Source organism: Heterodontus francisci, chromosome 2, assembly GCF_036365525.1.
Source record: "Heterodontus francisci isolate sHetFra1 chromosome 2, sHetFra1.hap1, whole genome shotgun sequence".
Classification (NCBI taxonomy): Eukaryota; Metazoa; Chordata; class Chondrichthyes; order Heterodontiformes; family Heterodontidae; genus Heterodontus; species Heterodontus francisci.
The window spans coordinates 164,089,318-164,161,406 of record NC_090372.1 but is presented as its reverse complement, the minus strand read 5'-3'; the positions used below and the strand labels follow the sequence as shown (position 1 = coordinate 164,161,406).

At 44.9% G+C, this 72,089-nt stretch overlaps 1 protein-coding gene across 1 annotated transcript; it reads left to right on the top strand.

Moving 5' to 3' along the window:
- The first annotated feature begins 30,346 nt into the window (after positions 1–30,346).
- LOC137380883 (alpha-2,8-sialyltransferase 8F-like) lies at positions 30,347–65,663 on the top strand. Its single transcript, XM_068053291.1, has 6 exons — positions 30,347–30,438; positions 31,300–31,440; positions 35,509–35,653; positions 51,689–51,801; positions 56,374–56,463; positions 65,204–65,663. The coding sequence occupies exons 1-6, from the start codon at positions 30,347–30,349 to the stop codon at positions 65,661–65,663; spliced, it is 1,041 nt and encodes a 346-aa protein (XP_067909392.1).
- The last annotated feature ends 6,426 nt before the right edge of the window (positions 65,664–72,089 follow it).

Below are 72,089 nucleotides of genomic sequence, written 5' to 3'. Positions count from 1 at the left end.
AGGGAAGGGTAAAGCCATGGAGGGATTTGAAAACAAGGATGAGAATTTTAAAATCCACGCATTAGTTTACCAGGAACCAGTTTGGATCAGTGAGCACAAGGGTGATGGCTGAACAGGATTTGGTGTGAGTTAGGATCGGGGCAGTAGAGATTTGAATGACCTCAAGTTTACAGAGGATAGAACGTGGGAGGCCAGCCAGGAATGTAAAAGAATAGTAAAGTCTGGAGGTAACAAAGATAATGTTGAAAGTTTCAGCAGCAAATGAGTTGAGGCAGGAGCGCAGCTGGATGTTGTTATGGAGATGGAAATAGTGATGGCGCTACTATGTAGTTGAAAGCTCATCACATCATAAAATATGACACCAAGGTTGTGAACAGTCTGGTTCAGCCTCAGACTGTTGCCAGGGAGCAGAATGGAGTCAGTGGCTAGGGAGCGGAGTTTGTAGCAGGAAGCAAAGACAATGGCCTTACAAGCATAACAGGTTTAACAGATAGAGTCCAAAAACATAACCATGCATTCTAACATTGTACTGATTTTCACAGTACAAACAGTCTCCTTGATACCCTTTTTCTACGTGTAGCAGATTTGGCTCTGCCTCCTTTCCATTGTTTGACTTCCTTTTGCTATCTGATCTAAAATGTGGGCTGGATTTAGCCGAGGCGACAGGGGTCCGACCGCCGGGGCTGAAAGCAGGATGGAGGTTGGGGGAGAACAACATCATTTCGGCGGGCAGCGAGACCTGGGGCCACATTTAGCCGGTGGCAGCCAATTAAGTGGCTGTTGCCGGGACTGCCATCCGATGAAGGATGGCTGCTCGCCCTCAAGAGTTGCCAGCCCAATCAGAGGGCCAGCAGTCTCAACAGCGGCAATGCTAGCGGTGGCCACTGCTGAAGCTGCACCTGGAAGATGAATGTGCATTGATGGTCGTGCACCCTCAAAGTCAGGTAAGTGGGATCTGGGGATGCTGGGGACAGTGGTGGGGGTGGAGGGGGAGGCTGCTGAGGGCATGCAGTGTCATTGCCATGGGGGTGGCCATTGCTGGCAGGGGGCCCCTCCTTAGGCCAAAGAGTTCCTAAAAAGCTGGGGCCTTCCCTTTAGAGCCCACTGGAATGCTGCCAGGTTTTACCTTACAAAATTATTACAGCACAGAAGGAGGCTTTTCAGCCCATTGTTTCTGCACCGGCTCTCCGAATGAGCAACTCACCTAGTGCCATTCCCCTGCCTTCTCCCCGTAACCTTGCACATTCTTCCTTTTCAGGTAACAGTCAAATTCCCTTCTGAATGTCTCGATTGAACCTACGTCCACCACACTCTCAGGCAATGCATTCCAGACCTTAACCACTCGCTGCGTGAGAAAGATTTGCTAACTTTAAATCTGTGCTCTCTCGTTCTCGATCCTTTCACGAGTAGGAAAAGTTTCTCTCTATCTACTCTGACCAGACCCCTAACGATTTTGAATACCTCTATCAAATCACCTCTCAGCCTTGTCTTCTCTTAGCAAAACAGTCCCAACTTCTCCGTTCTATCTACCCGGTGGTCCCCCCACACACCAACTGCTGATAAAATGCGAGTGGAGGTGGAAAGATGTCCTTAATTGGTCGGTTGGATGGCTCAATTGGGCTCTGGGCGGGCGGGCCATCTGCCAGCTTTCCTGCCATTGGCAAGATGGCATGGTGATGGGAAGATGTCAGGCACGACACCCAACGCCTTCCTGTGCCATTTTGCCAGCCTTCCTACCTCTGAGCCCATCCCCACAGCCCCATAATTCTCCTTCAGTAATTTTCCACTGCTTCCAAACTGACCCAAACCCAAGTTATTCTGCACATAGTCTTTTCACTTTTCTGTCTGTTCTCATTCTCTAGCTGTCAGGTTTTTATCTGAAAATTCTGAAGGAGCAGTTGCATCTTTAATAACACTATTGTCTTTCCAATTGTCACAATTTTTAACCTCCCAGGTGCCTCTTTGCTTGTTCTTTTACCCCAAGTTCCAACACCCACCAATACTCAGTCAGTGTCTCATTTCGTGGCGGTCTGCTGTATAGTCCATTTGAGCACTGGTATCCAGATCTAAGATGGCAGCAGTCTGAGCCTGTATGGCACCAAGCTAGGCCTACATGGCAATGAGCTGAGATTTCATGACCTCCATCTGATCTTCCACTGCAATACTCGGACGTTGACTGAATTGTACTTTGTAGGGATGGCTCCGCCTACCAGCTGAAAAGTCAGGGGAGACCCTCCACCACTCCTGGAAGCTCTTAATTGGTCTTGGTCGGGACTTCCGCTCTTCTGAGGGAAGAAGTCCCATCGCCAACAGTTGCTGGCCAATCAGAGGTCCCGCAGCTCTTCAGTCCCAGCAGTGCCACCGGGAGCAGTGGCCACTGCTGGCATTGCACCCAGCCAGGACCAGCAACAATGGAGGAGGCCCCGGAAAAGGTCAGTGTGGATCAGACCTCTCCAGGGACAATTGGCTGGGCCCGGCTAGGTGGGTGTGGGGAGGTGGGGTGTGTCGATCAAAAGGGCAGGGGGAAGTGTTCCAGCGGGGAGGGTGGCTTTTGCCACGGGGGGTGTGGGGGGGGGGGGGTGGGTGCTCTCCATGGGGCACAGGGTGCCTAATCAGAATGGCACTCCCAGTCTGCAAGGTAGCCGCCAGGTATTTCTGGTCGGCTTCCACAGGTGCCAAACTGCCTGTCTGCTTCTGGCAATATACCCACAGTGGTGGGAGGAGGCTCTTAAGTGGCAATTAATTGTCTGTTTGCTACCTCCCTCGCTGCTGGTAAAATAGCAGCGGGGGCAGGTTAGGTGACAGGAATGGTGCCCCCGCTTCCACTTGATTTTATGCCCCCCCCCACAACTCCTCCCAGCCCTTTCCTGGGGGGTGTAACATTCTGGCTGTTGGGTGGCTGCTGCTTGTACTGCAATGGGAGCTGAGAGTTCAACCATCAGGCGCTACATTATAGTCGAGTCCACAAGTGTTCTCATGGAATTCACCACCACTTCTACTCTGGAGAAGATGCTCTGCACAAGCTCTGCACAAAGCCCTGTACCAAGTTGTAGCTGGACTCCTCCATACTCATTGACAACGACAGCAGGCTTTCTGGCAGGCTGTCCAATTCGTCAAGCATTTCTGTGTGCATGCCCATCAACCTTTTTCTATACATTGCCTTATTAAAGTCCACTGCAGTGGAACTCACGTGCAACATTGCCCTCCAGGACGCTGGCACTGATGCTACCCTTTCCCCTGCCTTTTCCCCTTGTACCCAATGTGTCAGCACATGCATCTGTAGTTTCTACGCTATCTGCTAAAGTATGCACAGTGCCAGTTTGTGTGCTGGTGGCTGTGAGTTTGAGATCGAGTGACAGTGTTTCTTCTTCATCAGTGTCCTGCTCCTCCTGACTTCACGCTCCCGCACTACTGCTTGATTGGGTGGCAGTTCTTGGGCATTTGAATGGTTAAAGGCACAAGGGTAGGGTTAGGTGAGGGAAGAGAGGGAAAGCAAGACGCCCATGCTTACACTGTCTGCAGCTTGTAAATCTAAAGAGATTGTGGGATGAGGGGAAGTGGAATTCCAGAAAGTGGAATCGGTTGGAACATACTGTCATCCTCTATGGTTTCAGTCACACCACTGGCCACATCCCCTGTTGTGAACACTCCAATGGCCACCAAGCACCATCTCCTCCATGAGGGATAGGATGTGCAGCTGTGACTGTCCCCGCTAGACTGATTCTGCTGTCTTCTCCAATTATGTGCCACCTTGTCCTGAAAGAGGGAGGGAAGTGTGTCAGTGAGTATGGTGCAATGTGTTTAGGTGATGTGCCTGTCATAGGTACATGGGTGATGATGTGTGCAATCTGTGAGATGTGAGTATGAGGCTTGCAGCAGTGCTAAGTGTACGATGTTGAGGTGGGGCTAAGAATATTAGGCATGTCATTTTTAATAGAGGCTGTTGGTAGATGAGTGAAGTGGGTGTGGTCAATGGAATTTTTGCGGCACTGTCTCCAGGTTCTCAGGGCTAGATTGCGAGCATTAACTTTTTAATGTCTGGAGGGAAGAGAACGTCTCTTCTCCTGTCCACTTCCTGCACCAAGACCCTTGGAATGAAGAACCTGAGAGCACGCTCTCTGGCCTGTTATGCCATTTCCACTCCTCTTTCTGTTCAGAGATTTTTCTGTAAGCAGGTTCAGCCCCTGCTGCAGCCAAAATGCACCTCGGTTTTAACAGGCTGGTTTTAAGTGGTGTTTTAAGTGTTACTAGATTCATATGAACTTGGGCCCCCAGCTGAGGCATGCAGTCACTCAGTGTTGTGCTTGGTGCTGGGCTGCAAACCACTAACATTTAAACTATCAGGCAGCATGAAGTTTATGTACTGCCTTCATCACTTTGAATGGGAGAAGGTTAATTGCCCATTGCAATCCCCGTGCCTGTTATCAGACCTGAATCAATTTCTCCCCCCAAGTATTTTAGGTGTGAAATTTGTAAGATATGGGTGGCACAATTGGGCTCAGTGGGCACTATGAGGCCCCTTAAGGTTGCAAAAAGAAGTCCAACATGACTTCTAACATGAAGTGTGCCGAATGCCATATTGGTAAAGTGTTTAGTAGGCATGGTCCTAACATTCACCATCAGAATACAGTGCAGGCAAATTGTGCTAATTTGATGCCAGCGCTGCCATTTTGCTGCTACTCACTCCAGCCTACTCCCTCTCTTAACCTCCTACAGCTGAACATGCATTCAACAGCATGAGGGACCCCACACCAGTGCTATTTAAAGGGATTATCTACTACTTCCTGGTTGGTTGTTTGACTATTTCTTCTGGCTGTTGCTACAATTCCACACATTTTTGGTGGTTTTCATAGTTGTTTTAAGTTTCAAAAGTCGACAGGGAGTGGTGTGACAGGTGCTGAAGTACTTTTGCTGACTCCAAGACTTCTGCACCAGCTGCTTCCACACATGGATGAGCTAGTAGGCCTTTCTCTTGGCACTGAGTATGAATGGGCAGAAGCCACGCAGTGTAGGACAAGCTGATAGAAGAGGGAGGAGGAGGGGAGAAGGACTCTCAGCAGGAGTCCCTATCCTCCCAGAATGTTCAGCACAAAATCCACGACCTGAACATTAGTGGCAATCAATATTTGAGATGTCTGTGTTTCACTCAGGAGGTCGTCATTGAAATTTACCAACTGCTGCAGCCACAACTGCAACCACAAAGCAGGGCAAGCACTGCATTGCCAGTGACTGTGTAGGTGACCAGGGCTATGAACTTTTATGGATGTAATTTGCAGTTTGCAGTGCAGTGCTGCATAAAGGAGGTCACTGAGGCTTTCTATCAAAGTTCTCATCTGAGTCCTCTGCAATAGAACAATGCGCAACCTTGCCTTCTGGCAAGCTGACACCTGCACTCTTCTTTGCCTCTCTCCTGGCTGCAGCACACTGGTGTCAAGTGTCTCTCCATGTGCGGATCTCGCCTCAATGCTTTCCTCAAAATTATGCACAATATCAGCATCTGAGCAGGTGGCTGCGACAGTGAAATCGAATGACAGTGTGTCTTCATCTTCACTGTCTTCCTGCTCTTTAATAACTCCCTGGGCAGGTTGCAGTCCTTGAATATCTGAAATGAAAAGCAGACAAGGATTAGTTTATGGTGAGGGGAGCAGAGAAATTCAGAAGTGCAGGCCTACATCAACTTTAGATTGTAAGTCAAAAGAGAGGTAGGGATGAGGGAGAAGTGGGATGTAAGGATTACATGTGAGCATAAGGTCATCTTCAATGGCTTCAGCCCTGCCGGTGGCCACGGCCTCAGCAATGGCCTTTCCTACAATGGCCAGCACTGTCTCCTCCATGGGGGTCAGAACCTGCAGGCCCACCTCTCCACATCCAGTTCATTCCTGCTGACACTGAATGTGTACCACCTGCTGCGACAAGAGAGTGGCAAGTGTTTTAGTAAGTGTCGTTCAATCTGTTTGGGTGATGTGGCTGTCATGGTTGAATAGCTGGCAGTGTGTGCAAGCTGTGAGATGTGGATGTTAGACTTGAAACAGCACTAAATATGTGAGGGTGAGGTGAAACATATTTATGATTGGTATGGGCCGTGTTCGATAGAGTTTGTTGGTCGGTGAGTGATCGGGTTTAGGTGACTTCACCAGTGGCTGAGGCTCATGGTGCAGTTGGTAGAATATGGCATTTGAATATGCATTCGCACACCTTGACCACTTGTGTGAGGTTATTGAACCACATCCTTGGAGATACATTCTTGGCATTAATCTCTGCAGGTACCCACTGCCTTCCCATCCTGTGTCTGGAGGGCCACTTTCCCCCCACCCCTCCCTTCCTTTCCTCCTTTTCACCTCCTCCACTAAGACAATCTGGTGTTTGAAAATCTGGAGGCTGCTTTCTCCCATAATCAGCCATTCTTTTCTCTTTCCCAGGTCAGATTCTGTTGCAGAACAATTTCCAGGACCTTCTCCAGCCATAATGCACCTCTTGTTTAAAAGGTGCAGTCTAGCTTTAAGTAGAGGAGGTTAGCTTTAGACAGAACAAGTTAGTAACCCTATTGATGCGTGCAGCCATGAATAGCATGAAGGGTACTGGCTGCATGCAGAAATTATTATTGTAAACAGGCAGCACATGCTTTCCACTCAATAGGTGTTCATTGTGCATCATGGTCTCCGTACCCTTTCTCGATGCTGACCAATTTAACCCCCGAGATCTCTCTAACATGAATTTTAATGGGTTGAAAACGCAATTGTGAGCAAACCACAGAAAAAAGTTTTTCCCCTGATCTACAAATAAAATTTGTTGATTAAAGATATCAAAGAAACACTTTGGCCTTCAAGTCAGTAAACTCCCCGAATTAATCTCTCATTTCATATGAACCAAAAGAAGGGGTTTATAGATTGAGACTACTTGTTACCAATGAAGTGGGAACATGGGAATACTAATGGTTGATGCTCTTGGTGGTTGATACATGCAGTTAAGGCAAAAGAGGTTTGGCACTCACTGGCACCAATTCCAGACAAGAGTTATCTATATTGTCTGGCAGGAGACAGCTGACAGTGTAAGTATTCTCTCCGCAATCCTAAATGTGCCCAGAAGCAAATGTGGAAGAGGATGCAGACCTCAGGGAGGATGTCAAAGTAAAGTAACCCAGTATTCAGATTCAGAGTAAACCTAGAGATGAATAAGAAATTGTTGAACTGTAGAAAACAATGAACATTTATTGGAAGAATTATGTTGGGTTGGGGAGAGGCACTGTAGAAGGAAAAAATTGTGGCCGATGCAGCTAAATAAATGCACGTATATATATATTGAAAGTATAGCCACATATTGTTACAAAATGGAGTATTTACCCAAGGCATTGTGGGACAAGTTAGTTAGCTTGCAGCCTTGAGCATGGTACTGCTTAGCACAGGTAATTAGCCTGACCAGGGAGGGCCCCTCATATCAGTGTATAAGACAGCTGCTTTGTGTAACTGCAGACTGCACGAAGCAATCAGGAATGCAAGCTTGATAAAAGTAAAAGGATTCATTGTGAAGACTCAAGGATAGTTGATAAGGGGGTCTGGGAAACATCACAAGATGATCAGGGGGTTTGCTATGAGCTGATCACGTAGCCACCTGATCCCTTATGAGTAATCTAATTGGTAATATGTGTAATGTACGTAATCAATAACCGTTATGATTGGATTATGTCCAGCCGGGATGGGCTGAGTAACTGTATATCTGTTGTGGATTTTCTTTTGTTCGGTAGAGAGGCATCTGTACAGACCAGTGACCTGCTCCCCGCTGGCGTAATAAACTGTTTGACATTGGAGCAGACCTGAGTGTCGAGTAATTCTTCTAGATTCATTCCCACTAACAGGCACCAACTGTGGGGTCACAGAGCTCATTTTTAAAATCACTACCAATTTTAATTGACATAAATCTGGTGGCATTTCCAGAGTAGCTCAGAAGCCCACAAGACACACTCAAAAGGTGATGTTGAGACAGATGGAGGTGCTGGTGAAAGAAAAAACTGTGCCCACAAGACCTTTCTCCCCTGCACCCGCAACCCCACCTCCACCGTCCCGTTGACCTTATTAAATCAGGACATTTGACTTTTGCTCCATAACGGAGCAGATGTTCTCTGCCTTTTGTCCTTAGCTTATGGATTTCCTGTCTGTTCTGCTTTTCTCAGCTTAAAAACAGGATTTGTGGGGGGTGGTTGGAAAATGCTGCGACTGTGAGTCTGATAATGATTTGTTGACATCTTGTACTTGGATTGTAATACAGAGTTGTTCAGTGTATTTATAGTTTTTAAGTTTACTTCACAGAACAACAGAATCACAGAACCGAGGGAGGCCATTCAGCCTGGCATTCTGGGCTGGATCTCCAAAAGAGCAGTTTACCTCGTGCTATTCCCCTGCCTTCTCCATGCAGCACTGAACATTCTTCCTTTTCAGATAAAAATCCAATTCCCTTTGAATGCCTCAATTGAACTTGCCTCCATCACACTCTCATACAGTGCATTCCAGATCCTAATCACTCGCTGCGTGAAAGAGTTTTTCCTCATGTCGCCATTACTCCTTTTGCTAATTACCTTAAATCTGTACCTTCCTGTTCTCAAACCATCAACCAATGGGAACAGTTTCTCCCTATTGCATCCTTGCCATGGGTTTGTTGTTACTCATTATCAGATACAGATATACTCACATCTGGAAAATGTATCTTATTGTCCTAATCAATCTCTTCTAATTGTGGAGTTTTATTGGCTATCCCTCACCAGCAAGGATGATTGTCTTCCATGCGTCCGAAGATAGCTGATGAGGCTGATTCAGGATCTACAGACTTTATGACACGTAGAGCATTTGTTATCATTTGGGATGTCAGATCGTGCATTATTCATTCGGGTCATGGCTTGTTCTTTCTGCCGCTCTCACTTTTCCTCTACATTTTGTCGTCGTTTGGTCTCAAAATGCTGGGATCCTTCCCACAGACTCTGCCTCCATCTGGTTCAGTCCAGGGCGATGGTCTCCCAGGAGTTGATGTCAATGTTGCATTTCTTCATGTTGACTTTCAGCACATCCTTGTAGCGTTTCTTTTTATTCTCCTCTGGTGCGCCTACCCTGACTGAGCTGGGAGATGAAGACCTGCTTTGGGAGCCTGGTATCTGACATTAAAACTATATGAACCCAAATAAGTTGATGGTGGATAATCATAGCCTTGATCCTTGTGGTGCCTGTTGTGAGAGGACACTGATATTGGTGCGCCTGCCCTCACACTTGGTATGTAGGATCTTCCACAGACAGCGTTGATGAAATGACTCCAGTGCTTTTAGATGCCTCCTATACATTGTGCATGTTTCAGCCCCATACTGCATGGTAGGGATCACAACCGCGTGGTAGATCATGAGCTTGGTTTCAGTTTTGATGTCGCGATCTTCAAACACTCATTTCCTCGGCTGGCCAAAGGCTGCAGCAGTAGATGCCAGGCGATACTGGATTTCTTCATCATTGTTAGCCTTCTGTGAGAGATAACCTCTAAGCTACTGGAAGTGTTCCACATTTTCTCATCATGAATCCTAATCAATGGGGCTGGGACCTGTGCATTTGGAGCTTCCTGATGGAGGACTTGGTCTTCTGAATGTTGAGTGTAAGCTCCATCTTCTCAAATGCCTCAGTAAATACGTTGAAGATTATTTGAAGATTTGTTTCCAACACAGCACCAACCGCAGTGTCATCAGCGTATTGGAACTTAATGACTGAACTCGGGGTGGTCTCTGTTTTTGATTGGAGTCACCTGAAATTAAATAGTTTACTCTGAATTTGAGAAATAAGCTGCAGTCCAGCAGGAAGCTTGTTTCTAGTCAGATGGAGCATGGCTGTTAGGAATCTTGAAAAAAATTATGGAGTATGGTAGTTTGCAATCCTATCAACACAAAGTGATCACAGACCATCACACTTTAAAATGGCATTCTGAGAATCTGAGTCTACAGCAAACCTACTTCAACTCTAATTGCAATAGAGTCTTTGCAGCCCATTTTACCAGCCCATTGGAGACGGGCTGGAATGCGAGAGGGGCAGTAAAATGGTAAAGGGTGTCGTGAGGGAAGCCTGACATATTCCCGCCGCCAGGCCTGTTTCCCACTGGTGGGGATGGCAGTGCCTGCCAGCCGGAGGTGGGTGGCCTATTGAGCCAATTAATTGCCCTATTGACAGTCATGTTAGCACCCGTCAGCTGCATCAAGGCAGACTCCCATCTGCTTCATTGAGGAGGTGGGGTGGGGTGGGGTGGCCTTGGATTCCTGAGGCTCCATGTTGCAAAGAATGGGTCCCCAGCAGTAATGGCCAACCCGTGGCCCTGATAGTGTCACGATTGTACATGTGGGCTTGACTATTAGAGCCTATACAGAGAAAGTAACTTTGTGTTTTGGGGCAAACACCTGACCTGGGGGTTGTTGTAAGTTCAGATAGGCATATGCAGCAGGAGTGAACAGAAGTCTTTATTAAACACTTGTTTAATCTTTGTTAAAGTTAAATCTGTGACTTCAAGTGTGATTCTTTGAGCCTGAGCTGTGACATTGGCGACAAGGATATAAAGAGAAACAATACAGAGGTAAAATTAAAGATATTTAGGATTGTATCATGGCATTTGCTGGAGCTGATATGTCTGTGGTCCAGGGAATTGAGCCAATTGATCCGACAGGTGATGCCAGGACCGTCCGTGTGAAATGCAAAGCATGGCTGGAGGAGTTTGAAGCGTATGCTGACAGTCGCTGTTTGTTTGTGGATGGGGCGACGGATGTGCAGAAAGTACAGTGATGAGCCTTATTGCTGTTCAATGTGGGTGCGTCAGTGAGTGAGATTTTAAAGACATTGCCTGACATGGGTGAAAAAGCGGATTATGAACATGCAGTGAAAGCTTTGAAGGACCATTATGTGGTGACACCAAATGCCACATTCCAAAGGCATGTTTTCCATCAAATTGGCAGAAAGGGGGGAAACAGTAGCCCACAGTGGCGCAGTGGTTAGCACCGCAGCCTCACAGCTCCAGTAACCCGGGTTCAATTCCGGGTACTGCCTGTGTGGAGTTTGCAAGTTCTCCCTGTGTCTGCGTGGGTTTCCTCCGGGTGCTCCGGTTTCCTCCCACATGCCAAAGACTTGCTGGTTGATAGGTTAATTGGCCATTATAAATTGCCCCTAGTATAGGTAGGTGGTAGGGAAATATAGGGACAGGTGGGGATGTGGTAGGGATATGGGATTAGTGCAGGATTAGTATAAATGGGTGGTTGATGGTCGGCACAGACTCGGTGGGCCGAAGGGCCTGTTTCAGTGCTGTATCTCTAAACAAAATAAACAAATTTGTAACTCATTTGAGACAGGTGCCAGATGGATGCAATTATGTTGCGATGGTTCTGAATAACCAGATAATGGATCAGGTGGTCCAACATTGCAAGTTGGATAAATTGAGGCGTAGGCTGCTGGAAAGAGGAGCCGACTTAACATAGGATGAGACTTTTAAAATAGCAGCTACATTGGAAGCAGTGGATGGACAAGTTCACAGCATGAAGCTTGGTCCCATTTCCACCATTGGCACGACAAAATCTGAGGTTAATCGAGTGTCACAACAGAATCCAGATATGCGTAAACGTATACAGCAATTCTGAGAGAGTGTTTCAGATGTGGCAACTTGGGGCACATGGAAGAGATGATTTCTGCTCTGCGAAGGGAAAGATGTGTAGAAAATGTGGGGACAGATACCATTTTGCCAAGAAGTGCAGAAGCAAAGCTGAACATAGTGGAAAGCCTGGAAAATCATGGAAAGGAAACAGAGATGGAAGCGGTACAACAGTGATATGCGTTGAAGCAGATGCAGTGAGTGAGGACACGAACAGCAATCGTGAGAATGTTCCAGTGATTGTTGTGGGTACTGAAGTGAGCATTATTGTATTTTCAGGAAGTGTCAGTAATATCATCAGCAGAGCATTGTGGGAGGAACTGAAGCCAAAGATAATGAAATGCACATCTCGAAAATGTGTCAAAAAGCTTTACCCTTACACATCTAAAACACCATTTCAAACTGTTGGATGTTTCACTGCGAGTGTGAGAGCTGGAGATCAGAGTGTGGAGGCAGAATTCGAAGTGATTGAGGAGCTTGGTGAGCCACTTCTGAGTAGAGGAACTGGCCAAACCATGGGCGTGCTACACATTGGATTGAAAGTGAATTCTGCGAAGCTCTTATGTGGAGCTTCGAGCGGAGTTTGGATCAGTGTTTCAAGGAATTGGGAAGTTGCACATTCGCCAAGTGAGATTAACCATTGACAAGAATGTGAAGCCTGTTGCTCAGCCTGTACGTAGAACACCTTTTGGTCTAAGAGAAAAAATTGAGGCGTAGGTCAAGGAACTGGTTGACCAAGACATCATAGAGCCAGTTGAAGGACAAACACACAGATCTTCACTGGAGAAGGAAGCTAAATCATTTGTGTGGTTTGTGGTGGTTCATGCTGCAACCAGAGCAATGACAATTAGAGAAATTGAAAGAGTCAGACAAGGATTCAGAATTGAATGGCATCAGACAGAGAATCCAAGCTCAATATTGGGAGAATTGCCCACTCAGCGCTTACATTTTTCTAAGAGATGAACTGTGCACAATTGGGAAGTGTGTTCTCTGTTTTTTTAATCGTTCATGGGATGTGGGCATCGCTGGCTAGGCCAGCATTTATTGTCCATCCCTAATTGCCCTTGAGAAGGTGATTGGGAGCTGCCTTCTTGAACTGCTGCAGTCCTTGGCATATAGGTAAACCAAAAGTGCTCTTAGGAAGGGAGTTCCAGGATTTTGACCCAGCAACAGTGAAGGAATGGCAATATAGTTCCAAGTCAGGATGGTGTGTGACTTGGAGGGGAACTTGCAAGTGATGGTGTTCCCATGCATATGCTGCTCTTGTCCTTCTAGGTGGCAGAGGTCACAGATTTGGAAGGTGCTGATTAAGGAGCCTTGGTGCGTTGCTGCAGTGCATCGTGTAGATGGTACACACTGCTGCCACTGTGCGTCAGTGGTGGAGGGAGTGAATGTTTGTGGATGGGGTGCCAATCAAGCGGGCTAATTTGTTCTGAATGGTGTCAAGCTTCTTGAGTGATGTTGGAGATGCAGACATCCAGGCAAGTGGAGAGTATTTCATCACACTCCTGACTTGTGCCTTGTAGATGGTGGACAGGCTTTGGGGAGTCAGGAGGTGAGTTACTCGCCACAGGATTCCTAGCCTCTGACTTGCTCTTGTAGCCATGGGATTTATATGGCTACTTCAGTTCAGTTTCTGGTCAATGGTAACCCCCAGGATGTTGATAGTGGGATATTCAGCGATGGTACTGCCATTGAATGTCAAGGGGAGATGGTTAGATTCTCTCTTGTTGGAGATGGTCATTGCCTGGCACTTGTGTGGTGCGAATGTTACTTGCCACTTATCAGCCCAAGCCTGAATACTGTCCAGGTCTTGCTGCATTTCTACACGGACTGCTTCAGTATCTGAGAAGTTGTGAATGATGCTGAACATTGTGCAATCATCAGCGAACATCCCCACTTCTGACCTTATGATTGAAGGACGGTCATTGATGAAGCAGCTGAAGATGTTTGGGCCTAGGACACTACCCTAAGGAACTCCTGCAGTGATGTTCTGGAGCTGAGATGATTGCCCTCCAACAACCACTCCTACCAATATTGTCATGGACAGATGCATCTGCGACCGGCAGATTGATGAGGACAAGGTCAGGTATGTTTTTCCCTCACCATCTGCCGCAGACCCATCTGGCAGCTATGTCCTTTAGGACTCGGCCAGCTCGGTCAATAATGGTGCTCCTAAGCCACTCTTGGTGATGGACATTGAAGTCCCCAACCCAGAGTAGATTCTGTGCCCTTGCCACCCTCAGTGCTTCCTCCAAGTGGTGTCAGCATGGAGGAGTACTGATTCGTCAGCTGGGGGTTGTGGGGGGTGGGGCATAGGTGGTAATCAGCACGTGGTTTCCTTGTCCATGTTTGACCTGATGCCACGAAACCTCATGGGGTCTGGAGTTGATGGTGAAGACATCCAGGGCAACTCCCTCCTGACTGCGTACCACTGGTAACAGACTTGTAATGCCACAAAGTTTTAGACCTAGACTGGTGATACTAGCTCATGAGGGTCACTTGGAAGCAGTTGGTACTAAGCAAAACGTACAAACCAAAGTATGGTGCCCAGAGATGGAGAAAGATGTGGAAAGGTTTGTCAGAACATATCATGGATGTCAACTTGCCAGTCGACCCAATCCACTAGAACCAGTATGCAGCACACTGCTACCAGCTGGACCATGGGAGGATGTAGCAATTGACATCTTCGGCCCATTTCTATCAGGAGAGTCCATACCAGTGGTGATTGATTATTACAGCCGTTATTAGAGTCATAGAGAGATACAGCACTGAAACAGGCCCTTTGGCCCACCGAGTCTGTGCTGACCAACAACCACCCATTTATACTAATCCTACATTAATCCCATATTCCTTACCACATCCCCTCAATTCTCCTACCACCTACCTACACTAGGGGCAATTTACAATGGCCAATTTACCTATCAACCTGCAAGTCTTTGGCTGTGGGAGGAAACTGGAACACCTGGTAGAAACCCACGCAGTCACAGGGAGAACTTGCAAACTCCGCACAGGCAGTACCCAGAACTGAACCCGCTGGAACTATGAGGCTGCAGTGCTAACCACTGCACCACTCTAGTATGAGAATGTGATATGTATGTCTACAACGACAGTGAAAATAGTGTTTGTATTGACTGAAATATTTTCAAGGTACGGCCTACCAGTCACTCTGTATTCAGACAATGGTCCACAATTTTTTTCATAGACCTTTGCAGATTACATGCAAATCACAGGCATTCTCCATTACAGAGTAACACCTAAATGGACACAGGCAAATGAGGAAGTGGAAAGACAAAACCAATCCTTAGAGAAACAGATGAGGATTGCTTAGGCTGAGATTAAAGACTGGATGGAGGTATTGTTGTCATATGTGGCCATGTATAGAGCAACTAAACACACAATGACGGGAAAGAGCCCAGCTGAGTTGTTATTTGGATGCAAATTACGCATCAAGATACCAGAGCTGAGGGATATTAGAGTTGATCAGCAGGTTCGAGATCATGATGCTGAGAAAAAGGGTGCTGCAAAGTTTTATGCAGACCACAGAAGGAGAGCTAGACAGTCTGATATGATACCAGGTGATGAAGTAGTGCTGGGATGGGAGAGTTTGTGTAAGATGGATACACCATATTATCCCAAGCCGTACACAATTGTCAAGAAGGGAAACAATGTAGCTGTGCAGTTGTCAGAAGGAGTACGGCATGACAGAAATTCTTCCTGTGTCAAAAAGTATCATGGTGACAAAGACACAGCAGCAGATGAACCAGATGTAGGAGCTGAGGTGAAGATGACATCCAGCAAACCAGATGTCCAAGCCAGTGATGCTCTTGGCAGGCAGACAGCTTGCTATCCAGAGGGAGAAACATCGATCCCAGAGGGGCCGACGACATTTCCTAATCCTGACGTGGTGGACAGAGTTCCTGAGTCAACAGGCAATCTAAGACACGAAACGAGACCACCAAAGTGATATGAAGATTTTGTATTGTGATTATGGTCAAAACAAAAAGGGTGTATGCCAAACCCTACACTTGAAAGCAAATGTAATTGAAGAAATTCATTTATTCAGCGAATTCGGAAAATAATGATTTGCTAAGTTTGGTTACAAAATTTGTTACAGTATGTTTGGTAAGGGATGGAATTTAAGCAACATAAGCCAAGCAGAAAAATCATGGACTTGTTTTAGTCTGATAAATGAGGAATGTCATGATTGAATGTGTATGCTTGAGTATTAGAGACCATACAGTACTTGGAAGAGAAACTAAAAGATTTGGGGAAAACACCTGACCTGGGGGTTGTTGTAAGGTCAGATAGGCATATGCAGTAGCAGTGAACAGAAGAGTTTATTAAACACTTGTTAAATCTTTGTTAAAGTTAGATCTGTGACTTGAAGTGTGATTCTTTGAGCCTGAGATGTGACAGATATCACCGCTGGAAGGTTCACACCTCCCATCGCCAGGGCCTGCTTGCCTGGCCTTGAATTGACAAAAAGCTATCTTACTAGTGCTTTGAAGGTGACTCAAGATAGAGGCATCCTATCCTTCTTCTTGCAGCTTCAGCTGTGCCACCACTCTCAGTGGTACTGCCAAGGCTGCAGAGCTGCTGCACCTCTGATTGGGCTGGCAATGTGGAGATCCAGCCCACAGTCCTTAATTGGACTTCAGCCCTGACAATGGCCTCCTAATTGGCGGCTGCCAGCAGAATTGTTGCCACGATCCCGCTGTCCGCTGGTGTGGGCTCGGGTCCACATTTCGTCCTGGTGTCAGGACTGCACACTTGGCGGCAAAATCCTGGCCATTGAGTCATAATGGCACAGAAGGAGGCCATTCAGTCTATCAAGCCCATGTTGCTACCTGTAGAGCAATCTAGTCAGTTCTATTCTCCACTCTATTCCCATAGCCCTGCAAATCTATTTCCCTCAACTGCCGATCCAATTTCCTATTGAAATCATTGATTGTCTCCACTTCCAAAACACTCTTAGGAAGCAAGTTCCAGGTTATTACCACTCGCTGCCTAAAAAAGTTCTTCCTCACATCTCCCCTGTTTCTTGTGCCCAAAACCTTCCATCTGTGTCTCCCAGTCCTTGTACCACTATCTAAGGGGAACAACTTTTTTTTGTCTACCTTATCTAATCCTGTCTTAATCTTGTACACCTCAATCTTCTTTGCACCAAGGAGAACAACCTCAGCTTCTTCAACCTAACCTTGTAGCTAAATTCCCTCATCCCTGGAACCATTCTTCTAAATCTCCTCAGCACCCTCTCAAGGACCCTCACATCCTTCCTAAAATATGGTGACCAGAACTGGATGCAATATTAATATTAAACGTAGTGGCTCCTTTAAATGTCTGGGGTGGACTGCACCCCCCCCCCCCCCCACCCCGATCACGTGGAGTGGACTGATGGTCTGTCCCTGGTGACAGCGTAGGCGCTACTGCGCATGCGCTAACGCCATTTTTAAAGCCCTATAGTACAAGTTTTAAGCGATAGTGCAGTATATTTTATGTAAAAAAATAAATAAATGTTTCTACCCCCTCTCCCACCACCCTGCCCCCCAGAATAAAACATATATTCATTCCTTGCCCTCTTCCCCCCCCCCCACAAAATACTTACCTTGTGTAGCCGACCATCCCACCCTCCAACGTTACACCTTCCCACCAACCCCGACACCAATCAGAAGAGTTTGACCCTGCTCCCTCGACTCCCGCACTGAAATACTTACCTGCTCCCTCATCCCCACCAGTGTCACGCCTCGGATCGCCAGACAGAGATCCGAAGGCTTGGGAGTACCGGCCACCAGCAGTAATATTGGAGTGGAACAGACGACGGGACCGGGTAAGTACTTAATTCATATTTCTATTTAAGAAGCCCAAGATCCCATATGCTTTGCTAATTACTCTCTCAATATGCCCTGCCACCTTCAAAGATTGATGCACATAAGCCTTCTGGTCGCTCTGTTCCTGCTCACTCTTTAGAACTGTACCATTAAAATTGTATTTATTTCCCTACCCTTTCTTTATTTTTTTATTTTATTTATTTATTTTTTATTTAGAGATACAGCACTGAAACAGGCCCTTCGGCCCACCGAGTCTGTGCCGACCATCAACCACCCATTTATACTAATCCTACACTAATCCCATATTCCTACCACATCCCCACCTGTCCCTCTATTCCCCTACCACCTACCTATACTAGGGGCAATTTATAATGGCCAATTTATCTATCAACCTGCAAGTCTTTTGGTGGTGGGAGGAAACCGGAGCACCCGGCGAAAACCCACGCAGACACAGGGAGAACTTGCAAACTCCACACAGGCAATACCCAGAATTGAACCCGGGTTGCTGGAGTTGTGAGGCTGCGGTGCTAACCACTGCGCCACTGTGCTGCCCATAATGCATCACCTCACACTTTTCTGGATGAAATTCCATCTGCCATTTGTCTGCTCATTGTGCTAGCCCATCACTGTCCTGTTACAGTCAATTGGTTTCAACCTCACTGTTTACCAAACATCCAAGTTTGGTATCATCGACAAATTTTGAAATTTTACTGTCTATTCCAATATCCAAGTCATTCATATATATCAGAAAAAACAGTGGTCTTAGCATTGACCCTTGGGAAACACCACTGTCTACCATCCTCCAGTCTGAAAAACAATAATTTACCATGACTTGCTGTTTTCTGGCCTTAAGCCAAATTTTATTCAAGCTGACATTGACTGTCCTATTCCATGAGCCTCAATTTTGTTAACCAGCGATCTTTGTGGTACACTTTCTTAAAATCCATGTAGAAAACCTCCATTGCATTCTCTTCATTGACATTCTCTGTTACTTCATCAAATAAATCAATTAGATTAGTCAAACAGGATCTGCCTTTTACAAATCTGTGCTGCTTCTCCTTAATCAACTTAAATCTCTCCAAATGTTGGATAATTGTTTGTCTTATTATTTTTTTCTAAAACCTTACCCACCACTGATGTTAAACTGACCGGCCTGTAATTACTAGAAATGTCCTTACACCCTTTCTTGACTGAGGATGTCACATTTGCCACTTTCCAATTCTCTGGCAACTCCCTTATATCTAGGGAAGATTGGAAGATGATGGCGAGCGCTTCCACTATCTCCACTGCCACTTCCCTCAGCAACCTGGGATGCAGGCTATCCAGACCATGCAACATATCCACTCTAAGCTTAGACAATCTTTCCAGTACATCTGCCAATCAATGTTCACCCCATCCATTACCTCTACCATCTCTGCTTCTACTGTTATTCTGTACAGCATCATCTTCCTTAGTAAACACTGATCGTGTTGCTATTTGGAGGAAGGAGATGTGGAAATGGAATGGAAGCTTTTAACAGCTTCAACATTTGAATTAAACTATTGTGGGAATGGCAATGTCACATGTGAGCTGGTGAGATTCATTATTCAGATGGTCTGACAAACATGATGATGCACCCAGTTCCTATGCTGGTGCTGTTAAGTGTGCTGGTAATTTTGATTTCTTACAGGATGGCATGTTTGAAAACAAGGACTACAAATGGTAAATGTTGTTGAATGGTATAAAATGACTTTACAAATGTTACCCAGTTAAGTCCTGGCAGAAACAACTGAGAAGAAGCAGGGAAGTGTGGAAATATAGCTTCATTCTAACTTTGTGCTCTGTTGTTTGTGCGATCATCACACAATGATTTAAAATGGTTTTCTGCTGAATAGGGATACTTTGTGAAGCAGGCCTAAGGTAAGGATGAGGAATTGAAGGAATGTGTGAAGGTTGTTCATACATGTCTTGAGGTTCTGGGGAGATGTTGGTCTGGTCACTGTGTTCATAGTAATAAAATGATAAATGGTAACAGAATTATTAGGAAAGGTTGTGAGGGGCTAAGTGCATTTTCTTGGCTCTATGCTGATATATTCAATGTCACATTGTGTGTCTGATGTATTTTGGTTTATTGGTAATATGCATGAAATCTAGAGATCAAAGGTAGAATTGGTCTAAGAGTTTTGAGTAACCGTTGTATTCTGTAGTCTCACTGGAATGTGGATTGTGATGTACTTGAGTTCTTATAGCGAATTGTGAACTCAATAAAGAATTGTATAATCATATAGGAATTGTGTTGTATGATTTACCTGAGTTTTCATGTTGGATTGCATAAGAGGAGCTCATTTAAGATCTGATTCTGTGGTTGTTACAACTGGTGTGTGTGTACTCTGGTGTTTAAAGTAACAAAATGAAGTAGAACAGGAAAGCAGTCCCAACCCCATCCATCTGATTTGTATGTCTCAGTAGGTAAAGTGCCAGATGGAAGAAATGTCTTTACCTCCACCCCAGCTAGACCAGAAATTTCATTGGCAAAATACCTGACAGAAATGGGTCCTGCCTTAAAATCTAACTTTCAAAATTGTAAAGTACCTGCATTACACCTGTATGGTGCCAATAATACTGTGAATTTCCAGCCTTGTCTTCCTTACGGTTTAGCTCTTCATTGTTTGATTTTATGCTTTTAGGTTTTCCGAGGATGATTTCATCAAATTGGTCAAGCAAGTTCAGAAATGCAACTGGAAAAAGAATCCTAAAGAACACAAAACTTTAAGGTAATTTAAGGTCAAAGTTCAGTATTCCTGAACAGTTTTAATATAGCAGATTCTAGAATTTTAGAGTCATAGAGCCATCTGCAACACAGAAGGAGGTCATTTGGCCCATCAAGTCCATGCCACCTTTATGCCAAGTAATCCAATCTGTCCCTCCTTTCTGCTTGATCCCCGTAGCCCAGCAAATTTATTTCCTTCAAGTGACCACATAATTTCTTTTTGAAAGCATTAATTGTCACTGCTTCCACCACCCTTGTAGGCACCGAATTCCAGGTCATTACCACCCACTGCGTAAAAAGGTTCTTCCTCACATTCCTGTTGCACCTGTTGCCCAAATCCTTCAATCTGTGTCCCCTAGTCCTTGTACCATCAGTTAATGGAAACAGTTTTTCCTTGTCTAACTTATCAAAGCCAATCACAATCTTGTACACCTCTATCAAATCACCCCTCAATCTCCTTTGCTCCAGGGAGAACAACCCAAGTTTTTCCAACCTAACTTTGTAACTAAAATCCCCCATCCTTGGAACCATTTTGGTGAATCTCCTTTGCACCGTCTCAAGGACCCTCGCATCCTTCCTAAAATGTGGTGACCAGAACTGGGTGCAATACTCTAGTTGGGGCCTAACCAGAGCTTTTGTACTCAATGCCTCTATTTATGAAGCCCAAGATCCCATATGCTTTACTAACCACTCTCTCAGTATGTCCTGCCACCTTCAAAGATCTATGCACATGGACCCCCAGGTCCCTCTGTTCCTGCACACGCTTTAGAACTGTGCCATTAAGTATATATTACCTCTCCCTATTCCTTCTGCCAAAATGCATCACCTCACACTTGTCTGTATTAAATTCCATCTGCCACCTCTCTGCCCATTTTGCTAGTCTATCTATGTCCTGTTGCTGGCAGTTCATATCGTTCTCATTGTTTGCCACTCCTCCAAGTTTGGTGTCATTGGAAAAATTTGAATTTCTACTCTGTAGATCAAGGTCCAAGGCATTTATATAAAGCAAAAAAAAACAGTGGTCTTAGCAGTTACCCTTGGGGAAAACCACTGTCCACCATCCTCCAGTCTGAAAAACAACCATTTAGCATGACTCGCTGTTTTCTGTCCTTAAGCCAAAATGTTGTCCAATTGGACACTGACACTCTTAGTCCATGAGCCTCAATTTTATTAACCAGCCTTTTGTGTGGTACCTTATCAGACACTTTTTTTCAAAATTCATACAGTCAACATCCACCACATTCCCTTCATCAACCTTCTCTGTTACTTCATCAAAAATTCAATTAGATTAGTCAAGCACGACCTGCCTTTTAAAAATTCATGCTGACTCTCCTTAATTCACTCAAACCTCTCCAAGTACCTGTTGATATTTCCTGATTTTAGTTTCTAAAACCTAACCACCACTGATGTTAAACTAGCTGGCATGTATTTGCGAGGATTGTCCTGACAACCTTTCTTGAATAAGGGTAGCACAGTTGCCACTTTCCAGTCCTCTGGCACCTCCCCCATATCTAGGGAAGATTGGAAGATTATGGCAAGGCCTTCCACTATCACCACCCCTACTTCCTTTCGCAACCTGGGATGTAAACCATCCAGACCAGATGACTTATCTATCCTCAGCATAGTCAGCATTTTCAGTACCTGCTCACTCTTAATTTCTACCCTATCCATTGCCTCTACTCTCTCAGCTTCAACTGAAACTTTGTCAGATTCCTCTTCCTTGGTAAACACTGATACAAAATGCTCACTATGTATTCTAGCCTTACCTTGTGCCTCACAGTATATATTACCCTTTTCGTCCCGAATAAGCGAGGGAATACACAATAAACAGGAGGATATTGAGAGGGGTAAAAGAAGTGAGAGACCTTGGAGTGCATGTCCGCAGGTCACTGAAGGTGGCAGGGCAGGTAGATAGGGTGGTGAAGAAGGCATATTGAATGCTTTCCCTTATTGGATGAGGTATAGAGTACAAAAGAAGGGATGTAATGCTGGAATTGTATAAAACACTGGTTAGGCCACAGCTGGAGTATTGCGTACAGTTCTGGTCACCACATTACAGGAAGGACATAATTACTCTGGAGAGAGCGCAGAGGAGATTTACAAGAATGTTTCCAGGGCATGAAAGTTGCAGCTATGAGGAAAGATTGGATAGGCTAGGGTTATTTTCCTTAGAACAGAGAAGGCTGAGGGGTGACTTAATTGAGGTGTACAAAATTATGAGGGGCCTAGAGGGAGTAGACAGGAAGGACCTGTTCCCCTAGCGGGGAGGTCAATTACCAGGGGGCACAGAGTTAAGGTGATTGGTAGAAGGACTAGAGGGGACATGAGGAAAAACCTTTTCACCCGGAGGGTGGTGGGTGTCTGGAATCCACTGCCAGGAATGGTGGTGGAGGCAGAAACCCACAATTCTTTTAAAAGATACCTGGACATGCACCTGTAGTGCTGTAACCTGCAAGGCTATGGAGCAGGTGCCGGAAGGTGGGATTAGATAGGGCAGCTAGTTTTCTCAGCTGGCATGGACACGATAGGCTGAATGGTCTCATTCTGTGCCTTAATTTTTCTATGGGTTCTATGGTTCTAGGTTCTAACCCTAACCCAACCCACCCAATTACTATTTACATGCCGGTAAAAGATGTTTGTGTTCCCTTTTATATTGATTGCCATTCTATTCTCATGTTCTCTCTTTGTCAGTCTTATTTTCCTCTTCACCTTCTATCTCATCTTATTGTATATGGCATGGTTTTCTCTTGAAGAATTCACCTGGAATGCATCAGACTTCCTCTTTATTTGTTTCATTGTAATCTCTATTTCCCTCCTCATCCTTGGAGTTCTGTTTTGGTTCCCCTACATTTCACCCTTGTTGGAATGTACCTAACCTGTACCGGCAGCATCTCATCCTGAAAGATGGCCCATAGTTCTGTCACAGCTTTTCCTGTGAGTCTTTCAATCCATTTTACCCTGTCTATATCCCTTCTCATTACATTGAAATTAGCCCTCTCCCAAACTAGACGTTCTACCTTATTTTGTTCCTTGCTATTCTGCATTACTCGTGTAAAACTTATGATAACATGATCACACTTACCTAAATGCTCCCTGACAGACAGTTGGTCCACTTGGCCCTCCTCATTTCGTAGCACCGGATCCAGCAAGCCTTCTTTCTAGTTGGGTTGAGAACATATTCATCAAGGAAGTTCTCCTGAATACAGACATTTCTCACCCTCCTTACCCTTTACTATCCCAATACATTATCCCAATTGAAATGTGGGTAATTAAAGTCCCCCAGTATCACCACTCTATAGTTCTTGCACATCTCTGACATTTCCCTGCAGGTTTGCTCCTCCATCTCGCTCTCACTATTTGGAGGCCTATAGAATACCTCTAGTCGTGTGATCATACCCTTTTTGCTTCTCAACTCTAACCAAATGAATTCTGTCTTTGCCCCCTCAAGGACATCCTCCCTTTCCAACACTACAATGTTTTCCCGAATCAGTACTGCCACCCCACCTCCCTTTTCTCCTTCTCTATCTTTTCTGAACACTTTATATCCTTGTATATTAAGTGCCCAGTCCTCACCATTTTTAAGCCAAGATTCTGTTATTGCCATATTCCCATCCTGCTGTTTGTTCTTGTTGCTCACCAAACTTACCACACTTTGTGCATTTACACTCATGCATTGTAATCCTGTCTTTGTATTCCTCACAGTCCTTTTCAGTCCATTGTTTTCGAATATGGAACTGCTCCCTTCTGTAGTATTGTCCAACACTCTCACATTATGCACCTTATTCTTCTTTTCTACTTCCACAGTGCCCATCTCCTGTCAATCTAGTTTACATCCTTCTCAACCACACTGGTGAATCTCCCTGCGAGGACACTGGTCCCAGTCCTGTTGAGGTGTAACCCTCTTTGGTGACTTCTGCCCCAGAACTGGTCCCAATGCCCCAAGAACCTGAAGCCCTCCCTCCTGCACCATGCTTCTAGCCACGCATTTATCCTCCCTATCCTCCTATTCCTACTCTCGCTGGCTCACGGCACTGGGTGTAATCCAGAGATTATTAACTTTGATGTCCCACCCTTTGACTTCCTTCCCAGCTCCTGAAAATCTGACTGTAGGACCTCAATAACTGCCCTTGCTATGCCGTTGGTACCAACGTGTCCCACAACTTCTGGCTCACTCCCTCCTGTAAAATATTCTGCACCTTCTCTGTGATTTCCTGTACCTGGCACCAGGGAGGCAACACGCCATGTGGGACTCACGATAGCAGTTACAGAAATGCCTCTCTGACCCTTTGGCTATGGAATCTCCTGTAACAACTGCATTTCTACTCTTTGCTGTTCCCTCCTGTACAGTCCCCTGCCCATTGGTGCCATGGTCTGGACTGCACTCCTTCAAGCTATCGTCACTCCCAGCAGTCTCCAAAGCTGAGTACCTGTTTGAGAGTGGCAAATACCTCCAAGACTCCTGCACCTCCTGCCTCTTTCTACTTTTCCAGATGTCCACCCACCTACTATCCTGTACTCTTACTGCCTGTGGGGTGTGTTGTTGGGAATCAATTTAAATCAATTAATGACTCTCCACACCATCTGATAGAGGTTGACAGTGTACTATTTATTTTTACTTGCAAGGGAGAAGTCTTTGCACACTCCTCCTTCCAGAGTGCTCTTCTCAGCCAGTCTCACAGACATCAGTGCTGATAAAGGTCGAATGCACAATGTGTCGGCAATAATGTACACAATACCCACACTGCTGCTATGTACACCATACCCACAATGCTGCAGAATATTATAATACATTTCCCCTCTTTCCATCCCCCCTTTTGGCCCTTGGCAACCACTCACCCAAGATGGCCACGCTAACTATCTACCATTGCTCTGGACTGCCTGCCCCATGCCGCTGACCTGACAGCTGGATAGGGCAGTCCAGGGCTTTGCTTTTGCTACTCTAAATTACTCTAAGGCTTTGCATTTTCTGATTCCTTAACAGTTCTTTATACTCATGCACAGTGTCTTTAAGTTTCTGCTTCCTTCTTTTCCTTCTGTATGACTTACAAGCCAGATTGCCCATACTAGGGACAAGACAAGTTGTACAACCACCAGGGCATGGGACACTATCCTGATCCAGGGATGGATATTTACATTTAACCCCCAATTCCAAATTTGTTGGTACCGGGGTCTGTGCTAAGGGTATGATCTGCATCCTCCTGGATGTCTTGTAGCTCCTCCTCCAACTGGTAATACCACTTGACCGTCCCCTCTAGCTCTGTCCGGAGGGCATTCAGTCTCATGGGCAGCCTGGGCAATGGTGGTGCTGTTGGGGGAAGGTATTGGTCGAGGTCTCCTTCGACGTCATCCGTGGCATGCAGATGAGCCTCATCTCGCTTGTGTATGTAGACCAGATGGGCCTCCCCTGTGGTGGTTGGAACCTGAGCGGACAGGCAGAAATTGGGGCTTGGTACTGGGCATCTTAAGGGTCCATATAGGTACTCCATTTCTGCAGTAGTCACACAGTACTTCGCTTTTCCCCTGGATGCCGCGTGTGTGGGCTCAGACCTCGAGCTGCTGACTTGTACGGTGCAGTTCGCTGTCCTGCTGAACCTGCACAATGCCCACTATCCACTTCTGACGGGATGGGGGCATATGGTGTAGTTACCTGCCTTCCTACAACCTGTCAATATCACCCTGGTCATGCTCCCATTCCTGTCAATGGCATAGGTGGGCACCTAGTGGTACTGTATGTACTTGTCCCCTATTATTACTCCAATGTTCGCAACTGCATATTGTGGGTAGGCTTTCTGGTCATTTGGGACGACCAGTATCATCAGTATTAGCCTTACCATTATCAGATTTACAGCAACACATCCTTGGATTACAAGATACACTCTGGTTAGACTCTTGAGCCTGTAACCATTCATGTTGCCCGGATGCTGTGCCATTTCCCTTAAGTGGGTGCTATCAATCCAATCTGGTATTTGTTGTTCCTGTATCTGCCTGAGGTTGTGCCTGACTTGTCCCACTATCCATGCTCCATATGCATGGCATGTGGCAGTCTTTTGTTTCTCTCTCCCTTGCTCCTCTGTACAGTCTATCAGGGTGTTAATGATATGGACATGGCCCATGATAATGGTTACTCCCTCTATGGTCTGTGTTTGCAGTGCGATCCCTTTCTGGCCCGCATCATTAGTCCTAAGACTCAGCCACTTTATGCTTTCCTTGAGGGTCTGGGTGTCAGTGCTTAATCCTGCAATGTCTAACAAGCTGATGGTTGATGTACCTGCTGCCCACCTGGTGGTGACATCATTCACCAGGCTTTGTTTGTGCCGGCTGAATGGGTCTCACCCCCCTCTTGGTGTGGTCATATGCCCCACCGGCGTCCGCTGCATCTCTTACTACTCTATCTACCATTCTCTGGTATAACGCCCGTATCTTGGGCACTTGCACCACTGTGGGAGGCTCAGTTGTGCCAGGTCAATTACAACCGGTATTAGCTCATGATATACATTATCATATAATTTGCCCCTTTTGCGTCACGTTACCAGCCCATTAGTTGGGCCAGGGGTCCATGGTACGCATGTCCACAGGGTTATTGTGTGGAATAGAGTACTTGTCGGTGACTCGGGCATGAGGGTTGGCACCTCCCGCCCCCAAAGTAACACAGTCTGCATTTGGTTCTGCCCCGCCTTGTCCTGAGAGATGAACATGAAGGTTTTGCGGGTATTGGGTTTGTAACACGTCGACTCACAGTCAACGTTGCCGCATGGCCATATCATGATGGCCTCGTGGGACTTGGACCCCTTTCGGCATTCGATACATAGCTATTGTCCCACAGTGACATTGACTTTTGTGAAGGTTCTCCTGCTGGCCTCCCATAACCCTTGGTAATTGCCATGGATCTCTACCGGTCAACAACATTGTCTGGATGTCCTCCTCTGAACCAATCTCCACTGCAACACTGAACATTATGTGATCTGCCTGGAGTGTATGAGACCCGTGTTTGTCCCTGTCTGGGGGTGTGTCCATAGATAAGTGGAGCCCTGTCCGCCAGGCCATGCCCATGTTCCTCCATGGGTGCTGATGGAGGAGGTCAGGACACCTCTCCGTACGAAGGAGGTGGTGCCGAACCTTCCACGCCATCATCCCCCTTTGTTCCTAATCCTCGTCTACTGAACTGGTCCTTCAAATTATCACTCTTAGATTCCAGGTCCTTGCACCTTAAGTTAAGTTCTTTAACCTTTTCCTGGGCTCATTTTGAGTACCCTAGATAACTGTTAACTACTATGAGAACTGCCGTATCATCTTTATCTGCCTTATCATTTTTTTCTGTCCTTGCCTGGGTGGGCAACAGGAGACAGAGAGTAGCAGTGGAAGGGAGTTTCTCAAAATGGAGATGTGTGACCAGTGGTGTTCCACAGGGATCCGTGCTGGGACCACTGTTGTTTGTGATATACATAAATGATTTGGAGGAAAGTATAGGTGGTCTGATTAGCAAGTTTGCAGACGACACTAAGATTTTCTGGAGTAGCAGATACTGAAGGGGACTGTCAGAGAATACAGCAGAATATAGATAGATTGGAGAGTTGGGCAGAGAAATGGCAGATGGAGTTCAATCAGGTCAAATGCGAGGTGATGCATTTTGGAAGATCCAATTCAAGAGTGAACTGTACAGTAAATGGAAAAGTCCTGGGGAAAATTGATGTACAGAGAGATTTGGGTGTTCAGGTCCATTGTTCCCTGAAGGTGGCAACGCAGGTCAATAGAGTGGTCAAGAAGGCATACGGCATGCTTTCCTTCATCGGACGGGGTATTGAGTACAAGAGTTGGCAGGTCATGTTACAGTTGTATAGGACTTTGGTTCGGCCACATTTGGAATACTGCGTGCAGTTCTGGTCGCCACATTACCAAAAGGATGTGGATGCTTTGGAGAGGGTGCAGAGGCGGTTCACCAGGATGTTGCCTGGTACGGAGGGCGCTAGCTATGAAGAGAGGTTGAGTAGATTAGGATTATTTTCATTAGAAAGACGGAGGTTGAGGGGGGACCTGATTGAGGTGTACAAAATCATGAGAGGTATCGACAGGGTGGATAGCAAGAAGCTTTTTCCCAGAGTGGGAGATTCAATAACTAGGGGACACGAGTTCAAAGTGAAAGGGGAAAAGTTTAGGGGGGATATGTGTGGAAAGTTCTTTACGCAGAGGGTGGTGGGTGCCTGGAACGCATTGCCAGCGGAGGTGGTAGACGCGGGCATGATAGCGTCTTTTAAGATGTATCTAGACAGATACATGAATGGGCAGGAAGTAAAGAGATACAGACCCTTAGAAAATAGGCGACATGTTTAGATAGAGGATCTGGATCGGCGCAGGCTTGGAGGGCCGAAAGGCCTGTTCCTGTGCTGTAATTTTCTTTGTTCTTTGTTCTTTGTTTGCCACCACTGCTTCTGCTTGTCTGGTTCAGACTCCGGATCCCACCCGCCTTTAACCATTTTGTCATAGACTTTCTTTCGCTTTTCCATGACTATTTTGGTGAGTGAGTCCGTCGGCCCCACTGGGGCACTAGTTCCATCATGACTACAAAAGCCCGGATTCCCCCAAGGTCCACCTAACACCTGGCTATTCCCACAACTTAACAAGAGTAGTTAACCTTCATTCGTCGTTATCCCGTAGTGGTGGCGATCCCGACTCTCAAGGTGAATCCTGCTGACTACGCCAAAATGTTGTTGGGAATCAATTAAAATCAATTAACGACTCTCCACACCGTCAGATAGAAGTTAACAGTGTACTATTTATTTTCACTTGCAAGGGAGAAGTCTCTGCACACTCCTCCTTCCAGAGTATTGCAGATCTTCTCAGCCAGTTTCACAGACATCAGTGCTGATAAAGGTTGAAACCACAACATGCCGACAGTCACATACACAGTACCCAGAATGCTGTTGTGTACACAGTACCCATAATGCTGCTGAATATACTGAGCGCATTTCCATTCTTTCAGGTGACCATCTCCTCGAATGTGCGATTCAGGAACTTTCCCGTTCCCTAATGTTCCACAGTGGTTCCAGCTGCCCCTCAAGCTTGGAAATCCTGAGCTCGATCTGAAGCAGCTAGAGTTCCTCAAGACACATGAAGTGTCCTGAATATCCCAGGGAAAACATTTTTGTTAAAGATTGGTGATAATCTATTTCAAAACAACAATGCTTTTAAGGACAAAAAATGATGCATTATACACCATAATTTAACTCTTCATAATTATAGTTCTAACAAATGTCTTTTCACACTTTGGGGTCAACTGGGTTGAAAGAAATTCTTTATAATGCTGTCCAGAGAGTTGCGGATCCATAGGTGTTTTTTTTGGTCTGGATATGACATAGCATTATTTAGTCCTAATTTGAAATTCTATTTATATCTATCCATCTACTGCCTATCATACATTAAAAGTGTTCCATATAGGTTGCTAGTCACAAGTGCAAATCTACATCTTGTAGCACTTCCCTATGATGCTCTCTCTGTCATACATTTTCAATATACAGATCTGTCACATATCTGTGCAATGCCTATCAATCACATTTAAAATTGCTGGGCTGAATTTCCTCACCTGAGATGCCAGTAGTCTGGACAGGTGAGAGTTACAAAATTGGGTGGAATACGTTCTGCAAGTTTTTCTGTTTGCAGTCATTTACCTCATTGCTCCTGCTGGGACTTTCTGTGAACAAATTATCTGCCACAGCTGCCTGTATAAGAACAGTGACTACACTTTAACTTGGCTGTGAAGTACTCTGAGTTACCCTGAGCATGTGAAAGACACTGCACATGTACAAGGTTTCCTTCTTTTGCTTTCTTAAAATTTATAAACATGGTCAAAATGTCACTAAGGCAGATGGACTGGATTTGGAAGTGACAACACATTCATGGACTTTGGAGAGGAAAGGAAGCTTGGAGATGGGACGGTAGTTTGCAAGGGAAGTGGGTCGTGTTGGTATTTTGAGGAGGAGGTGATGACAGCAGATTTAGAGGAGAGAGGAATTACACCTGAAGGGAAAGAATCATTTACAATATCGGCTAACATAGGGACCAGGAGGGGAAGTTGGGTGATCAGTATTTTGTGGGAATAGTATCGAGGCAACAGGAGGTGGGTCTCATGGACAAGATGAGCTGCGAGAGGGCAGGAGGGGAGATAGGAGAGAAACTAGAGAAAGATGAAGTTAATACCCTGAAGGATTCAGGGAATGAGTAACTTTGAGCATTTTATTATTCAAAATGATTATTGACAACACAGCCAGCAGCTGACATCATCAGACTGCCCCAATCTGTGCACATGCACAGATGGGCGCCTGCTCTCTGCGCATGCGCTGCGTTTCACATTGCCAGGACTGGTTAGCGCATGCTCAGATGATGTCACCGCGTAACGTGGGCAGAGAGCAGGACTGGGGAAAGCGGGCAGAGCGTGGGGGTGGGGGAAGCGGACAGAGAACACAAGGGGTGGGGGAAGCGGAGAGGGGAAGCGGGTACCCCCACCCACTCGCTCGCTTCCTCCCCTCCTACTCGCTTCCCCCCTCCTCCACCCCCCCCCCCCCCCCAAACGCTTGCTCACTCCCTCCCTGGCCCGCTCGCTTTCCCCCTGTCCACTTCCTGCCTCCCCCCTGCTCTTCTCCCATCCCTGCCTGCAACTCACCCCCCCCCCACCCCGCCCACTCGCTTCCCCCCGCTCCCCCCACACTCGCTCACTCCCTCCCTGGCCTGCTCACTTCCCCCCCCCACCTGCTCGCTTCGCCCCCGCCCATGCCCACTTGCTTTCCCCCACCTCCCTGCCCGCCCACTTGCTTCGCCCCCCCGCCCACTCGTTCACTCGCTCGCTTGCTTCCCCCCCCGTCCGCTCACTCGCTCGCTCGCTTCCCCAACCCCCCCGATGCCTGCCCACCCGCTCGCTCACTTGCTTGCTTCCCCCCATCCTACCCACCCCACCCCACTCCCCCAATGTTCGCTCACTCCCTCCCGGCTCACTCGCTCTTTTCCTCCAGCCATTGTGTGCTGCCATGTGTTTCAATTGCCTTTGTGTGATTATTTGAGGAGCGCCATCTGTTGTCCTGGCAGCTGCCTGAACGTTGCAGGCTGTGACGTGTTAGTGGCACGGGCTGCATTGGCACATGTGCCACTGCAGCGCCACCTCGTGGTTGTGTTGTCAGCAAACACAGCCTTTATTATTTCTAGCGACAATGCAAGTATAAACGCAATGTATAAGTGAAAATAAAGCAAAAACCTTAATCATATAAGATTAAACTAAATCCCAATCCATCATGTCGAAACGAACATACAAAGAGTAGGCCACTTGTGCCTGCTCTACCATTCAGTAAGATCATGGCTGATCTGATTGTAACCTTGTCTCCACATTCCCATCTACCCCCATAACCTTTCACCCCCTTGCTTATCGAGAATCTATCTACCTCTACCTTAAAAATATTTAAAGATGTTGCTTCCACTGGCTTTTGAGGAAGAGAGTTCCAAAGACTCACCACCCTCAGAGAGAAAAAATGTCTCCTTTTCTCTGTCTTAAATAGGCGGCCCCTTGGGCTGGATTTTAAGGAGCCTTCGATGTCGGGATCCATGGCAGGGTGAGGGGGGGGGGGGGGAGGCCTGAAGATGGCCCCAATCGAGGCCCACCACACACCCCGACGCCGGCAGGCCCAAGCCTGATATTATCGGAGTCAGCGAGGCCTCATCGTGGCCATGCCTGCCGCTCGGTGACAGGACCACAATTTAAAAATTTCAATAGATTAAAATAAGTGAATGAATTAATCTCATGTGGCCCGCTGATGTCCCGCCACGATCTGGGGAAACGAGGCGCGACAATTGGTGGGGAGTGGGGGAAGGTAAGTTTATCAGTGCAGGAGGCAGGGAAATGGGGTCAAATTAGCATCATGGATGTAGGGGATGGTGGGAAGGGTTGAAATTGAAAGTTTCTGCAGTTTGAGGGGGGAAGGTCAGATGGTGAAGTTAAGTGTTTTTTGGGCGAAAGGGAAAATAATTTAATTGTTATTGGGGGGTGGGAGAGGGGCAAAATAGATGTATTTATTTATTTTAATTCCATTTCCCATTAAATATTTAAATTTCCTGGTAGGGCAGACAGCCCTTTAAATATAGTGTCAGCATTTGTGCATAGGCAGCTGACGCCATTGCCAGGGACGGACAGACCGCCCCCTCTACGTGATCGAGGCGGGTGGACGGCCTACCCTGGCTATTTAAATGAGCCACCACCCTTGGATTCACAGCAGCTCTTTCGTGTGCAGCCAGCACGGGCAGGTGCCATTTTTTTGGCCTGCTGCCAATATTAGCAGTGGGCTTATAAAATTCAGCCCCTTATTTTTAAATAGTGACCACTCAATCTAGATTCTCCATAAGGGGAAGCAACCTTTCCACATTTACCTTTACAAGACCCCTCAGGATCTGATATGTTTCAACGAAGTCGCCTCTTACTCTCCTAAACTCCAGCAGATACAAGCCTAGTGTTCCCAACCTTTCCTCGGAAGACAACCCACCCATTCCAGGTATTAGTCCAGTAAACCTTCTCTGAACTGCTTCCACTGCATTTATATCCTTCCTTAAACAAGGACACCAATACTGTACACAGTACTTCAGATGTGGTCTCACCAATGCCCTGTATAACTGAAGCATAACCTCCCAACTTTTGGTATTCAATTCCTCTCACAATAAACAATAACATTCTATTAGCTTTCCGAATTACTTGCTGAACCTCTATACTAACCTTTTGTGATTCATGCACGAGGACACCTAGATCCCTCTGCATCTCAGAGCTCTGCAATCTCTCACCATTTACAAAATATGCTTTATTATTCTTCCTGCCAAAATGGACAATTTCACATTTTCCTACATTATATTCCATTTGCCAGATCTTTGCCCACTCACTTCAGCTATCTATATCCCTTGTAGTTTCCTTATGCCCTCTTCACAACTTACTTTCCTACCTATCTTTATCTCATCAGCAAATTTAGCAACCATACCTTCGGTCCCTTCATCTAAGTCATTTATATAAATTGTAGAAAGTTGAGGCCCCAGCACTGATCTCTGTGGCAAACCACTTGTTACATCTTGCCAACCAGAAAATGACCCATTTATGCCTACTCTCTGTTTCCTGTTAGCTAACCAATCTTCGATCCATGCCAATAAGTTACCCACTACACCATGAGTTTTTATTTTGTGCCATAACCTTTGATGTGGCACCTTCTCAAATGCCTTCTGGAAATCTAAGTACAGTACATCCACTGGTTCCCCTTTATCCGCTGCACATGTTACTTCTTCATAAAAGTCCAATACTTTGGTTAAACATGATTTCCCTTTCACAAAACCATGTTGACTCTGCCTGATTACCTTGAATTTTGCAAAGTGCCCTGCGATAACGCCTTTAATAATAGGCATTGGATACTGCAAAGGCTATGGGCTCTAACAACATTCTTGCAATATTACTGAAGACCTGTGCTCCCGAAATTGCCGTGCCCCAAGTCAATCTGTTCCAGTTTAGCTACAACACTGGCAGCTACCCGGCAATGTGGAAAATGGCCCAAGTATGTCCTTTACACAAAAAGCAGGACAAATCCAATCCAGCCAATTACCACCCCATCAGTCTACTCTCAATCATCAGTAAAGTGATGGAAGGTGTTGTCAACAGTGCTATCAAGCGGCACTTGCTTAGCAATAACCTGCTCACTGATGCTCAGTTTGTGTTTCCCAGGGCCACTCAGCTCCTGACCTCATTACAGCCTTGGTTCAAACATGGACAAAAGATCTGAACTCAAGAGGTGAGGTGAGAGTGACTGCCCTTGACATCAAGGCAGCATTTGACTGAGTATGGTATCAAGGAGCCCTAACAAAACTGGAGTCAATGGGAATCAGGGGGAAAACTCTCTGCTGGTTGGAGTCATACCTATCGCAAAGGAAGATGGTTGTGGTTGTTGGAGGTCAATCATCTGAGCTCCAGGACATCACTGCAGGAGTTCCTCAGGGTAGTGTCCTAGGTCCAACCATCTTCAGCTGCTTCATCAATGACCTTCATTCAATCATAAGATCAGAAGTGGGGATGTTCGCTGATGATTGCACAATGTTCAGCACCATTCATGACTCCTCAGATACTGAAGCAGTCTGTGCAGAAATGCAACAAGACCTGGAGAATATCCAGGCTTGGGCTGATAAGTGGCAACTAACATTCGCGCCACACAAATACCAGGCAATGACCATCTCCAACAAGAGAGAATCTAACCATCTCCCTGAAGAAGCTTAACCATCCAGGGCAAAGCAACATGCTTGATTGGCACCCGATCCACAAACATTCACTCCTTCCACCACCGACACACAGTGGCAGCAGTGTATACTATCTACAAGATGCACTGCAGCAACGATTCAAGGCTCCTTAGACAGCACCTTTCAAACATGTGACCTCTACCACCTTGCAGGACAACGGCAGCAAATGATTGGGAACACCACCACCTGCCAGTTCCCTTCCAAGACACACGCCATCCTGACTTGGATCTATATCGCCGTTCCTTCACTGTCGCTGGGTCAAAAACCTGGAACTCTCTTCCTAACAGCACTGTAGGTGTACCTACCCAACATGGACTGCAGCAGTTCCAGAAGGCAGCTCACCACCAAGGTCTCAAGGGCAATTAGGGTGGGCAATAAATGCTGGCCTAGCCAGCAATGCCCACATCCCAGGAACAAATAAAATAAAGCTTCTAACATTTTCCCTTTGAGAGATGTTCAGCCAACTGGCCTGTAGTTTCCTGTTTTTTCTCCCTGCCTTTTTGAATAAAGGAGTTACATTTGCTATTTTCCAATCTCATGGAACATTCCCCGAATCTAGGGAATTTTCAATAACAAAACCAACACATCAACTATCTCACTAGCTACTTCTTTTAAGACCCTAGGGTGAAGTCCATCAGGACCCGGGGCCTTATCAGCCTGCAGCTCCAACAATTTGCTCAGTACCACTTCCCTGGTAATTGTAATTTTCTTGAGTTCCTCCCTCCCTCCCATTTCCTGATTTATAGCTATTTCAGGGATGTTACTTGTATCCTCTATGGTGAAGACTGATGTAAAATACCTGTTCAATTCAGCTGCCAGATCCTTATTTTCCCTTATTAATTCCTTAGGGTCACTTTCTATAGGACTAATGCTCACTTTGTTAACTCTTTTCTTTTTAATATATTTATAGAAACTCTTGCTATCTGTTTTTATATTTAGAGCTCGCTTTCTCTCGTATGCTAATGATATTTAAAATGTTTTATCTTCCAGATCACAGTTGGAGAAATGTTGTAATGCAACTCAAAATTTCATTGTCACACAAGTCAATACACCACTGGGAACAAATCTAAGTTACGCTACAGAACCTAAACGTATTATAAGAATTACAGAAAATATTCTTGAACTAATTGCAACGGTAAGTTGTTTGTGCTCAGTCATAATTCACGCACAAATTAGAAGACCGAGTCAAATTTCAATAAAAGGAAAAATGTTCTTCACAGGAATTATTAGTGAATATGAATCAAATATTCTCACATAAAGGTGTATTGGATAGGTTTTTAAAAAAGATTTAAATACAATAGGGAGAAGCGGGGTGGAGGTGGTGGTGATCATGGGGGCTGTTCAACTGTTTATGCCAAAAGCACCCCGGAGAGCAACATATAGAATGGAAGGAGGTTTGCATAGTATCAGTGCTATGCGTAACATCTTGAAGTCCCAGAATCAATGCAGAATAATGTTTAATGAACCTACCAAACAAGGTAGGATGATGAACTACTACCTTCCATTAATGCAGTCTTGTAAGAATGTATGACATTTATGATTGTCATGCATGCTTACTAGACATGTAATAACTATCTTAAAAGTACTTTCAGTATTTGCATGCTTACCCATTAAGAAGCAGAGTGCACTTTGCACACTGTTTTTATTTGGAATTGTTCCTTCACTTACTTCCTTGCAGGGATTTGACCCAAGGGAAAGCTCCCATCTAATGTTGATGCATGTTCATGTCACACAAGCCCCTGTGGCCTGCACGTTGACACCTGTGATTCATTGTATGTCATAATGAAAGAGAAAGAACATAGACATGAGATGGCCTCCCACTCAGTGTACATTAACCATGCATAAAGAGGAAATCCTGAAGTTCTTTAGAAGAGAGGCCAGAGAGGGTGCTGGAGATGGTGAAGTGGAGTGGGCTGTCACCAGCTCAAGACTAATTATAACCTTTTGCTACTTTTTCTACACACCTTATTCTCTCATTGATTTGCTGACAGGAAAGGATACACTCAAGCCTTTGTTATTTCTCATGAGACGAGTCTTGCAACTTGTATTCCTCTTGTGTTCTGCTACAGGGAACAGAGCCACATATAATATACCAGACATGTCAACATTTCACAGCACACACTGTCACGCACTCTCAGCAACTAGTGTAGATATGTCCACCTGGGGAAATTAGACAGTGAGGCCGAGGAATGCGCTGTACGACTCGTATAGAATGATTGAGCAAGGAAAGCTGGTGGTGGCAGAGGCAGAGAAGGAGGATTGTCTGAAGATTGTGTCCCTTCTCAGTTAATAAGCCTGGGAATCTGCACCTCATGGCACTTGTTTTAAAAGAAGGATTCTTTGAGGTTCTCTCATCAGTTCATTCTTTGTGAACTGTGCCAAGTTATTTACTGCAGAAGACACCTTGGGTGGAGGATTCCACCATCTGTACATGTGCTGCTTTGTGTGATCGTTTCTCAGCAAAGCAATCCACTATAGAGCATAAACAAAGTCAGCACTGTTTGCAGAGGAGCTCTCCATGTCAGAGAGTAATCACTGCTTCTCCCATAGGCTCTGTAGAAGCAAAAAGTTATGATATGGTTTGACAGTAAAAATCAGACTGCATTGATGCTGTGTGAGCATAAACAATTCTTGCAAATATTTGCAAACATATTTATCAGGTGGCAGGAATGTGATGTTTGTAAGTTGACCGGAACTTTTAAGGTAGCTTGGTCTTCACTTATTTGTGGAGGGTGCAGGGAAGATGCAAACAGAACTATTAATTCAATTGCTACAGATGCAAATTGAGAGCAGGTGTCCTGTATTATATCTTGCCAAATGATTATTGCTGTTGGGATTGGATTCTGGTGTGATACCGTTGCAGCCTCCTCTACAACAACTACTACTTAAATTTATATGGCGCCTTTAACATAATAAAATGTGCCAAGGCGCTTCACAGAAGTATTAGAAAACAAATTATGACATGGAGCCACAAAAGGAGATATTAGGTCAGATGACCAAAATCTTGGTCAAAGTGGTGGGTTTAATGAAATATCTGAAAGTGGAAAGTGAGGTAAAGAGGCGGACAGGTGTAGGGTTGGAAGTCCAGAACTTAGAGCCGAGGCAACTGAAGGCACGACCACCTACAGTGGAGCAATAAAAATCGGCGATGCTCAAAAAGGCAGAATTAGAGAAGCACAGATATCTTGGAGGATTGTGGGGCTGGAGGAGATTACAGAGATAGGGAGGGGTGAGGCCACGGAGGGAGAATTTTTAAATCTTGTTTGACTGGGAGTCAATGTAAGTCAGCGAACACAGGAGTGCTAAGTGAATGGAACTTGATGCGAGTTAAGACACAAACAGCAGAGCTTTGGCTGACCTCAAGTTTACAGAGAGTAGAATGTGGGAGACCAGCCAGAAGTGTGCTGGAATCGTCAGGTCTAGAGGAAAAGAAGGAATGAATGAGGGTTTCAGCAGCATATGAGCTGTGACAGGAACGAAGCCAGGTGATGTTAGGGATGTGGAAATAGGCTGTCTCAGAGATGGCATGAATGTGATGTCAGTAGCTCATCTCAGGATCAAATGTGACACCAAGGTTACGAACTGTTGCCAGTGAGAGGGTTGGAGTCAGTAGCTGGAGAACAGAGTTTGGAGCCAGGACTGAAAACCATGACTTTGGTCTTCCCAATGTTTACTTGGACGCAATTTCTGTTCATCCAGTACTCCTTTTTCTTCTTTGGCCTCCTTGTCTCGAGAGACAATGGGTAAGCGCCTGGAGGTTGTCTGTGGTTTGTGAAGCAGCGCCTGGATGGCTATAAAAGGCCTATTCGAGAGTGACAGACTCTTCCACAGGTGCTGCAGATAAAATTGGTTGTCAGGGCTGTTTCACAGTTGGCTCTCCCCTTGCGCTTCTGTCTTCGTTCCTGCCAACTGCTAAGTCTCTTTGACTCGTCACACCTTAGCCCCACCTTTATGGCTGCCCGCCAGCTCTGGCGATCGCTGGCAACTGACTCCCACGACTTGTGATCAATGTCACAGGACTTCATGTCGCGTTTGCAGACATCTTTAAAGTATATCGTCACAGAGCTCGTGACTGGTATCTAGTACTGGATGTTGCATAAGTAGTCTGATACTATAGCAACAGAGGAGGAATTAATTGTAAGAGGTGGTGGTGAGGCAGAGCTGGGTGTTGTTACAACTGAGGAGCGAGGAGTGCACCATTAATTCAATCCCACTTCTCCACGGGTCACAACAGATATTTAAATTTTCCCACTTCCCGAAACACTTAATCAGATACTCTATTTTTTCCCCAGAATAAAGCACGCTAACCAGGTTTCTTTAACTAACAACAAAATATCCTTCTATTATAAACCAAATTTTATCCAATCAGGAAGTAAACATACATGTGAATTGGAATATGAAAGCCCCTTATTTATCCTCGCCGTCACGTATACACACTAAGATACACAACTGATTAACCGGGAGAAAAAAGAGCTTTTTGTTTACAGCTGTTGCAAAGAAATAAAAGGAACAAGAAAATATCACTTAAGCTTAAAAGAAGGTATGGAAGGAAGCCCTTGGTGAGGTGTTCCAAAGGCAAATAGGCGGCTGTCAATGGAATCTTCCAAAAACAGTTCTTGCCAGGCTTTGTTGGTGAGCTGTCTGGGTAGGCTTCCAGAAGATACAGCACAGAAAGCTCCAGTCAGGCTTTACAGCAGGAAGCAGCAACAAAGATTTTCTTAGGTCTTCTAGCAGCAATATAGCAGTAAAGGTTTCTTCAAATACAGGAGGAAATAGTAAAACATGATGCAGGAATTCTTTAAAGATGCAGGGATTCTTCAAAGAGAGAAAGGCATCAGCTGCGTTCTCCTGGCAGGCATGCAGCAATTCTATTTTTCCGTTTCCTGGCCAAACCAACTAGCTTTTTAAAAGTTCAAAATGAAAGTAAAACTTTTCCAGAGGCAAGTCATGTGACATCTATAAATCCTGGTTTAGGAACACAGGAACATAGAAACATAGGAGCCAGCATAGGCCATTCAGCCCACTGAGCCTGCCCCAACATTCAATATGATCATGGCTGATTATCCATTTCAATGCCTTTTTCCCACACTATCCTCATATCCCCTTATGTCATTTGTATTTACAAATCTGTCAATCTCTGCTTTAAACATACTAAATGACTGAGCCTCCACAGCCCTCTGGGGTAGAGAATTCCAAAGATTCACAACCCTCTGAGTAAAGAAATTTCTCCTCATCTCGGTCCGAAGTGGCTTCCCCCTTTTTTTGAAATTGTGTCCCCTGGTTCTAAACTCCCCAACCAGGGGAAACATCTTAGCTGCATTGAACCTGTCTATCCCTTTAAGTATGTTGTAGGTTTCAATGAGCATACAAGCCCAGTTTCTCCAATCTTCTTCTTAGGACAGTCCCGCCATCCTAGGAACAAGTCTGGTGTATCTTTGTTGCACTCCCCCTATGGCAATAATATCCTTCTTAAGGGAAGGGGACCAAAACTGCGCACAGTACTTCAAGTGCAGTCTAACCAAGGTTCTATACAATTGAAGCAAGACTTCACGACTCCTGTACTCAAATCCTCTTGTGAAAACGGCTAACATACCTTTAGCCTTTCTAATTGCTTGCTGCACCTGCATGTCAGCTTTCAGTCACTTATTGACAAGGACACCGAGGTCCTTTTGTACATCTACACTCTCTAATCTCTTACCATTTAAGAAATACTCTGCACAACTATTCCTCCTACCAACATTATAACCTCACATTTTTCCACATTATATTTCATCTGCCACCTTCTTGCCCACTCACTAAGTCTGTCCAAATCCCCTTGAAGCCTCTTTGCATCTTCCTCACAACACATATTCCCACATAGCTTGACACTTCTTTCCAAATAGCTCTTCAAGCCAAAGCACAATCCACTGCTGGGTTCTTTGCCTCCCAGTAAATCTCATTTACATTCAGTCCAAACCTTCTTGTAACTTATTTTAAGAAAAACACGCGAAGATCAGCTTCTTCAAGTTTCCAGCATCCGTGGAATCCCTTTTTCAGTTTTAAAATATAGACTCTCAAGTTTTAACGAAAAAAATTGAAACGTTTGTAACAGTGTCATTAGTGCCCATGTGTAAACTAACAATGTGCTTTTGAATGATATCGCTGTAGGACAGCAGGTAGATGAGAAATAGGAGGGGATGAAGGACCGATCCTTGGATGACATCAGAGGTAAGGATGCAGGAGCAGGAAGAGAAGCCATTTCAAGTGATACTCTGGTTATGATTAAATAGGTAAGAATGGAACCAGGTGAGAGCAGTCCCAGCCAGCTGGATGACAGTGGAGAGGCGTTGGAAGATGGTGTGGTCAGCCGTGTCAAAGACTGCAGACAGGTTGAGAAGGACGAAAAGGGAAAGTTTACCTTGTCCCAGTTATATAGGATGTCATTTGTGACTGATAACAGCTGTTTTGGTACTGTGGCAGTTGCGAAAACGTGATTTGGAGGGATTCAAACATGGAGTTCCAGGAAAGATGTGAACGGATTTGGGAGGCGTGGGTTTCCTCCGGGTGCTCCGGTTTCCTCCCACAGCCAAAAGACTTGCAGGTTGATAGGTAAATTGGCTATTATAAATTGCCCCTAGTATAGGTAGGTGGTAGGGGAATATAGGGACAGGTGAGGATGTGGTAGGAATATGGGATTAGTGTAGGATTAGTATAAATGGGTGGTTAATGGTCGGCACAGACTCGGTGGGCCGAAGGGCCTGTTTCAGTGCTGTATCTCTAAATCATAAATCAAATCAAACACGTTCAAGAACTTTGGAGAGGAAAGGGAGGTTGGAGACGGGGCGGTAGTTTGCAAGGATGGTGGATCAATGGTTAGTTTTTTGAGGAGAGAGTTGTCGACAGCAGGCATAAAGAAGAGAGGGACAGCACCTGAAGAAGAGAACCATTTACAATATCGGCTAACATGGGGACCAAGAGGGGAAGTTGGGTGATCAGCAGTTTTGTGGCAATAAGGTTGAAGGAGCTGGAGGTGGGTCTCATGGACGAGATGTGTTTAGAGAGGGCATGAGGGGAGATAGGAGAGAAACTAGAGAGGGTTAGGGTAGGGTGGAGCATTGGAGGAAGTTTGGCCAGGTGGACTAGTGGAAGAGAGGGATGGGCAGAGTCAGCTGATCGATCTTAGTGATAAAGAAGTCCATGAACTCCTTTCATTATTGTTGGAAGTGAAGGTGGAGGAGACAAGAGAGAAGGATTTCAAAAGATGGTTTGTTGTAGAGAAAAATAGCCGGGAGTTATCTTTGCATTCCAGGATGATCCAGGAATAGTGAGCAGTTTTAATTGACGTCAGCAGGGCCTGATATTGTTTCATGTGGTCCAGTTAAATCTGATGCTGGATGGCTAAACCAGTTGTTCACCATATCCTTTCACATCTGTATCCCTTGGACTAAAGGAGTGGAGAGGAGGGCCATACTACTGTTGAGTTTCTGGCGATTCTTGAGAGTGTTCTATCTTAAGTTCCATTATTTTCTCTGTTACTTTTTTTTTACTTATATTAAATCCGTTAACTTCTTCCTCCTGTTTCATAATTATTTTCTCTTCTACCACTGGTATTTTATCCTCTTCCTTTACTGTGAAGATGGGTCCAAAGTATTCATCCAAAAAGTCAGCCATTATGGCTGTTTAGAGTATCACATGCATATATCTTTAATGAATTGTGAGAAAGATTCGGTAGACACCAATATGCTTAACTGTGATTTTTATTTCTTGCTAATCCACACATTTAACACAGGTTACGTCTCAGCAACAGCATACACAGAAATCTGAAAGATATGACCTGTTTGATCCCTGGGTTATGACCTTAATGCTGCTGTCCTCGGCTCGATGTCCTTCTCCAGTGTCTCTGTACTAGATGCGTCCTCATGTGTGTTTCCATACACCTTTCATTCACACAAACCCTGAATCAGCTAAACTGTCAGGATTAGCACTTTCCCAGTTGCATCCTCCATTATCAAGCTGTGTGTATATTTTCTGTTTTCTGACTTGATCAAGTTAACCATTGTTTCCTACTTGGTGGGCTGGATTTTTATAGCCCATTGGAAGTGGAAGTATGTGCATGTCCGATTTGAAGCTATTTTTAAAGGAATGCCAGGAGGGAGGGAATGGGAAGCCCACACGCCTCCAATTAATCACATGTTGAGCTCATTGTGGAGCTCATTAAATGGCTTGTCAGGAGCAGTTCATGAGTTTCAATGGCAGGGCTCAGGGAAAATGCCATATCTAGAACACAGCAGGATGTAAAAGGCATGAGAACTGCGAGAGGCCCTGAGGGCTGTGGGAAGGGCAGATTAACATGATGCAGAGGCCCTAAATAAAACTGAGCTGCTCCAAAATGTCACAGAGTGGCCGTTGCTGCAGCTGTAAGACTTGTTTTTCTCAGTGTAGGAATGTGGAGAGGGATGTGAGCTCACTGGCATCACTGGGGAAGCTGGGGTTAGCAGGGGAAGGCCTGGTGAATGCACAAACCTCAGCTGAGGGAGTTCAGATGGGAACAGGCTACCTTGATATTGGACAGAGCAGCCAGGATGAGCTTCAGCAGATGCAACTCCTGAACAGAAGGAGGCCAAAGGTGCAAAGTGGGGGGCTGCAAGGGGAAGAAGGCACTACCCAAGACATCAGGTCTACTACCCCAAGAGTCAGCCACCTGCAAATGACAGAGCGCCAGTCCTGTAGGAGGCTGCACATATCTAGACAGATGGTATCGCACACTTGTTCTCTGATCCACAATGACCTGAGGCCTTACGGCCCCCATGGCAGTCCCTTTCCTGCAGCTGTCAATGTCACTGTCGTCCTACATTTTTATGCAATCGGGTCGTTCCAGGGATTAGCTGCAGACCTATGTGGCATTTCACAATTAGCAGCTCATCACATCATCAAGCAAGCCATGGCTGCCATATCCAGGAGGGCGCGGGACTACATCCACTTTGACACAGATGGACCAGCACAGAGACAGAGGTCTTTGGGCTTTGCTGCTACCGATGGATTCCCTCATGTTCAGTGTGTCATCGATTGTACCCACATTGTCACAAGAGTTGTTTTTTATTAAAATACTAAGAGGTCTGTGTGCCTTTAAGACTTAGAAAAAAATGACTTTCTGTGAACACTGAATGCTGACTTTGTGTTTGAAGTGTGCAGGCTGTAAATCTTGTATCCAAGCAACAGGAGGATTTATGACTATCTTGTGACTTGGTTGTTGAAAGCTTTTAGTTTCAGTTTTGCAGAGTAAAAAACAGACCAGGGAGCTGGGAGCAGCTAGCAGTGAGCTGACTGGGGCTGTGATTTGCTGATACACCAGAGAACAGCCCTACTCTCTCTGAAAAAGAAGCTTTTCATCTCTTAGAAAGAAATACAACATTTAAGTTGTGGTTTTGACCTGCCTGAAGAGAAAGAAAAGACCCGGGAAAAGAGGAGTTGCTACACTCTGTGGTGGAACACTGCTTTGGAGAAAAGAAGCCTTGTGTTTTGGGTGTGGCAGATTACTTTTGCCTCCAGTCACAAGAATCCCTGCCTCAAGAGTGAGTCCTGTTGCCTTTTGTGTTTTTGGGAGATCCTGAATTCTCAAGAAAGTTTCTACTGTTGGACTGCTATTTTAAAATTTAAGCAGATTTGTTTCTACAATTTTTGCTGAAAAGTCTTTGTGACGTCTGCTGCAAATGAATTGCCTTGAATGCCTACCCATCACAGACTGTTCATTAATCTCACCTGGAGAGACTTCGAGTGGTATCTGACTATTCGACCATGGGACACCTCACTGATCCAGAAATATCCTACAGGACTGTGACAACTAATTATTTTATTATTCCTTAGAAGCCATTGCAACTTAAAATAGCCTTTTAAAACCAGTTAACCATTGGTTTTTGAATGTATGTGCGTGCATGAGGATTAGGAAGAAAAAGGAGCTATAAAATTTTGTCTTACATATAGATTTATCACATTATCGTTTAAAACATGGTTTATTAATAAATAGTTGATTTTATTGTTGTTTAAAGAAACCTAATTTGCTGTGCTTTATTCTGGGGATATATAAAATGTTTAAACTTGGCTATTATTGCGGTAGGTGGCAAACTTTACTAATATGCTGTGACCTGTGGAATAGTGGGTCTGAATTGACAGTGCATTGCTCCCCCCTTGGTCATAACAATGTGGCAATTAAGGCACTGACAGACCAGCTGGTCATATTCCTGAACAAAAATGGTTAGCAGTCATTGAATGCCCATCAGGTCTGTGAAAACAGGAAGCGAATCTTGCAGGTCTGCAGCCAGTTCCCAGGCAGCTGTCATGATTCCTTTATTCTGCAAAGAGTCTTAGGTGCTACACCTCTTCAGACCCACATTCAGACTCTGGGCTGCTGGGAGATAAGGGTTATCCCCTAAGTGGGTGGCTGTTGACGCCTGTTCGAGACCCAGACACTGATCGAGAGAGCTACAGTTAGAACAATCTCCTAACATGGATCTGTATTGAACAGATCACTGGCCTCTTAAAGATGCACTTTCATTGCCTTGATCCGTCAGTTGGTGCCCTCCAGTTCGAGCCAGCCACAGTGTCCGGTATCCTGATTGTCTGCTGCATCCTGCACAACATGACAGTACAAAGAGGCCTGGAGATGGATGAAGAGGATGACCTGGAACACCACTGCACTTCAGAGGAGGAAGAAGAGGAGAAGGGATTGCTCCAGAGGTGGTTGGTGACAAGGCAGTGGCAGATACCCGGCGACATTGATTCAGCAGCGCTTCACCTGATCACCCCCGAGTCCTTGCAGCTGATGACCCTAAAATTCACCTTTCTGTAGAGAGAGCTATCATACTACTGTAACCCATAACTGCAAGGTCCCATTAGCAGCCATGAGCACGCAGAATGAAGGTTCCTCACCAACTTTCTCTAACATCACAAGGAATGGGCACATAACTTTTCCAGGTCCCCACGCACTCCATCTCACCCACCACACAATGCAATCTCCCTTTTCTGAGATGAAACATCAATAACACACATATTAGAATGATAACCTAAATTATATTATGATGATAACAAAAGAACAGACAAATGTGTGGAACAGAACCCAGGTGACTCATGGGCCGGAATTCTGTGCCGCCCCCAGGAGTGGGCTGAGAGTTGGAGGGGGAGGCATAAAATCGAGTAGGAGGCAGGGGGGGCACCATACCCATCACCTACCCGTCTGTACTGCTGTGTTGCTAGCAGCGGGGGAGGTGGCAAACAGCCCGCCTGCAACAGGCCAATTGAGGCCCTTAAGTGCCAATTAAGGACTTGCTCTCATCACCGCTGATGTTTGACCAGCAGCGAATGGGCACTTCAGCACATGAGGAGGCTGCCCAGTGACCTGACGACCTCCTTGAAGGTTGGGAAGGCCCTCCTGATCGGGCACCCTGTGCTCCACAGAGGACCAACTCCCCCGCCAGCAGCATAGGCCACCCCCACTAAAACTATCCCCCTACCCTGCCCTCCAACACTAACTCCCTTTGCTGGAGTCCAGCAAATTGTCCCCGGCAAGACCCGAACCCCACTTACCTTTTTGAATGGCGATGTCCATCATCCTCTTCTTGCTGGGTGCAGTCCTATGCAGTAGCTGCTGCTTCTGGTGGCACTGCTTGGACTGAAGAGCTGCTGGGTCTCTGCTTGACAAGCAGCACTTGGAGGTGGGACTTCCTGCCTCAGAGGGCCAAAGGTCCCGACCAAGGTCAATTAAGGGTCTGGCCACAAAAGAATTGCAGTGTAGCTTCCAGGCCCAGTGGAGGCAGGTCATTCTCGACTTCTCAACCAATCGCTGGGACCATCGCCATAACAAAAAAATTCCGGCCATTGAGCGAATCCAGTGGCATGGCGGATATCTTTCCCGAACTATTCAATGGGGTGCTCCCCTTGTGGCAGAGGATGAGCTGGAGGCAGCCTGTTCCCTACTCTCTGCCTCTGGCTTCAATCCTCATCTTGGAGATGCCTGTGCGGACTTTTCCACAGGCTGCCATGCCTGTGTCATTGCAGGGGCCTTCTCTGTCACAGGGCCTTGGAACACAGGTGATTCCTGAGTCGGAGGGGATGACGCGCCGAAGGGTGACGCCGGTGTCTCCTGAGGGCTGGCCCCTTCATCTGCCGCTTCAACTGTCTCAGCCCTTTCGTGGCACCCTTGGATGCTGGATGAAGCCACCGACTGGGATATTTCTGGCATCCACTCTCAGCACCTCTGCATCATCAGCGACACTGAGTGGTCAATGCTAAAGAATATCTCACTTTTTCTGTGCATACCAGCGCACTGCTTCGACATGCACTCAGTGTGCTGCTGCATATGGCTCTCCAAGAAGTTACCCAATCTCTCAATGGAGGAGCTCAAGCGATCGAATCCCTGGGTCATGATAGAGCACACGTGCTACATGGACTCCTCCATTGCCTGCCCATGGTTCCCCAAGACTTCAGGGAACTCCAACAAATGGGAACTTATCTGCCTCTAGATCTCGAGGAAGACCCTCCTTGTCTCTGACACCCGAGTCCCAGTATCTTCACCCAGTGAAGTATCACTGTGGCTGTCCTCCGCGAGGGACTGCCCACAGCTGACTCTGCATCACCCTCCTCTTCCTGCTAACATGTGATATATGGTTCACCCAGTGCTCCCCTATCTGTGCTACACTGCAACCCCACTGAGGTGTGTACATCTGCGCTGGTGAAAGGTGCCAAGGTATGATGTGATGATGCAGGTTCCATGGAGTCTCCCCCAGCCGAGGATTGCAGCGCCAATTGGATGGGTATACTTAGCTCGCTCTCTGCAACTGACCCTGTACGATACACAAAAAAAAGGAAATGACAATTCATCCTACTCAACAGATGCCCCAGCACAACATCCCCTTAGATAACAGCGGTCTAAGCTCCAAAGCACGCATTGGGCAGGAGTCTCCTCCATGCCCTTCATCTCAAGAAAGGGCTATTCAATGACCCTGTTGCTCACGGTCTCCCATTTTGCCATCCCCCACTGAATGCCTCGAGGGCTCCCTGACAAACTCCTGCATCTCCTCCTTCAGCAGGGCCAAGTTGTACAGTTGGGCCACTCCACCATCTGTTCTGGCCATCTTTCGAATGTTTTCGGCTCTCTTCTGCACGATGAGAGGAAAATGATTCATGAGTAGGCTGCCCTCCCTCTTCTCTTCCAGCATGACACACACATGGTCTGATGCCCTTCCCCTCAGTGATGTCCCCACCTGACTGTTATCCCATATGTGAGGGTGGCTGCCATCTCAGTGTTGTGACTGTGCAATTGATCTGACAATGTTAGGGAGAACTATGGTAATTCTGTGAGGTCAGTTCATGTGCATTCTGGTGTTTGGAGAGTTTGTGACCAATCAACCAGGTGCCGCTGACCACTAACCTTACCAGACCTTCAAAAGGTCATTGACCCTCTTCCTCCACTTGACCTACGTCCTTCCTTGGCTACTGACTTCTGTGGCCACTTCCATCCAAGTCCTCTTGGTCTCTCTGGGTGGATTTCTCCTTCCTGAAGTCAGGAAAATCAGATCTCTCCTCTCTGACACTGAATCAATGAGTGCCTCCAGGCAATGAGGGATGGGCAATTAATACTGGCCTAGCCAGCAATGCCTACATCCCATGAATGAATTAAAAAGAGGACGGAAGTGTAAAATTACAGAGATATTGATAGATTATGTGAATGGGAAAAAACAGGACTAATGGATTTTAATGTAAGTAAATGTGAATTCATCCACTTTGACCTAAAAAGGATAAAACAGGGCATTTTCTCAGTGGTGAAAAGTTAGAAATAGTGGAGGTTCAAATAAACTTGAGGTCAAGGTACATACATAGATCGTTAGAATGTCATGAACTGGGACAGAAAATAATTAAAATGGCTAAAAGAAACAACTATTTACAACACAGAAGGAGACCATTTGGCCGATCGTGTCCATGCCCATTAATGCCGGCTAATGAAATGCTGGCCTTTATATCTAGAGGAATAGAATACGAGGGGATAGAAGTCATGCTTCAGCTTTTCAAAGCCCTGGTTAGACCAAACATGGAGCACTGTGTGCAGTTCCGGGAACCACACATCAGGAATGATGTATTGGCCTTGGAGGGAGTGCAGCCTAGATTAATCAGAATGATACCTGGACTCCAAGAGTTAAATTATGAGAAGTTAAGCAAACTAGGTTGTATTTCCTGGAATTTAGGAAGGTTAAGTGGTTATTTGATCACATTTTTCAAGATGTTGAGGAGAACAGCTAGGGTAGATAGAGAGAAACTATTCTTGCTGTCTGGGGAGTTTAGGACTAGGTGGCATAGTCAAAAACATTAGAGCCAGACCTTTCAGAGTGACATTAGGAAACAGTATACACTCAATAAATGGTAAAAGTTTTGAATTGGTGTCTACAAGTGACAAATCACATGAGATCAATTGTTAATTTTAAAACTGAGATTGATCGATTTATGCTTCATGTATTAAGAGGCATGGGGCAAAGACGGGTATATGAAGTTAGGTCATACTTCAGCCATTATCTAATTGAATGGCAGAGCAGGCTTGAGAGGCTAAATGTCCTACTCCCGTTCCTATGTTCCTATAGGTACTTGATATCACACAAGCAGGACTTTTGCAAGTCACATCTTGCTGCCAGTTGTCAAGAATAAAAGAACTTGATTCAACCACTAAGTATGATTTGCAATGTAAGCTTTTTATTATGTTCAACCAAGTCTTGATATGCACAATGTCCAATGTCTCTAAGCAGAAGTGATACAGAGTAATAAACACAATAACCATGTTGTTCCCTTTGGCATAGATGTAACCTACATCAAAACTTTTGTTTCTGTCTCTCTCTACAAATTGTGAATGAAAGCTCAAGATCTTTCTAGACCACTAGTCATGCATACTATGTTAGATGATTTGTTATTCCATGAAAATTGTTATTATAAACAAGAGGTCCAGAAATGAGGTACTTCCTACAAAACATCCAGATGGCCAATCTGTTTACCATTAGCACGTAAGTAATCAACTTGAGCCCATTGTCAATTATCGAATTTCAAGACTGTCTTGACTATCTTGTTCATAATTTGGAGACAAAAATATTCAACAGGCATGAATCCTGCACAGTCAGCTCCATTGCAAATTGATACCTCAAAACCTAAAGCATCCTGGGAATGAACATTTTAATCGTTGCATTATTTCTAACAACAATACCAATCCACAAGTTAACTATAATTAAACATAAAGCAAAAACCTTAATCAGATGAGATTAAACCAAATCCTAATCCTATACATATATGTATATACAATTGGTCATCTTACAGTGGTCAGTAGGTGTGCACACAAACTCTTTTACCAAGTTGACATCCCGTACATTTCATGTCAGAATTGTGTACGGGCAACTTGGCCCCCATTTTGGAAGCTTAGGTGTCGACATAGCACTAAAAAAATGAATGCTTTATGACCCAATTTAAACCCCTGTGGCTTAATGACATTTTATTCCATTCACACTTTTTCACACTGGTTCACTGCAGCAACAGGTTGATCTCATTAACTTTGTTGAGGAAAATGAATCGTTAAGAATCCACAAATACTCTCAATCATCAACATAGTGACTGAAGGTATTATTAACAGTGCTATCAAGTGCCACTGGCCCACCAATAACCTGTTCACCAAAGCTTAGTTCGGGTTCTGCCAGGACCACTCGACTCCAGACCTCATTATAACCTTGGTCCAAATATGGGCAAACGAACTGAATTCCAGAGGTGAGGTGAGTGCAACTGCCCTTGACATGAAGTCAGCATTTGACCATGTGTGGCATCAAGGAGCACCAGTAATATTGAAGTGAATGGGAATCGGAGGAAAATTCTCCACTGGTTTGATTTATACCTAGCACAAAGGAAGATGGTTGTAGTTGTTGGGGACCAATGATCTCAGCCCAGGACATTGCTGCAGGAGTTCCTCAGTACAATGTCCTAGGCCCAACCATCTTCAACTGCTTCATCAATGACCTTTGATCCATCATAAGGTCAATAGTGGAGACGTTTGCTGATGATTGCACAGTGTTCATTTCCATTTACAACTCTTCAGATAATGAAGTAGTCTGCGAACCCATGCAGCAAACCTGGACAACATTCATACTTGGGCTAATAAGTGACAAGCAACATTTGTCCCAGGTAATGACCATCTCCAACAGGAGCAATTCTAGCCAACTTCCATTGACATTCAACAGCATTAACATTACTGAATCTCCCACCATCAGCATTCCAGGGAGGGTGGGGGGATGGTGACCAGAAACTTAACTGGACCAGCCATCCAAATATTGTGGCTTCAAGTGCAAATAAGAGGCTGGGTATTCTTCTACAGGTAACTCACCTCCTTAATCTCAAAATCCTTTGCACCATCTACAAGGCACAATGAGGAGTTTGATGGAATAGTCTCCACTTGCATGATGAGTGAAGCTCCAACAACACTCGAGAAGCTTAACATCATCCAGGACAAAGCAGCCTGCTTGATTGGTACCACATCCACCACCTTAAACATTCACTCCCTCCACCACCAGCGCACAGTGGCAGCAGCATGTACCATCTACAATGTACACTGCAACTGTCCAAGGCTACTTCGACAGTACATTCCAAATCTCTACCACCTAGAAAAACACAGAAAGCATGCACGTGAAAACACCATAACCTGCAAGTTCCCCTCCAAGTCAAACACCATTCTAACTTTGAAATTTCACTGTTGGCTTTCATCATTGCTGGGTCAAAATCTTGGAACTCATTCCCGAACAGCACTGTGGGTGACTGCAGCAGTTCAAGAAGGTAATTAGGGGTGGGCAATAAATATACCCTTGCCAGCAGTTCCCAAATTCCATGAATTAATAAAAATCTATTTTGAACAGACTGCATTCATATAATCTGCACGGTGTATGATTGAATTCTTTGTTCTGTTAAATTTTCTTTCTGACTCTAGAATGAGCTTTGGAACCAAGCAGTATAACAGTCATTTTGGGTCTTCTCTACATTGAGTATCTCTTTATCTAAATATACTTTAAAATAATCCTATTTATTAGTTGCAGATTAAAAAATGTTTGTTCCATTTTCTGTGTAATTAAAGGAACTTCTGAATTGCAATAATGATGCTAATTTCATATTGTTTATTCTTTTTTAGACAAACCCTTTAAAAGATCGTGTCTTTAAACACTGCTCTGTTGTCGGAAATGCAGGAGTTCTAACTAACAGCAGCTGTGGAGCAGAAATAAATCAGGCTGACTTTGTGTTCAGGTGAGAGTCAAAACAGCTGCAGGATCAGGTCTGTGTTTGTTGCTGTTAATGAATGTGAGGGTTAATACCGGAATGCAGGTAAAATCTTTCTTTTAATTTTCACAACGTAAGGTGATATCATTGCAACAATCCTTTAAACTGTTGACCAGACGTATGTATATAGTTCTGTATTTCTTCAGTGAACTGCTGGTTTACTCAGTGTCAAAATATAAATAGAGTATTGATGAAAAAGAGTGGTTCTCATTTATATCAGAGTCGTCACTCTGACCACGAGCCTGATTTTGGTCACAACATCAATGATAATAGGTAATGTAAGAGCAGGGGCGCAACCAGGAAACAATGACAGTAGTGTAATTAGGTTTGATGTCTAACTGGAAAAGGTTGATAACAGTGAAATATAAAGATACGTGAAAATACCAACTGAAATGAGATAAAAAGAGAACCAGCTGATATATTGGAAAGAAAATTATGCTGGTAAGGCAGTTCCTGCAATACATGATTCAAGTCCTGACTAGACATATTCAGGCAAGAGGTAAAAGTGAGAGTTCCCTGAATGAATACAGAAATTAAAATGAGACACTAAAAAGAGACGTGACAAATTTAGGGCCATTAATGCGAAATAAAAGCAATCCAAACATGGAAACAATAGAGGAGAAATAAGCAAAATGATTGGAAAGGCTAAGAAAAAGTCTGAAGAAAGACTAACAGGTAATATAAGGGGAAAATAGTAAAGGATTTTACAAACAAAAATAAATAAAAGGATAGTTAAAGAAAAGGCAGTGCCAATTATAAATGAACAAGGAACTCTTCTTTCAGAGAATGAAGGGATGACAGAAATACTCAGTAAAGTGATGTAAGATGTCATCGCCACTACTATCAAGCGGCACATGTTTAGCAAAAACCTGCTCAGTCACGCTCAGTTTGGGTTCTGTCAGGGCCACCCAGCTCCTGACCTCATTACATGTTTGATTCATTCATGGACAAAGGAGCTGAACTCAAGAGGTGAGGTGACATCAAGGCAACATTTGACCGAGTATGGCATCAAGGAGTCCTCGCAAAACTGGAGTTAATGGGAATCGGGTGAAAAACTCTCCGCTGGTTGGAGTCATACCTAGCGCAAAAATGATTGTGGTTGTTGAAGGTCAATCATCTCACTCCTGGACATCGCTGCAGGAGTTCCTCAGGGCAGTGTCCTAGGCCCAACCATCTTCAGTTGCTTCATCAATGACCTTCCTTCAATCATAGGTCAGAAGTGGGGAAGTTTGCGGATGATTGCACAATGTTCAGCACCATTCCTGACTTCTCAGATACTGAAGCACTCTGTGTAGAAATGCAGCAAGACCCTAGAGAATATCCAGGCTTGTGCCAATAAGTGGCAAGTAACATTCGCACCACACAAGTGCCAGGCAATGACCATCTCCAACAAGAGAGAATCTAACCATCTCCCTTTGACATTCAATGGCATTATGATCGCTGAATTCCCCACTATCAACATCCTGGGGATACCATTGACCAGTAACTGAACAGGACATAAGAACATAAGAGTAGCCATATAAATACCATGGATACATGAGCAGGTCAGAGGTTAGGAATCCTGCGGCAAGTAACTCACTTTCTGACTCCCCAAAGCTTGTCCACCATCTAAAAGGCACAAATCAGAAGTGCGATAGAATACTCTCCACTTGCCTGGATGGCTGCAGCTCCAACAGCACTCAAGAAGCTCAACACCATCCAGGACAAAGCAGCCCACTTGATTGGCACTCCATCCACAAACACTCACTCCCTCCACCACCAACGCATGGTGGCAGCAGTGTGTACCATCTACAAGGTGCACTGTAGCAATGCACCAAGGCTCCTTAGACAGCACCTTACAAACCGCGACCTCTACCACCTAGAAGCTCAAGGGCAGCAAATGCATGGGAACAGCACCATCTGTAAGTTGCCCTCCAAGCCACCATCCTGACTTGGAACTCTATTGCCCTTCCTTCACTGTCACTGTGTCAAAATCCTGCAACTCCCTTCCTAACAGCACTGTGCATGTACCTACCCTACATGGACTGCAGCGATTCAAGAAGGCAGCCCACCACGACCTTCTCAAGGGCAATTAGGGATGGGCAATAAATGCTGAGCTAGCCAGCAATACCCACATCCCATGAATCAAAATAAAAAGTACGCATTCTAGCGTGCTAAGGGAAGTCAGAGAGGAAGTCGGCTCTGCATATCATCAGTGAAACATCCTTAGATGGAAGTTGATCCTAAGGATTAAAGGGTTGTTAAAACAAGAAAAACAACTTGTATTTCTATATCGTGCATTTAACATAATAAAACACCCTAAGGCACATCACAAGACCATTATGAAGCAAAATTAGACACCAAACCACTTTAGATGAAATGAGGGCTGATGACCAAAAGCTTAGCCAAGGAAGAAGATTTTAGGAGCATCTCAAAGAAGGAAAGAGAGGCAGGAAGGTTTAGGAAAAGAATTCCAGAATTTGTGGCCGATGCAGCTTAATTAACAGCCACCTATGGTGAAGCAATTATAATCGGGATTCTCAATAGGCCAGAATTTGATGAACGCAAATATCTCGGAGGGTTGTGGGGCTGGAAGGGATTGTAGTGATAGGGAGGAGCAAGGCCATGGAGGGATATGAAAACAAGGATGGGAATTTTAAAATTAGGGTGTTGCTTGACTGGGAACGAATGTAGATCAACAAGCACAGGTGATGGGTGAACAGGACTTAGTGCGACTTAGTGCGAATAAGGATATGGGCAGCAGAGTTTGGAAGATCTCAAGTTCACGGATGGTAGCATGCAGGAGACCAGCCAGGAATGCATTGGAATAGCCAAGTCTACAGTTAACAAAGGCATGGATGAGGCAAATGAGCTGAAGCAGTGGTGAAGTCAGGCATTTTTACGGAGATGGAATTAAGTGGTCTTCGTGCTGGTGTGGATATGTGGTTGGAAACTCATCTCAGGATCAAATATGACGCCGAGGTTGTAAATTGTCTGGTTCAGCCTCTGACAGATGCCAGGGAGAGGGATGAAGTCGGTAACAAGGAAATGGAGTTTGGAGCAGGGACCAAAAACAATGGCTTCAGTCTTCCCAATATTTAATTGGAGGAAATTTCTGCTCATCCAATACTTGATGTCGGATAAGCTGTTTTATAATTTTGCAACAGCGGAGGAGTCGAGAGAGGGGGTTGTGAGGTCAAGCTTGGTGTTGTCAGTGCACATGTGAAAACTAACGCTGTGTTTTCGGAGGGGCAGCATGCAGATAAGAAGTAGGAGGGGGCTAAGGATAGATTATTGAGGGACAACAGAAGTAACAGTGTGGGAGTGTGAAGAGAAGCCATTGCAGGTGATATGCTTGCTATGATTAGATAGATAAGTATGGACCCAGGCAAGGGCAGTCTCATACAGCCAGGAGACTTTGGAGAGGATGGTGTGGTCAATAATGTCAAAGGCTGCAGACAGGTCGAGACGGACGAGGAGGGGTAATTTACCTTCATCACAGTCACATAGGATGCCTTTTTTGACATTGATTAGAGCCTTTTTGGTACTGTGGCAGGGCGGAAACCTGATTGAAGGATTCAAAGGTGGTGTTCTGGGGAAAGTGGACATGAATTTGGGAAATGACCATTTGTTCAAGGACTAATGTTAATGCTAATGAAACCCCACCTTTCAAAAGGGAGAAATGAATAAACCAGGTAACTATAGAGCAGCCAGGTACTCCATAGGAGGCTGGTTGATAAAATTAAGTCACATGGTCATGCCTCTAATAACACACACAGGTATTATTGCTGATGCTCTGTAATCACTAATGTAAATGGGATATATTTCAGATCATCAACAGCCTTAGAACATTGAAGGAACACTGCAAGCAGATTTGCAACATAACTGCAATATAAAAAGTTAAAATTTGCACGACTGGAAGGCATGTAACAAAACATAGCCAGTGTACAATGCAAAGCACCAAGATCATCTGATCCGCACTGGTCACGTATAAGGTCCACGGGTGGTAAAAGTCCTTGCAAAATTTACCTGACAACCTGAAGCGTGTGTGAAACAGTGAGTTAGAGGTGTTGGTGAATCAATAGAACAATTTGCCAAATCGATATTAAGGGAGCATGGCTTTGGGAAAATAGTAATCTCAAAGGGAATATAATCTTTAAAGAGAATGTACATGTCTTCATGATAGAACAATACATAAAAAAGGACAACCAGGGCTGAGGGCTGCTCTGAAACTATTGGCCCCCTGAAAATGACACTACAGGCTGGAAATGACCAATCAAAGACTTGAATTTCCCTGTAACTGCTGGCAATCTAAGTTGAAACTGATTGGGTTGATGTGAATAATGATTTCATTATCCAATTATGTTAATTTATTGTAGAATCATTTTAATACTAATTTACATGAATTATCTTTAATGGTTTGATGAACAAGGAGTGTTTGTGAATTTGTTCTGATCGTTTACTACCTTGTATGGTGTGTACTGTCAAGGTGATGATCTATTTATGTGCTGCATTATTAGTTTAAAAAGGTGATCTAATTAGTTTTGTATTTATTTGCAGGTGTAATCTTGCCCCTATCATTGATTATAAAGATGATGTGGGAACTAAAACAGATCTCGTGACATCCAATCCAAGTATCATTATAACGAGGTAATTATCTATTTGCATTTATTGACAAATTAAAAATCAAAAAGAGCAAAAATGGGAAGAAGGTCTGTGTGAGAAGAAGTGAGCATAAGCTATACCACTGAAATAATTCCTCTTTCTGTAATTTTCTCTGATTATGTCTTTATTCTTTAACCTAAAGGTATTTGGGAGGATTTTCTTTTACGGAGTTGAGTAACAATGGTCTTCTACTTGCCCTCTGACCCTGATCTATTTACTTGATTTGTAGCTTGTCTGGCCTGTAAAACAGACTCATGACAGAATTCCTACCTCCAAGAGGAACTCTGCCAGTGTTAAAGAGGAGGCAGTGCTACTGGGCTACTGCTACTATATCGCCATTCCTTCACTGTCACTGGGTCAAAATCCTGGAACTGCCTTCCTAACAGCACTGTGGGTGTACCTACCCCAAATGGACTGCAGCGGTTCAAGAAGGCAGCTCACCACCACCTTCTCAAGGGCCTGGCCAGTGACGCCCAAATCCCATGAATGAACAAAAAAAAAGTATTTGAAGAGGTGGAAAGGGACACTAAAAGGGCAGTGAAATGAGGGTTAGAAAGGTTAGTGTAAGGGGACCACACTGGAGCGAGAGGAGGTCTCTACTTGGCCCTCTCCTTTTATAAAATGTAAGGCCTTCCTGCTGCTCTGCTAGGCCTACCATTACCTTTCAGCAGGTACTCTCAGGGAGTGGTAGTAAGAGGCAAGAATGGGACTGAAATAGGCCAGGTACCAATGACTAGTCCAATGAGTATTCAAATCAGCAGAGCCAAGAATTCTCATGTGTCTCCCTCTCCTAATCTTTGCTTAACAACATATTTGCAGTACAGCTTAGTGTGTAGTATTTCTCCCCTCATATCCTAAATGTTGAATCAAAAATTCTGCACTTACAAAATTCTATAATTTATCAAAATCAATCCATGCAGTACAAGCAAAACAGAAATACAAAAGATACATATTACACCCCTCCCTATATAAGGTCCCTTGCATGTGAGTCTGGTGACTGAGTTGCAAGGACTGTGTGTACTGCACCAAGAATGTCACATAGCTGCCGGTCCTTCTGGACTGCAGGATTCCACAGGCTGTATGGAAACCATTCCTGACAGACGTGCCACTCCTGAATTTGGTGCCTCAGATATCTTACCCAATCACAGAGTCCATTGGTATGGCCTGAACCTTCTATGCTGGGCCTTCGGCTGAGCCACTGCACACTGGCAATTTTGTCCCAAGACGGTGGCTGAACCCTGCTCATCACCTTTGGCAAGGACTGTCCTTATCTTTTAACCTATCATCTTTATGAAGCAATTGTATCTGACAAACATTTTGCTCTGTGCCCAGCCAGGGCATGTATCATGTGACCTTCCATATCATTCCCTTTCCCCGGTATGACAGAAAGGGCTATTGAACCATATCCTTACCATTTCAAATACCCCTGAGTGGTTGAGAACACAATCCCTGGATAAATGACCTTTTGAAATTCAAGATTATACAGTGCACTTCCTCTGTCTGTTCTCAAACCATCAGATCGAGTCAACTAACTAACTTCTCCAGTCCCCTCTGCTTGTACTGCCCGAGCTCCCCGAGGCAATGAATGGGATGAAAATCGGGTGGGTTTTATGATGAGTGGCATCGTCAGATTAACACTGATGTGTTATAGAGGACACGTACTCACCAAATTGGACTTAACAAATCAGTACTATGTGGCCCTCAAAATAGTGGATGCAGTGGTGGTCATCTGGAACAGTTCCTACAGATTGGAGGGTAGCTCATGTAATCCCACAATTTAAAAAGGGAGGTTGAGAGAAAGCAGGGAATTATAGACCAGTCAGCCTGACATCGGGAGTGGGGAAAATTCCAGAGTGCCTTATCAAAGATTTTATAGCAGAGCACTTAGAGAACAGTGGTAGAATCGGGCAGAGTCAGCATGGATTTACGAAAGGGAAATCATGCTTGGCAAATCTACTAGATTTCTTCTAGGATGTAACTAGTAGAGCTGATGAGGGGGAGCCAATGGATGTGGTTTATTTGGTCTTTCAGAAGGCTTTCGACAAAGTCTCACATAAGAGATTGGCATGTAAAATTAAAACGCATGGGATTGGGGGTAGTGTATTGCGAAGGATAGAAAATTGGTTTGCAGACAGGAAACAAAGAGTAGGGACAAATGGGTCTTTTTCCGAATGGCAGGCAGTGATAGTGGGATATTGCAGAGATCGGTGCTAGGACCCCAGCTATTCACAATATGTATCAATGATTTAGACGAGAGAACTAAATGTAATATCTCCAAATTTTCAGATGACACAAAACTGGGTGGGAGGGTGATTTCAGGCTAATTTCTGGGATGGTGGGACTGACGTATGAGGAGAGATTGAGTTGGTTAGGATTATATTCACTGGAGTTCAGAAGAGTGAGGGGGGATCTCATAGAAACCTATAAAATTCTAACAGGACTTGACAGGGTAGATGCAGGAAGGATGTTCCCAATGGTGGGGGAGTCCAGAACCAGGGGTCATAGTCTAAGGATACGTGGTAAACCTTTCAGGTATGAGATGAGGAGAAATTTCTTCACCCAGAGAGTGGTGAGCCTGTGGAATTTGTTACCACAGAAAGCAGTTGAGGCCAAAACATTGTATGTTTTTAAGAAGGAGTTAGATTTAGCTCTTGGGTCTAAAGGGATCAAAGGGTATGGGGAGAATACGGGAACAGTTTACTTAGTTGGATGATCAGCCATGTTCATAATGAACGGCGGAGCAGGCTCGAAGGGCTGAATGGCCTACTCCTGCTCCTATTTTCTATCTTTCTATGTTTCTGTGACCGATGCATTTCTTGACCATTTTAGAGGAGTATTTTTATAGTATTGTGTGTGAATCTTCACAAGCAAATTAAAATATATCATCATATGTTTACCATTTTTATCACTGTGAATAAAAATTACCAAATGCATTGAAGTCCTGAAATTTCACAAGGCCTCGATCCTGACAGTGCACTCCATAACCATCAAGCCCGGGGACCAATCCTGGTTCAATGAAGAGTGCAGGAGGGCATGCCTGGAGTAGCACCAGGCATACCTCAAAATGAGATGTCAACCTGGTTAAGCTACAACCCAGGACTACTTGTGTGCCAAACAGCATAAGCAGCATGCAATAGACAGAGCTAAGCGATCCCATAAACAACGTATCAGATCTAAGCTCTGCAGGCTTGCCACATCCAGTCATGCAAGGTGGTGGACAATTAAACAACTGATAGGAGGAGGAGGCTCCACAAATATCCCCATCCTCAACGATGGGGGAGCCCAGCACATCAGTACAAAAGATAAGGCTGAAGGATTTGCAACAATTTTCAGCCAGAAGTCCCGAGTTGATGATCCATCATGCCCTCCTCCTGAAGCCCCCCGCATCACAGATGCCAGTCTTCAGACAATTTAGTTCATTCTGTGTGACATCAAGAAATGACTGAAGGCACTGGATACTGCAAAAGCTATGAGCCCTGATAATATTCCGGCAATAGTACTGAAGACTTGTGCTCCAGAACTTGCTGTTAGCCAAGCTATTTCCAGTACAGATACAATATTGGCATCTACCCGGCAATGTGGAAAATAGCCCAGCTATGTCCTGTGCATAAAAAGCAGGACAAGTCCAATCCAGCCAATTAACACCCCATCGGTCTATTCTCAATCATCAGTAAAGTAAAGGAAGGTGTCGTTAACAGTGCTATCAAGCAGCACTTGCTTAGCATTAACCTGCTCTGTGATGCTCAGTTTGGGTTCTGCCAGGTCCACTCAGCTCCTGACCTCATTACAGCCTTGGTTCAAACATGGACAAAAGAGCTGAACTCAAGAGGTGAGGTGAGAGTGACTGCCCTTGACATCAAGGCAGCATTTGAGTATGGCATCAAGGAGCCCTAGCAAAACTGGAGTCACATCAGGTGGAAAACTCTCCGCTGGTTGGAATCATACCTAGCAAAAAGAAAGAAAATTGTGGTTCTTGGAGGTCAATCATCTCAGCTCCAGAACATCACTGCAGGAGTTTCTCAGGGTAGTGTCCTAGGCCCAACCATCTTCAGCTGCTTCACCAATGACCTTCCTTGAATCATCAGGTCAGAAGTGGGGATGTTCGCTGATGATTGCCCAATATTCAGCACCATTCGCCACTCCTCAGATACTGAAGCAGTCTGTGCAGAAATGTAGCAAGACCTGGAGAATATGCTGGCTTGGGCTGATAAGTGGCAAGTAACATTCGCGCCACACAAGTGCCTTGCAATGACCATATCTAACAAGAGAATCTAACCATCTCCCCTTGATATTCAATGGCATTATGATTGCTGGACCCCCACTATCAAAATCCTGGAGGTTACCATTGATCAGAAACTGAACTGGAGTAGCCATATAAATACCGTGGCTACAAGAGCAGGACAGAGGCTAAGAATCCTATGAGGAGTAACTCACCTCCTGCCTCCCCAAAGTCTGTCCGCCATCTACAAGACACAAGTCAGGAGTGTGATGGAATACTCTAGACTTGCCTCCAACAACACTCAAGAAGCTCGGCACCATCCAGGACAAAGCAGCCCACTTGATTGGCACCCCATCTACAAACATTCACTCCCTCTCCCACTGACGCACAATGGCAGCAGTGGGTACCATCTATAAAATGCACTGTGGCAATGCACCAAGGCTCCTTAGACAGCACCCTCCAAACCTGCAACCTCTACCACCTAGAAGGACAAGGGCAGCAAATGCATGGGAACACCACCACCTGCACGTTCCCCTTCAAGCCACACACCATCCTGACTTGGAACTATGTAGCTGTTCCTTCACTGACGCTGGGTCAAAATCCTGGAACTCCCTTCCTAACCCACATGTACCTACCCCACATGGACTGCAGTGTTTCAAGAAGGTGGCTCACCACCACCTTCTCGAGGGCAATTCACGATGGGCAATAAATGCTGGTCCAGCCAGTGATACCCACATCCCATGAACGAATAAAAAAAAAAGCTCCAGCTGTGACCTTGCTGATGTTTGTTGTGTCAATGAGAGCTCACCTTATTTGTTTAGGACAGGGGCAGGTGGGCACCAAGGCCACTTCAGGTGTACCTTTGCAGCTGCCTGACCCAAGGGCTTGGGAAATTCAGCCCATGTGGGGCTGGATTTTAAGAACTGAAAGAATGGCGGCCTGCACATGCGGCCGCACGCTGCTGAGCCGTCGTGATCGACCACGCAGCAGCTCATTTAAATACCTGGGTCGGCCTGCTACCCCCGCCCCCAGTCACATGGATGGGGTGGGCGTCAGTTGCCTGTGTGCAGATGCTGTCACCATTTATAAAGGGTAGCCAGCTCTGCCAGTTAATTTAAATTTTTAAAAAGATACACCCCCTCCCCCACTGTTGCACTTAAAATTCTATTGCCCCTTTCCCACACCCCAACAACAATAACATTGAATATTTGACCTTTACCCCCCCAAAACAATGACCTTTGAAACATAACCTTCTCTCCCCACCCGCCAACCCCGCCACCTCCCCAGACTATATAAAGTTGACAGGTCACCCCTTCCCACTGTCCCCTATACTGATAATAACTTGATCCCATTTCCCCCATCCCCCCGCCCTTTCCCCCCACCCCCCCCCCCCCCTCCCCTCACCAAACTAAGTCGCTTATATTCCCCTTTCCCTCCTAGTGTGGTGCCTGCTTTCCCCAGGCGGGGAAGTGAAGGCGCGAGAGTGCCATCCACCACTCTGAAGATCTCAGTGGGCCCGTAAGATCCTGGGTACATTTTTCGTTAAACTTTCATGCAATGTGGGCATTGTTGGCAAGGCCAGAATTTTCTGCCCATCCATAATTGCCCTTGACAATTGAGTGGCTTGCTAGGGCATTTCAAAGGGCAGTTATATTGCTGTGGGTCTGGAGTCACATGCACATACGAACATACAAATTAGGAGCAGGAGTAGGCCTCTCGACCCCTCGAGCCTGCTCCGCCATTCAATAAGTTCATGGCTGATCTGATTGTAACCTCAACTCCACATTCCTGCCGACCCCCAATAACCTTTCACCCCCTTGTTATCAAGAATATTCAAATACTCTGCTTCCACCACCTTTGAAGAAGAGAATTCCAAAGATTCATGACCCTCTGAGAAAAAAATTCTCCTCACCTCTGCCTTAAATCAGTGACCCCTTAATTTTAAATAGTGACCCCTAGTTTTAGATTCTCCCACAAGAGGAAAAAATCCTTTCGACATCCATCCTGTCAAGACCCCTCAGAATCTTATATGTCTCAATCAAGTCGCCAGACCAGGCAAGGACGGCAGATTTCCTTCTCTAAAGGACAATAGTGAACTAGATGGGTTTTTACAACAATCGACAATGGTCTCATGGTTACCATTGGACTAGCTTTGAATTCAGATTTCACCATCTGCCTTGATGGCATTCTAAACCATGTCCCCAGAGCATTTGCTTAGGCCTCTGGATTACTAGTCCAGTGACAATACTGTCACTGTGTATTGTGTAATGTCCCCCTGTGTATTGTAATTTATGAATTTTATTCATTAACATATTTAAAAGCAGGTCCTGTCGCCCAGTGGTGGCGGGGTGGGGGTGGGGCCACCATAGAGCCTCCGCCGAGAGGATCAAGCCCAGCCCTCCTCGTGTTGGGCTCCATGGCAGGCCTCTGCCAGAACAATCTTCCGGTCCCCCGCCAGAGAGCCCAATGTCGGGGACCCTGCAAAGTCCCGGCCATGGGGTGAATGTCAGGTGCAATCCTACCACCATCCACCTCCCCTCATCCAACTGGGCACTTTTACAACTTTACAGCGAACAACAAAGTTGATCTGGAATTTTTTTGCCTACCTTGAATTCTATTGTTTGGCCCTGGGTAAATCAGCCGCCATTGAAATAATGCATCTGATTCCACAGCCAAAACTGGGAAAATCTGGTATGACCAGTCCCACTTGACCATGCCCCGATCTCATTCTGCTCGACCATGACCACAACCCATTCCTGCCCCACCTCGACCATGACTATACCCCATGCCTCCCTGCCTCATCCCTGGTTATGACCATACCCTACCCCACCCTACCCCACCCCAACCTGCTTTGTGCACACCCTGCACATCCTGAAGTGATTTATGACTTTAACCCTTTACAGGGACTAAATGAAATCAGGAGTACATCCGTATGAATCTCCTTTAATTAAGTTCAAACCAGACAAATTCTTATTCACACTTATTTGGGTCCAAATAATTGAAATAGCTTTCCCTCAAAGAAAGAAAAATAACAGAGAATATTACCATCTTTCGGAGAGCCTATTTTTGATTAATTCTGGTTAAGTCATAAATATCCCAGATATTATAAGGGTATGGGAAACTCTTTTCAATATGAATCTCTCCACTTAAAGAGACACAGAGAGGGGGTTCTTGCAGTTGTATACAGAATACTACATGAGACGATTTATTAACTCCTATATATTTTAAAATGAATTTCACATGCAATACACTTCTAAGTGGATAAGTATATCACAATATGAAATATTACTAAGGGATGTAACACACAATCTTATTTCTAACATAGAATCCAAAAATTTAACCTTGCTAATGTTACAGCAACCATCTTAGAAGATCCATCAAAATTTAAAGTAAACTTTTACCTGAAATTCCCTGAGTAAGGCATAGAGTGAGAAATATTGTTTGAGGAATTCAACACTTCTAATTTTTTGCTTCAGAACCTCACATGTTTATACTGTTTCTGAGGTGTCATATGACCTCTTAGCATATAGGTGTTACCTATCGGTGTGTGTTTTTCTTGCTTTCAAGATCCATATTTGGTAATATCATTAACTAACTCTCCACTTAACGTTTATCTGGAAATCCCCTGTTCTTGAAGTTGAGAGCATTTATCTGGTCAAAATGTTTATAATTGTGTTTACTTGACTTCTTGTTCCTGTAGTCCATTCCATTTATTGTTTTATTATCTATAATTGCCTTTTTATGGTACCTTAAATCAACCTTTTGAGCTGACCTGTCTGCATCACCAACCCCATAAACTGATTAAGTTTATTGCTACCTCTTATTGATGTCACACAGGATATTTCAATGTGTGTGTTTATCTTCCAAGTCCCTGACAACAGTACAGAAATGGATTTCTCAACTTGTTTCTTGTTCATAACGTGGACCTTGAAATACCTTGACATTTTTAACTCGACCACCTTAAGTGAGTCTTGAAAACTGACCATTTATTCAATCTTTAATTCTAAAAGGTATAATATATTACCTATATCTAAACGCTACCTAATTAAGCCTATTATTCCATCAGAACCCAGTGCCTACCCATGCCACAACCCCAACCCACCATGGCTTGTCCACAATTTCACCCCACCCGGGCCCAACCCTGGCCATGGCCAAGGTTCCACCCCACCCCGGCCATGACCCCTCCTCATCCCACCCCAGTTATGAACCCAGCTCCAGCCACAACCCAACAACAACCCCACCCCAACCCAACCCCACCAAGGCCTCAACCACAACAACAACTCTGGCCATGACCGTGGCTTGTCATTTGCCTTGTATCAGGTGGATGGGAGGTGCATTCCTTGCAAAGCTGCTTGGAAATTCCCAAAAATAACAAGAGACCCAATATGACCAGTCACTGCTATTTCAATAAGGTTTCCACTGGTCTCCTGATAAAGTTACACCAGGAACCCGAAAAGATCCCCAAATGTCAGAGACTAAAGATAAATAATATTGTTTATTTTACAGGTACAAAAATCTGAATTTCAGGAGAAGACCTTTTGTGGACTATATATCTGCCTATAAAGATGCATTTATTCTGCTGTCTGCATTTACTTTTTCATTCGCCACTTCACCTTCATTTAAAGTCTCCTATACTCTGCAAGATTTTGGAACAAAACAACAGGCAATATTTTTAAATCCATCATATATGAAAACTGTCAGTCAGTTCTGGAAAGCCAAAGGTGTAAAAGAGCGTCGTCTTTCTACTGGTTTCATAATATTAAGTGCAGCATTGGAAATGTGTGAGGAAGTTTCAGTGTATGGATTCTGGCCCTTCTCTAAAGGTGTGCATGGAAACCAATTGTCCAATCATTACTATGACAATTTAAGGCCAAGTAAAGTTCACTCAATGCCTAATGAATTTTACAAAATTCTGCAGCTTCACATGAAAGGCATTGTGAAACTGCAAGCTGATGAGTGTGAATAAATGAGGTGAATTTCACCATCCATTTGGAGATAGGCTAGGTAGTGGAAGGCATCAGGAGGGCAGCCCGACATCATCCTGCTGCCATGGGATAAATCCAGAGATGAGAACGGCAGCAGCCTGGCCACTCAAGCCTTGGAACAGCATCCTGCCTCTTGGGAAGACTGCCAGGTACATTCCCAGTGGCTTCCTGGGAGAATCCTTCCTTTCTGAAGGCTCCATGTCCCATGGCGGGGTTCCCCAATGGTGATGGATGGCCCCTGCAACTTCGACGCTATCACTGAGGGGTTCACCCTCAATGTGGAGCTGCCCTCTACTGCCTACAGCTTCAGCAGCGGCCACCTTTATTAGTAACGCTGCTCGGACACAGAGCTGCCAGATCTTGATTTGGCTGACAGCTCAGAGAGGCAAGCCACTGTCCTTAATTGGATGACGTTCCTCATGGCAGCCTACCCCGAAGTCCCACTGCCCTCCCATGCAGGCTTGGGACCCACCTTTGGTCCTGGCAGTGGATCCTGTGACGTGCCGATAAGATTTTGGCCAATATACTCTTGACAAACTGCAGCAGCCAAACTTTACTAGTTTCTGGCTGGCATTTTACCAGCACACCATCGGTCCTACCGTCAGGATCGAAAGCGCATCCCAAGCCTGTGCGGCCATGCCGCTGCTATTCCCGCCTGGGACATATCCCACTGTGACAGTAAGATGTCAGGCTTCCCTCCTGATGCCTTCCAATGCTACCCCTCCCACCTCCCAGCCCATCTCCAGAGGCTGGTAAAATCCAGCCACGTGAATCAGCTTTAAAACATGGTGCAAGGTTTCTTTTCATTTATTGAACCATGCTTTTGAAGTTTTTTTTCATTGTGGTGATAGTCATGGAGAATCTTTCTGGATGATTTCACTGAGGAGAGGCTTGAGATGCTCTGAGTATTTTCACTGATGCAGAGAAGGGTGTGAGAAAGGCTGCAAATTAGGCCATGCTCAGTTATGTTGGGTCTCAACCTTACATCTGGGATTTAGCTTTTTTGGAGACCTAAGCAAGGCCAAAGGTTTTAGTCGGGTCGGGCTGGGGGAATGGACACCCTATGCTGAATGACTGGGCATTGGGTAACCAGAGATACACTTAGTGTGGCAGACCTTGTCAATAATCTTGAATGTGGGGTCTAGCTGGGGTTTAAGGCTCAGATCATATTCTGGATTCCTGAAGAGAAACCCAAATTCTTTCATTAAATGCAGCTGCTTATAAATGGGGCCACGGCCTGGAGAAGTCTGCGTTTCACATTTACGTAGAATATGTGAGGTTAAAGCCCATTTGACAACTGAGGGGGCTGCTCCTCAAGTTCTGGTTGCACTTCAGTCCCATGCTCCCAATCTTTGCCCATTCAGTGTGGAGAGAAGCAGGCAATTTGAGGAACCTCCTCATGGGAATGCTCCTGGGCCTGACCAATGTGGTCATCAACAGGTCCAGGTAGCGGGCAGTTGAGGGGGGTCACTTGGCCAGGTTGTTGTCTGTCTTTAGCAACTACATCCATGACCTGGTGTCCGTGGAGAGGGAGCACCCGGTGTCCGCTGGTACTTGTGAATTTCCATGACCAGTGGGCACCAAAGAGACTGGCGTGTATCGTCACCACTGGGAAAGACATTTTGTTTGATTTATTTACATTTCCTTTGAAGTTTTTCTTGTTACTGTTAATTACTGGTGCCACTTCAACAGGGATACCTACTCCCCTGAAGTTAGTTTCAGAAGAGGTATAAGTGGGTCCACTGAGAGCCTTCTGTTTCTGAGGTGGGCACTCTGACACCTCCCCCGGCAAGATACCTTTTGGCTAAAATTTTCACCTCCCTTACCCCAACCCCCCCCACCCCCACCCACCCTCCTCCCCGGCACCGGATTGAGAGGCAGGCGGCTGCTGATCTCTGCTTCTTCCAGGTCCCGTTTACCGGGTGGTGGTGGCACCCCTCCACCGCCTTTGTTCGGCGGAGAGTTTCATCTGTTGACTTTTTTTTACTAAAATAAAACCACCCAGTTTGTATATTTTATTAGCAGCTGCATTTAATAAAAGAATTTGGGTTTCTCTTCAGGAATCCAGAATATGATCTGAGCCTTAAACCCCAGCTAGACCCCACATTCAAGATTATTGAGGCGAGTGCCCTCTGTACCCCAGTGGCATGGCTGCCTTCCAGTGAGGTGAAAATTAAATGGGATTGCTTGAACCCTGTGTATTTTGGCATACTCTGTGATGTAAATGGGCAGCTTATGTCAGGATACATCCTCCACCGGTGAAAATTCCTCTGATTGGTGAGTTCAATGACCAAGGGTAGCCAATTTAAAATTATCATTGAGAGTGAGAAGAAAGTACAAATTTCCTGAAATAGAGTTATGGGGACCTTGAATGATTTGTTGCAGGAAGAGGTTGAGGCAGAAACCATTGCTTCTTTGAAGTGAAAATTGGATAAATTTTTGATGTAGAGGATGATAGGCACAGAGGAACAGGAATAGGCCAGTCAGCTGTTCGGGCATGTTCCACCATTCAATGAGTTAATGACCGATTTAACTTCATTCACCCTCTTGGCTCCAGAGCCCTTAAAACCCTTGCCCAGCAAAACTTTATCAATCTTAGATTTAAAATTATTAAGTGAGCTAGCATCTACTGCTTTTGTCCCACATTTCTGCCAACCTTTGTATGCAGGAGTGTTTCCGAACTTTTCTCCTGAATGGCCTTTCTCTGAATTTAAGGTTATGACTTCTCTTGTCTGAGACTTTCCCACCAGCAGAAAAAGGAATGGGCAACAAATGCTGGCCTTGATAGCGACGTCCACATCCCATGAAAGAATTTTAAAAATCCTATCAATTCCTTTTAAAATCTCCAAAACATCATCTCGGGAATACAAGCCTCGTTAATGGAATCTCTCCTCATATATTTAACCCTTGCTGTTTTGGTGATATTTTGATACAGTGCTATGGAGAAAAACCAGGCATTGAGATTAGTTTTGGAGTGGTTTAGCAAAAGGCTGGCACAGGTGCAATGTGCCGAATGGCCTCCTTCTTCTATAATGTAAACATCTATATTTCCATTTTCTATGGTTTAATGGCATGAGCAGGACCAATTGGATAGAGGGACGTTGGATTGTGATGCCCAGGCAAATGAAATGATAGGTGAACATATAGTTACAATTGGGTATGGAACAATGTGATTTTGGTGTTTAGTATGGAAGTGTAAAGAATTGTTAATATTATAAAATGGCAAATATGAAGGTGCTTATTTCTTGTTCATTTTGACAGACCTTGCTGACTTATACATAAACAATAAATACCAGGTTATTTGAAGCTGTGTCTTTTATTATCTCATGTTCTCAATAATAAAAGTGTGAAAAAACAAGACAGTATAATTTCATCAGGACAATGTACACATTAAGCACAGTGCATCAATACCATTTGGAGTGAGCAAAATCAGAGACTTTGCTGTGTTACACCTCCATGGCACCATTCTACTCTGATTCTATTCCTACCTGGCATTGTGTAGCCAGCGCATCCGACCCTGCCTGGTTACTTCAGGCAGCCCTCAATGTTCCACCATTGGTTTTCTCCTTTAATTGTTGCACCTCAATAATGTTGGTCCCAAAATTCAATGGATGTCCCACCAATCTCCAGCCATAACACTGAACCCCCAGGAAAATAGTAGATATTCAGCTGTGCTGAATCTCCATAGTTTCTAGGAGCTTCTTGTAAGAAATGGAACCCTTTTCAAAGCAACTGAAGCTAATGGGAGAGCCAGAGGCTGGAACTCCAGCTCCTGAACCTCAGTCAGGACTCGGCATACAGTGGCAGGAAATATGCCATGTGTGTGGAGACATTACAGCATCAGCAAGGTCCTATATGGACCCCATCTCAGAAGTCCAGGCCTTGGACCATGGAGGCGGTTTAAAAAAAAAATCTTTAAAATATTTCACAGATTAATTCCCTTGCTCAGGGGTCTGATAGGAACATGGCTAGTCTAGGGGTTGGGGTGTGGGGTGCGGGGTGCCTGTGTATCCCAGCTCCTACAGGTGGGTATGTGCTGGAGTTTTTTTAGCAGGCATAAACAGAAGGGTGCTGGAAATATGCCTGAAGATGTGCTTGTGCCTTCCTGGCCCTTGCAACTGAGGCAACCTCCCACTAATCTTGCAAACTGACCTAGTGGAACAGACTTGAGGAGCTGAATAGCCTACTCCTGTTCCTATGTTCCTCAACTCCAGTTGGTCAGCGAATAAAGGGAAAAAATGATCGGCTTGCATTTATCTCACATCTTTCATGTCCTCAGGATGTTCAAAGTGCTTTAGAGCCACTTTTTGAGGTGTAGTCACTGCTCTAATGCAGGAAACATTGCAACCAATTTGTGCACAGCAAGCTCTCACAAACAGCAATGTGATAATTGTTTTAAAAACTTTTTATTTACTTTGAGATGGTAATATTTTAATTGAAATTTGTGGTTGAGACTTGTCAGGCAATCTAATAATGAAATGCAGAACGCTATGCCCAAACCTGACAAGCATATGTTGCAAAGTAACCTGTTAACAGCTGCTAGCTGTTTTCATTACAGATAAACAGAGTCACAGGTGAAAAAATACTTTAACTTTAAGGGATGTTTAGGAAAAAGCAGAAAGATCTTAATAATCAAGTCGGAAACAATAAATGGATATACTTCAAAGCTATGTTTCATTTTGATGCCATGTTAGAATTTTGAAGAAGCTTCACATACACAAGAACATGGAGTTATGGTGTCTGGAAACACAAAAGTAAGAGATTGACATGATTGACCATGTTTTAAAAATGCTAATTTAGCTGGCCTAAGTGGTCAAAAGTGTTTTGAAATGCTGGAAGAGTGTGAAACAAACTAATGTTGATTGATGACATCAGAGTTTGCCTTCTATGGAAATGTAGGGAAACTAGAAATCATATTCTTTATATGTTTTATCTGATAAACTCTGTCTTTAATTCTCCAAGCAACAGTTTGTCAGAAGTCAATAATTAAAGGGACTTGGTTTGGTTAATTGTCCTGTGGTTTTAAAATGTGTGTGTGACCAGGAAAGGAAGCTGCTGTTATATTTACTGATAAAGATCTTGAAGTTATCTCTCACATCCACGAGGGGTGATGAAATTACTGAAGGAAATTTAAACATAAGCGGATCATCAAGGCAGTCTCTGAAATCATAGTTTGAACAAAGCCTTATTGGACAAATTGCAGCTTAAGTTGGATTTTGATAGAACAGTGCAATCTTGTCAATGAAGCCTCCTGCTCGCCTTGGAAAGAAAGGTATAAAATCATTTCAATGAGTGGTTCAGTGCTTAAATTGGGTAGATTGGTCAGCTACTGAAGAGAATAATCAGCAGGGAGGTGACCGCTGACTGGGTGATCATGAATGTATGATTCTTAGTAATTTATTTGCTAACGTGTAAATTTTTTAATTTATTCATTTTATGGGATGTGGGCATCGCTGGCAAGGCCAGTATTTGTTTTGCATCCCTGATTGCCCTTCAGAAGGTGTTGGTGAGCTGCCTTCTTGAACTGCTGCAGTCCATCTAGTGCATATACACAGTGCTGTTAGGGAGGGAGGTCCAGGATTTTGATCCAGTGACAGTGAAGGAATGATGATATATTTCCAAGTCAGGATGGTGTGTGACTTAGAGGGAAACTTGCAGGTGGTAATGTTCCCATGCATCTGCTGCCCTTGTCTTTCTAGATGGAAGAGGTTACAGAGTTGGAAGGTGCTGTCGAAGAAGGTATGGTGAGTTGCTGCAGTGCATCTTGTGTTTGGTACACACTGTTGTCACTGTGCATTATTTAAGGTTGTGGATAGGGTACCAATCAAGTGGGATACTTTGTTCTGGATAGTGTTGAGCTTCCTGAGTGCTGTTGGAGCTGCACTCATCTAGGCAAGTGGAGATTATTTCATCACACTCCTGACTTGTACCTTGTAGATGATGGACAAGCTTTGGGGAGTCGGGAGTTGGGTTACTTGCTGCAGAATTCCTAGTCTCAGAACTGCTCTTATAGTCACAGTATTTATGTGGCTGCTCTAGTTCAGTTCCTGGTCAATGGTAACCTTCAGGAAATTAATAGTGGGGGATTCTGCGATGGTAATGTTGTTGAATGTCAAGGGGAGATGGTTAGATTCTCTCTTGTTGGAGATGGTCATTGCCTGCATATGGACACGGACTTTTTCAGTATCTGAGGAGTTGTGAATGGTCCTGATAATTGTACAATCATCAGCAAACAACCCCATTTCTGACCTTATGATGAAGGGAAGGTCTAATGAAGCAGTTGAAGATGATGGGGCTTAGGACACTACTCTGAAGACCTCCTGCATTAATGTGATAGAGCTGTGATGATTGGCCTCCAACAACCACAGCCATCTTCCTTTGTGCTTGGTATGGCTCCAACCAATGGA

What these genes read in the sequence shown, in the direction of transcription:
- LOC137380883 (XM_068053291.1), top strand. Translation starts at nt 30,347, where the DNA reads ATGGACAAGATGAGCTGCGAGAGGGCAGGAGGGGAGATAGGAGAGAAA. An exon ending in AATGCAAGTATAAACGCAAT is followed by an intron (nt 31,441 to 35,508) that starts GTATAAGTGAAA and finishes TTTATCTTCCAG; the next exon opens with ATCACAGTTGGAGAAATGTT. An exon ending in TTCTTGAACTAATTGCAACG is followed by an intron (nt 35,654 to 51,688) that starts GTAAGTTGTTTG and finishes ATTCTTTTTTAG; the next exon opens with ACAAACCCTTTAAAAGATCG.